The 72,089-nt window shown below is 41.6% G+C and overlaps 2 protein-coding genes across 2 annotated transcripts; one reads left to right on the top strand and one right to left on the bottom strand.

Moving 5' to 3' along the window:
• Nucleotides 1–27,423: 27,423 nt before the first annotated feature.
• KLF3 (KLF transcription factor 3) lies at nucleotides 27,424–57,151 on the top strand. Its single transcript, XM_050895894.1, has 7 exons — nucleotides 27,424–27,524; nucleotides 31,691–31,729; nucleotides 38,484–38,580; nucleotides 46,164–46,659; nucleotides 47,112–47,262; nucleotides 51,789–51,949; nucleotides 53,120–57,151. The coding sequence occupies exons 3-7, from the start codon at nucleotides 38,524–38,526 to the stop codon at nucleotides 53,299–53,301; spliced, it is 1,047 nt and encodes a 348-aa protein (XP_050751851.1). The 5' UTR covers nucleotides 27,424–27,524; nucleotides 31,691–31,729; nucleotides 38,484–38,523; the 3' UTR covers nucleotides 53,302–57,151.
• A 5,060-nt stretch (nucleotides 57,152–62,211) lies between these two features.
• LOC127015675 (toll-like receptor 1) lies at nucleotides 62,212–64,791 on the bottom strand. Its single transcript, XM_050895762.1, has one exon. The coding sequence runs from the start codon at nucleotides 64,677–64,679 to the stop codon at nucleotides 62,223–62,225; it is 2,457 nt and encodes an 818-aa protein (XP_050751719.1). The 5' UTR covers nucleotides 64,680–64,791; the 3' UTR covers nucleotides 62,212–62,222.
• Nucleotides 64,792–72,089: the final 7,298 nt, after the last annotated feature.

A 72,089-nucleotide genomic window follows, 5' to 3' on the forward strand; every position in this document is an offset into this window, starting at 1 on the left:
GCTGTGCTAACCCATTGGATATGCCACTTTCAAGCATTTATTCTGCCTGTAATTCCCATGCACAACACTCACAGGGGATCCTTTTCTAGTCTCTCTCTCTCCAGCTAGGCAACTATACTATATGAACTAGGCAATGGGTATGCACACAAATGCTTATTTGTTTTAGCTCTACGTTGTACTTGTTCAGCTGATGAGTAACTTGGGGAAGGACATTTAGAGAGGCTGTGTGTGCTTCAGAGGTCAATTAAACAGGAGGACCTCTCCAAAAAGTTGTGCTTACAGTACTAGGGGGCCAGGGCCAGCTTCGGTCTTAGAGCACCTAAGGCACTTGTAACAGAAAGCCCCACCTCTGTGAGAAGATCCTGCACAAGACACCTACATCAGGAAAAGATAAATAATTTCCATAGGAAAATTGTGAAATCCTTTTGTGATGAAATATGATCACATATTTTCTAAGTATATGGCACATGAAAATTATTACTTCATCATCTTTTCCTACGGCCTCTCTATGCTTTTAACTCCACTTTCACTCCTCTCCTAATTCTAACCCTCCCTAATCAGCACCTCTCCCAAAATCAATGATCTCTGCCAGCACCCGACCACCCAAAGTGCCCTGTGTACCATGCCTTAGCTGACTGCTTCACTGACGACTGTGCCAATTATTCCCAATGAGAGAGGGCTTGTGGGCAAAAAGAATGGAAAGTGATCCCTCGTTTGGCTAATCATAATTCCAATTATGCAAACGGGATCCACCATCATTTCTCTTACGCCTGTTTTCATGGTAGTAGCCATGAATTTTCATGTAGCCTTTGAGTAAGCTGTGCTGGCTGGCTAAGTTCTTTCATTATAAATACTATCTAGAGCTGTTGATACCTTGGCTTTCCCAACTCAATCAAGGGTGAAATCTAGCTCACTCAGTCACAGCTAAGGAGCAACCTGTTTCCCTAGTGCCCAAATGAAGTCAAGCCGGTCAGTTTTTACATCAGAAAATCCTCAAAAAATATGCCTCTAGTAATTCCAAGGAGTTGGTTGTTAAATTGAACTATGCCATGACAAATTGGCACTTTTAAACAAAATGCAGTATCATAATTCTCACATTTCCGTAGATAAATGTTAAATGAGAACAATGTGGCGAAATTTCAGGTAGCTTTCTGGAAAGCAGAAAGGTCAATTAATCCTCAGTGTAGTGTCAATCGTGAACAAATAAAAATGTTTAAAGAACTCCAGGGTTTAGGTTTCAACAGAGGCTGCTATGCATACAGCAAGGCTACAATGTTCTTCATCAGTGTCTGGCGCTCCCCAGAGATTTTTCTGTATAAGTCCCAAAATTTAGGATTTGAGTTTTATTCACATAATGGAGCTTAGGCTGAATGGCTCAGACAAGCTTACCAGGATGTTGGGGCATCCTTCTAGCTTCAGCTCCTCATTTCTCCCCTCTTTCCCATCTCTCCAGCATCTGATCTCTTTTCTTTTCTGTTCAGAGATCACTGCTGTCAGTCCCACACCAGAGATAGGTCATGACCCCTAACCTGGCATTTCTTCCCACTGCAGACCCAAGGGTGTGCTCCATGGTAGGAATCTGCCTGTTAAACATTGTGTCGAAAGAGATCTGTGACATGAAAAAGCCTTACTCACTCTTCTGTCATGGTTTCCCATTTTAGGCACCACACTTTCCCAAAAGTCTGACTTCTTCATTTACAGAAAAAATAATGAGGCATTTTGCTCCTTATTATAATTGGATAAAGATTTAGTGAGAGATCATCATTTTAAGGAGACCCTCGTATTGACAGTTCTGATCCCACATCAATCAGAGGAGCTTTTCCCCATGCCTTTGGTGGGAATCAAATCAGCCCAAAACCACTTGAAAGATGCATACAGGCAAGTCTGTATTTACTGCTGGCTGTTCAGGAGTCTGGCATATGAAAAATCAGACCTGCAGCTCTGGTACTGGGGAGCTCAACACCAAGTACGTGATTCAATGATTCGTGCAGCGAGCGTGACAAGCACAATGACTTACAGAACAAGGCGGCACACCCAGTATCAATGTTTAAAGAGCTGAAACCTGATCTGATACCTTTGCAGAAGGACAGAGAGGTAAAGGACTATTAATATGTATTAGGAGAGGGATGTAAATTCGAGCTGTGAAACATTCCTTATGGAAACAAACTGTGAGATACCCCACAGCCAAAACTATAGATCTGAGTTTTGTATTTCTCTGCTATGGGAAACTAGAACCTCAGATACAACTGCACCTAAATCCAGGGATTAGGACTTTGGACCTGGATCTAATCTTTCCATCTTTGTAGGTTTTTCAAAACGATGTTCAGATTTCATCTAACATAAATTCAGACCCAGACTCAAAATCTCAATTCAGACTCAACTCTACTGAAAATGAGTTATCCAATTTATGCCATTCAAATCCAAATTTGTCCAAATTCCTAGGAAGTTCAACCTCAGCTAAACTGATTCTGAAGTTCTATGGTGAAGTTCAGATTCAGATGCCTGAAACATCTGGAGAAATTAGGATACCTAGAGTAAGAGGAAAACACAAGGATGGAAATCAGAAGCAAAATAGTGAGAGGACCAGCTGACTGCCAAGAGAGGAAAGACACACTGAGAGGGGAAAGGAGAAGACACTGTTGTGTAGCTCTTTTCACACTTCTATCAGGTCGGACATAGAAAGCCAGTTCTAGTGTGGAAGCCATGGAGATAGGTCAGCATGCAATGGGTCTATTCCAATAAACCTTGCTTTTCAGCAATGGAAGCTGAATGGGAATGGGAGCACTCCCATCCTAACCAGCGATGCGGCTCTGGGACCGAGCTGACTTGCACTTCTCTTGGAAATGATGGCACCTGACTGCTTCCACCTTGTGAGCAGGTATCTGGTATTTTAGATAGCTGACACACTGACATGATGGTGTAGACATGACATGAGTCTGGGGTAACAGGCCCAAGCCCAAGTAACTTAAATCAGCACCAGTGACATCTCTTCAGCTGTTAAAGACCCTCATATTTGTTGTGGTTTAACCCCAGCCGGCAACTAAGCACCACGCAGCCACTCACTCACTGCCCCCACCCAGTGGGATGGGGGAGAGAATCAGAAAAAAAAAAAAACCTCGTGGGCTGAGATAAAGACAGTTTAATAGGACAGAAAGGAAGGAAAAAATAATTATAATGACAATAATAATAATAATAATAATAATAATAATAATATGACAATAATAATACTAAAAGAATTAGAATATACAAAACAAGTGATGCACAATGCAATTGCTCACCACTCGCCAATTGATGCCCAGTTAGTTCCCGAGCAGCGATCCACCCCTCCCAGCCAACTCTCCCCAGTTTATATACTGGGCATGACATCCTGTGGTATGGAATATTCCTTTGGCCAGTGTGGGTCAGCTGTCCTGGCTGTGTCCCCTCCCAACTTCTTGTGCCCCTCCAGCCTTCTTGCTGGCTGCCCATGAGAAGCTGAAAAATCCTTGACTTAGTATAAGCACTACTTAGCAACAACTAAAAACATCAGTGTGTTATCAACATTATTTCCCTACTAAATCCAAAACACTGCACTATACCAGCTACTAGGAAGAAAATTAACTCTATCCTAGCCAAAACCAGGACAATATCAAAACCAAAATCTTGGTTTAAATGTGGCACTTCTTCTAAACTGAAATGGTAAAATTCTTACTCCAGTCCTGAGAAGGTCATTTCCATAAATGGAGCCACATGTGGAATATTACTGTTTCAGCTTTGCTATTCTTGATAAAGAAGGAAAACACAAATCCTTGCTTGCTCTGTACTACAGAAGGACAGAAGGAAAAACAATTGGCAATGCTAAGTGACCACTTGCTGTGCAAGCACAGCCTGAGATGAATGTAAAAGGTAGTAAGAAATAAACCTGAAACAACCCTGTTTCATTCTTAGCGAGACCAACTGTATAAACCTCCTCACACACGGTGACTCCTTGATCAGCAAGATCCACAAGGGCTGTTGAATTCAACAGAAACTGCTCTGTGTTAGTGCTCTCTCTCTCGTCTCTCGTGTACTCACCATTGAAAGTAACTCCCCTAGGTGCTGCACAGAACCAGAAAGGTCATTATTCAAACAAGAGAGGTACACTCAAAGACATGTGCAAAAAGCACCTTGCCACTGCCTTTACAAGGGCAGTGACATTGCAGAAATTCTGCAGAATTATCGTGCCAAACTCAACATGATTTTGTGGGTTTTGTCCTTTTCTATTAGCCACATTTTTGTTTACCTACTGACAATGTGCACGTGTGAAAACTGCACATACAGCCACAGGGGCAGTTGTTGCTGTACTGTTTTGCACACAGCTCCGTGCAAAGCTTTGACACACATAAGCCAAGGACAGATTCCAGTGAGACCCACACAGAGCAGTGATGGTTGTGCTGCAGAAACACTCGGGGGTAAGAGCAGGGCCACGCAAGGAAAGGGAGCCCAGACTATGTGCCAGAGATGCCTGATAGGGTAAGGAGGTTGGAAATTGCAGGCTGGTTCTGAAATTCAGCAAAGACTTGCATGGGGCTGCAGTGAACAGAAAACTGGACTGAATGGGTCTCTCACAAAACAGAGAGGAAATCACAGCAGTGTTTAAAAACTTCATGAAAAGGAGAAAGCAGGAGCAGTAGCTACAGAAGCAATTGAGAGAGATCAAAGGTGGAGATTTTTTTAAGGTGGAAGAGACAAAAGCTTGCTTGTATTATGGGGCAAAAAATGGCAGAGCAAAAAGAAACGAAAGCGGAAAGCAGAAGAGAGTAGGGATAGGAGGGGTTCAGCTGGAGATCAGCCTCCGGCAGGGGTATATTCCCTACCTCTTGTCCCACACACCCCTATTACCAGCCGTAGGGTGCCTGTAGCTTGTACAGCATGACCGTATTCCCTAGACAGCAGCTTGACTGCTGCCTGATCATATTCCTCATTAACCATCCTGGGATGTGCTTTTAGGACCTTTTGGCTGGCCAGATCTACCTACATGACATTGTTGCAGTGGGCCAAGGAGCTATAATGACAAATCTGAGCTGGGCTCTTGCATCTATGAGCATGGGCACACACAGACTTAGGGCATGACAGCAGGCCCAGGCCTGTGCTCAAAATACACTAAATTTTTTGAAGCATTTTTTCCCAAAATTGATGGCATAGCCCAGGAAATGAAAGCTGGTCTCCAGGGCATCATGCTGGGACCTACAGTGCATTTTTTCTTCCATGCCCCAGACATGGTGATTTGTGGATCTATGCATGACTGCTCACATAGTGAACTGCACAGCGACTTGACATTACCCACATAGCAAATGCTGGGAAGTATCTTCTGAGTTAAAACATTAACCAAATTCTTTGACAGGCCTGGAAGAAGTTAAGTTAAGGTGAAGCTTTCTTTGTTTCTTTTTCTTTTTGTGAGACATTCAGCACTTGGCTTAGACCCAACATTATGTTAAATGTACTCGGTGCTCACTTGGGTATACAAGAGTCTGAGGATGTTGAGCATCCCGGAGGACTGGAGACACAAGTCCAAGGATAGACTTTTCTTAGGGAATCATTTCAGGTTACCTTTAAAATTATAGGGCAAATGGCAACAATAAAACAGGTAATAAATTACCACCACAACCAGAGCCCCATATCTCCTTGTAAGCAAACATCTGAACGAGACCAAACTACCGGCAGTGCAATAAAACACAAAGGGTGTGGAGTTTGTGTAACATGAAGACATAATTTCTGCTTCATGAATCTACTTATAGAAAGAGGAATGAATTTCTGGGAAGTAAGCAAGTTCGTTTAAACAGAAAAACTTCAAAGAAAATCATAAAAAGGGGAGGGTAAATGCAGAGATGACTTTATTTTGAACTCTGTACACTTGCTCAATAAAAACGTCTGCTATTCGAATTTCATTTTTAGTTTAAACATTATAGTTTCTTTTGCCACTCTTGGCAAAATGCTGTCCTTATCCTGGAGGCACTTCCGTCGTTACTCTTTTCCTTAGGCTCTGACCTTGAGGCTCCACAGGGACACCAGAGTTCATCCCCACAGATTAGCTTCCAGGATTGGGGGTTGCTTATAGCTTATCGGAGGGTGTGGAGTGATGTTTTTCAGATATGGACACCAAGGTTTTCCTGCAAAAAAAGTACAGGTTAGTTCAAAGTTGAAGAAACTGGACGTGTCACTACTGTAGGAAAAAAATAAAATCCCATTCTTCATTATTTCTTTTTAAACTACAGTATAAATTTCAACTATAAGGAATCTACTTCTGATTTTTTACTTAAAATTGCACATTTTTAGAGCAGTGGGGGGTTAGCTGGCAAGTCAGCCCATGCTTTTTCTCTGCCTCTGATCCCAATTCCTCTTTTAAAAGACTCTTTGTGACCCTCCTCAGCAAGGCATATCAGACATTTACCAACCAAAGAAAGAGACTTAGAGGCGAAAGATGCAGTTTCTATTTACTTACATGCTGTCTTTGAGGAGAAGGTGAGATTCTCTGGAAGGAGATATGCTTCAGCAATACATACTCATAAGCCCTTCTTTTTAAACAGATATGATTTCAATTTTTATCAAATGCTGTAGCCATATTTTACCCACAATTTCCTTATTCTCCTGAGAGCTGAACCAGCTGACATTTATGGCTTTAACTGTTAGCATGCTATATGTGATATATCTTAATTCACATATGCACTCTGCACAAAGCCGCAAGGATTGCCAGAAGAAAAAGCGATTTTTAACAGTTAAATTTCCTATGGCTTTTAGTGGACCTAGCTCCCTTTGGGGACCTATGTCCTTTCCCTGCCTTTGAAAATCCAAACCAATATTAATATTTAACAGTTTTTATAGCAACGCTTATACCAAGCTTTTAATGTTCCTTAAACAGATTAATGAATCAAACCTTCTAATACCCAAGAGACAAGTGGTATTTGCATACAACAGATACCAAAGACCTCAGGAAGATAAAAACAAAACCCATAGCCCACTGGAGCCAGAGGAAAGACTTGGGCTGACACCAGGGACGTCAGGATCATGGTTTCGGCCAGCCGCTGAGCTGAAAGCTGGAAAAAAAAGAAAGTTCCCTATTTACCCACAGGCCTGTCCTTCCCTTGTCGACATCAAACTCACTGGGAGCATGAAATGTTTCTGGAGACTATGGTATTGTTTTGGTCTGGTTAATATTTCTTTTTATAAAGCTTTTTATCATGCTTTTCAAACAGTGTTAGCACCAAAATGACCTGCCACCTTTTATTTTTAAAGAAGTATGACTGGTCAGATTCCTAGGAATAACTATTAAAGCCAGAGGGCATGTGGTAGCCAAAGATCCTCTACACTTATAACCAAGTACTTCTATAAAACATTGCTTCAAGCAGAGAAAATGTGGCAGATAAGGCACTGCTGGATGACAGTTACATTTTCCTCAAAGCAGGAAAAACAATGTCATAGTTCCCAAAGGCCCCATCTCTGTCAGCTTGAAATAGAGCAAAAAAAAGAAAGAAAAAAAAATGTAAGCACTGTTTTCCATTTCTCAAGAACTGCCAGTAATAAAAAGACAATGGATAAGCCTTTCTTGCACTGCATATATTATTGCATCTTCATGAATGTTATGTATACAAAGTACACATGCACACAAATACACAGAGATGTCAAGAAAAAGAATGCCATTAATGCAACCACAGAGTTGAGAAATCAAGCAGTTCAAAGGCAGGAAAACGCAGTCTTAAAATAAAATGCTCTCCCTGAACTGTACCCTCCTGTATTTATTCTAAGATATGGGATTTGTTATAGAAATGAACAGGAGAAATATTGGTGATTCCAACAGCACAAACAACATAAAACCAGATTTTGTACAACTCAGCATAATATCCTCTACCAAAAGGAATGTTTGGCCCTTCCAGATCTATAGGCTGGAGAACTTCAGCTCAGCTAGTTTTCTGCAACCTTGTCATACTTGAATTGCAAAGGTCTATTAATTAAACTAACTCTGGTTAAACTGTCTTATTGCTCAGCTATCCTTGCACAAAAAATGTGTGGTTTTATCTGCGGAAAAGTTATTTAATGCATTTGGAATGAAAAATGCAGTAAATGCATTCTCCTTGCTGCAATGAGACAAACTATGAAATCCAATTAAGTTTGGTAAAATTGTGCAGTTGGGACAAGGATTTAGAAATCCAAACTAAAAATCTCCCTTTAGTATTCAAGATTATTACTAATATCTTTTTTAACGCACCCAAACACTAATGCTCTCATAAATTAGGCAACACACACTCTGAGTACATCCAATTTTTCTTTGTTTTATGTGAAATAAAAATAATAATAATGAATTAATTAAATCTCTGCATTGATATCGAACATTGACATTTCATGAAATGCTTTACAAATTCACCATTGAACAAAGTGTTACTGTAGGTTAAAATTAAATGAAATGTAATATTAATTCCTGCATCAAGGGATTAGAAACAAGAATTTCTGCAGCATGGTGGAGGTTATCAACTGGAAACACAGAAGAGAAGACTGAGGATACCAGGATCACAGGATGCCCATTAGACCCAAATGTAATTATGAATTAAGCAATGTGGTCCTGGGATATTTCAGACAAAATGTTTCCATTAGAAATGGAATATATTCATGGCAATGTGCAAAGCGCTGCTGCACCTTCATCTGAAATATTTTGTGTACAGTTCTGATCACCCGTTGTTCAGGAAGGATGAATTCAGGATGCAAAGACAGTGCAGATGACTGGCATGAGCCAAAGAATGGATAGGCTACCATACATAAGAATACAATAGCCTCATTTGTTTAACCTAGTGAAATGAAGGTCAAATAGGGATACAGCATAAACACCAGAAAGCTAAAATAACTTTTTCAGCTACTGGATAATGCTGACACTTGATGGAAATTGGAATTATTAAATTTTCACCATAATTTAGGTTTTTAACCAGCAAAGAAATAGGGTTCTGAAACAGACAATAGGAAAAGTAGAATTAGAAACCTAACTGGTTTTACAGAGAAACTCAATTAACTTGTGAAAGGGATTGCATGATACAATTGTCTGCAACAGGAGAGACACAGACTTGATGATCCAAAAAGTCCTTTTGAGTTGTATCATCCCACCTGATAGGTATTAATCCTATAGGAATGGTATACCCCACAGGTTTTCTGGGGTTCAGCCACCCACAGAAGACCAGGCATCACTACTGTTTCAAGGATTGCAACAGATGACAGGAACTACCACCTCAAAATCACTTTTTAATTTAAATCGAGGGCTCTCAGGCAATGCCTACTCATGTTTACTTTTTTCCTGAAAACACTCTGGGTTGCTACAGCTACAGATGCACAGCCAGTGGTAGTCACTGCCGAAAGCACCTTCATGTTCATAGGTTATCCAAGCCCGTGCTGTCTGGGGTCTTGCCCTCACCCTGACCAGGCTCCTCTGCCGAGCGCTGCCCGGTGACACATCCCTGCTGCAAACTGCCACGCATTGAGCACAAGCACTCAGAGAGCTAGAAACCTGCATGAAATGTGCAGTAAACTCAGAGGACTGCATGAGGGACTAGCAGCCAAGATCTGGAAATTTTAGGTCTCAGCAAGAGGATGGTTTGTTAACATGAGCTGTGGATCCTGCAGCATTCCAAGCCCGGCTCTTTGACTTCAGCCTGTTTTCATCAAAGACGATCTTTTCGGATGAATGGGGTGGTCCCACCCAGGGGTTGCTCTCTGGTCCATCTGCAACCTTGTGACCGTACATGATCTGGAAAACTGCAGTTATTGTGTACTGAAAAGGAGCCTTGCGCACCTACAGCCGTCGCCTGCCATTCCTCCTGCAATCTCATTAACTCGTGTTTTGCTTTGCTGACACCAATGCTGCCAAAGAGATCAGCTGGCGAAGGAGGCTGTCTCAGTAATGTGGCTGGCGTTTTGCCTCGTGCAGTTGAGATCACTTCTGAGCACTGAATCCCTACTGGTCCACTCAGACCGATGGCCTAAAACTCTCTCCCTCTGTTCAGCTTCCCAATGATGTAGTGTGCTTGCAATTGGGCTATTGCACTGGCCTTGCTCCATAGCAATGATAATATCTATAATTACTATTTTTCTTGCCTTGTATCTTCTCTTCCCTAGCCAGCCGCCTGAGTTGTTGAAATACTTGGTGAGCCTGTGTCCCCGTTCCGTTCCTAAAGCTCCAAGCAGCCCTGTAGCCCATTCATCTTAACTCATGGCAACGACTCCACTTTGCTGGAAGATTTTACTTAAATTGTTTCTAATTTGGGTTAGAATCTTTCTTTTCCAGGCGTTCCCTTGTGAAACACTCATCCCTCTCGTTCCCGCAGATCTTTTCATTTCAGAGATCAGAGGAGTGAAGTGCAAACTGTCTTCTTTGCACAGTGTATAAACAACCCTAAATGTAGCATCCAGACTGGGGTTCATTTCACTTCACCTTAGCCATCTAAAAGTCAGCCTCACTGAATCATCTAGATCCCCTCTATAATGACTGGAAAGGGGAAATTTCTTTCAGAAGGAAAACTTCTCTCATGCTGACACATGGAGGGGTCTCACCCTCTGGTCCACCGAATGCAGAGCATCTAATACTCAGAAAACTAAAGGCAGATGAGACTGATGATTGATGTTTTATGTCTTGACAGTATTTTGTAACCAGAAATTAATTATTTCTGGCTCTTAAAAGCTAAGTAAAACTTTCTAGCCCATTTCAGAGAAGGTAAATAGAAGCACATAGAGAATATATGACCTGTGAAAAGACAGAGTGGCGATCACTGTCGAAGTCACAGGAAGAACACAGGAGATCCTCAATCACAGTCCTGTGCTAAGACCATTAAACCATGCCTCCTTCAACAAACATCTTTCTACTTGTTGCCAGCGAACATCTCAACAGCAGTTTTACACAGGTTATTAATTGCTTGTAGTGCCTTGCCTTTGAATAGCAATAAAAAGTGGTCACACACAAAGGATTCTCTGGAACTGGGTGGCTGGTTGATGTCCCCAAGCCCCTTTGAGCCAGCCTGAAGAAAGGAGCCAGGTGTGGCATCTAGAGTGGTTCCAAGTGATCCTTCGCTGCTCTGGATTCAGTAAAATTCCAGTGGAGACACAGTTGTACCAGAAAAGGGTTTTTTTCCCAGGAAAGAAGGGATATAAGCAAAAGCAATCTTTCCTCCGATCATAACTGTGGAAGGCTTGCCAGCTCCAAACATATTTTCTAGTGTAGAGCAGACCTCCAGCCTTCACAGGTACTATATCATCTCCCACCCATAAAAGACAGGCCAATGAACCTTCAAGTTCATAGGTTATCCAAGCCACTATAAATATGTATCTATGTGTGTATCTGTATTAACATATGTACATATGCATATTTGGGTGTACCCAGGAGTGTTTGCATGTGCACACACACGATTTTACAATTTTTAGGAACTAATTCTTGATATTTAAATATTTGGTCTTACTAATTATGTATGCAGGTCACCAGAAATTTGTATGCACCTACAGGGGAACGCTAGAGGGATTTTTTTCACTTTATCAAGCCAGACCCAGCCTTCAGAGCACTGAAGAGACCCACAAGACCAGGACGGGAGAGGTATGGCTATAGAGGCAGGGTGAATAATTAGTGGTGCAATGTAGTTGTAAAATCACTGGGCAAATACCCGCTGTGTCTCTAGTCCATGAAGCTGCTGAACTCCCCACTGGCTGGAGAGGGCATGCCGTGGAGCAGCTCAGCTGTGTCGTACAAGAGGCTGCACAGGAGTCCTGAATTCTTACTGCCAGCTTATCAGAAACAGTCGTAAGACAAAGAGAAGGATTTGCTCTTTTTGAAACAGTTCAGTAACTGAGAGCAGAAAATAGTGGGTTTGTTTGTGGTAAAGGTAGCAGTATATCCTGCACTCACTTTGCTACTGTGCAGAAAGAGAAAATGTAAGAATGCAAAGCAATAGCATTTTAATTTCAGGTTGTAAATGCTATACTCTGCTCTTCACGCCCCATGCTTCATGCTGAGGAAAAGCTGCAGCATGCCAGAAAGGAGCTGTTTTCAATGAGCAGAAACAAAACTGAGGAAACTGGAAATCTACATTATTTACTGCATCTAAACCTCTTTCTTATGGTAAGCAACAGCCCCGGCCAGCAAGCCACAAACCAAAAGACACCTTAGTGGTCCAGGAAGTTCAGAGATCTTTGAGTTAAATATTGAGCAATGCAGGTGCAGGCTGCAGATGGGAGGTTTGGGTGTGAAAGCATGCCAAGTGCATAACAAAACTCGATTGAAGGAAGCCAATTTTAAGATCTCAGTCTGAATTCGTTGCACATAGATGGCAGGAATTCCACAGATACCCTGTCTGAGAAACAAGAGTTTTCAAGGTTCCTCAGTGTGCGAGCCACTGGCATAAAAGGGGACCTGCTTTGCTTTGCTTTGCTTTCTCGCAACTACAGTTATCACTAGGCATGCCCAAGTATATCTTCTGTTAAATATGTGGGGGCAAATAACTTCTTGCTACAACTCAGCTGAAATGAGCACGGAATTTAGACTGTATTCACGGAATCAACATTTTTTTCAAGATTTGTGTCTAAATATTTTAGAATTAAGAACTGAAGATGTTGCTGAAAGCAAGGAGGCAGACCGTCCGTATTCGCATCATTTCCACCTCACTTCTTCTACTCATCTTTTGTGCACATTGTGTTCCCCTATCCACTGGGATATGCAAACCATTTTTAAGATTGAAAGAAATCCTGTTTTGGTGTGTTCTTCTTATCTATCTATACAGAAACAGGAGCTCTAGTCTGTAAAATTGACAGAAGTTCAGGCAATAAATGAAATTATAACGAAAAAAAACAACAAAGAAATGTTGGGAGGGGGGCATTTGGAAAGAAGTCAGCTTAGCCTGAAAAGACTGGGTGCTGATGGGCAGACAGACTTTACCACGCTTTCAAACCTTGAATTCTCCCCATTTCTACAAAACAGCCCAATTCATAGTCCACCATTTGAGGTGAAGAAGATGTCACAAAGAAAATACAAAGCTGATGTAGCATCTTCTTAAAGCAAATGATCCTTGCTTGGCTACACAGCAACGTTCAAGCAATGCCTACCATAAGTGACAACCACCCAAGAGAAATCCACCTTGCATAATGCTTTCCACTGAAGGCCCAATAGCCTTTTGGTGAATCTACTGGCTTAGAGTTTCCTTGAACAGGATCTTTAAAGAAAAAAATAAAATCTGGACGTTTTCTTCTTCATTAGGCTCCCCAACTGCATGATGTATCTCTATTTAACATGAATTTTAAAATGAGAAAGCTATAACACCAGCTTGCCTTACTAATGCCTGGCTACATAGCTACATAATAATGACTTGTTTGATGCCTTAAGGTATTTTCTCTTAGCTTTGTTGAGATGTTCACTAATATAAAAAAGAAGCAAATATCCAGTTCTTACCCCATCATGCTATTTCATCTGTAAACTACAGGTGATGATAACATAGGTGACTCTGCTGCATGTAAACCTTAGTGAACAGCAACCCTACCAAAGTAGCCCCTTGCATGTCCTTGGAACCATTGACATGTGTCGTGGTTTAATCCCAGTTGGCAACTAAGCACCACGCAGCCACTCACTCACTCCCCCCACCCAGTGGGATGGGGGAGAGAATTGGAAAAAAAACCCAAAACTCATGGGTTGAGATAAAGACAGTTTAATAGGACAGAAAATAATAATAGGAAAATAGGAAGAAAATAATAATAATTATAATAATAATTTTTAAATGACAATGATAATAATAAAACGATTAGAATATACAAAACAAGTGATGCACAGTGCAATTGCTCACTACTCACCAACCGATGCCCAGTTAGTTCCCGAGCAGCGATCCACCCCTCCTGGCCAACTCCCCCTAGTTTATATACTGGGCATGACGTCATATGGTATGGAATATTCCTTTGGCCAGTGTGGGTCAGCTGTCCTGGCTGTGTCCCCTCCCAGCTTCTTGTGCCCCTCCAGCCTTCTTGCTGGCTGCCCATGAGAAGCTGAAAAATCCTTGACTTAGTATAAACACTACTTAGCAACAACTAAAAACATCAGTGTGTTATCAACGTTATTTCCCTACTAAATCCAAAGCACTGCACTATACCAGCTACTAGGAAGAAAATTAACTCTATCCCAGCTGAAACCAGGACAACATGAATACTGGCATTTTGGATCTGGACCATTGTTCATACAGTGCTTCTGATATATAAAGAGCTATGCATATGCTAACTACTCTGTTACTGTTGACACATACTTAAAAGATAGATCTTAAGATTTATTCTTCATGTCTTCTTACATTTCTTTGCTTAGGTCCCAATTCTACCTAACCTTTACAGACAGCTTTTTAAGTTTACACATTATTAGTTATTATACCAGAAATATTTGCAGTATATTAGGTTAGGCACATATGTAAGTCTTTGCAGAATCCAGGATACTTATTAATTCACAAAGACTGAAATTCTCTCTTCTCAAGTATGCCTTTGAAATTACTCCTAAACATTTACTCCAACTTAAGGATGTAAATGGGATTTATGCAGGAAACGGGCTGTTGCTGGCTGTTCACACAGGGGTGAATTTTGTCCAGTGGGTGTGTATGTTGATTTTCCACTCTAGCATTTCTGATCCTCCCAATTCTTCATTACTACCTGCCAAAATCACTGTTGTTAATTTTTTTGTACACCTGAAGTCAGATTTATGACCTTTGTGGTCAAAATATTCCACATCTGATCCTCTTTTCATTCACCTTTAACTCTCTTCCCCAGTCCTGATCATAATTGCTTAAAAAAGCTTAAATGGATTGGTGACATTTTTATTAATTACTCGTGTAACTAAAAGCTAGTTTGTTAACAGAGCAAGTCTTGGTTTCTGGAGTACTGTGGAAAAATTGTGTCACTGAGGACTTCTCTAAGTTGATGGTGCCTGTATAAGAACTCTAACTTTCTCAAGTGCTTATTTCTGAGAACTTCCAGCCCCAAAGGACTGATGTTTATCTTTGCAACAATTTTCTTTGGGAAGATTTGAGAGTTTAAAGACTTCAGACTTAGTGGCAAATTTTGCAGGAAGTACATAGCCCTTTTTGAGAGAAACATTCATTTGCATTTTTAATTCTATAATTCTTTTCTCCAAAGCAATAAAATTCAACTGCTTTTGAATACGGATGCTATTTTACCTGTCACAATTTTTAAAATAATATTTCCTTAAAGCTTGACCCTCAAGTTTAAGCATCTTTTCTATTTCCACTTTACATCTTAAATAACTGACTCATTTTATTATCATCTCTAAAACCCAATAGGTAAAAAATCTGATTTGAGAATTCTGTAATCTGAATTTATACTTCTTACCTGCCATAAGCACACTACAAAAAGAGATGTAATTTTGTGCCAGAATATAAGCCTTCAATTATATCACGTTTCCTTTTCAAAAGTCAAGCATTCAAACATGGTAGAACAAAAAAAAAAGTTGTAAATTGCATTAGAAGTGAGAGCCATTAGGGTTATCCAAGAAAAATACATCTTTTCTGCACAAAACTGGAGGCTCCACAAGCCCCAAACTCTAAATTTCCAACTATTCATGGAATACATGGCTGACCAGTAGCAGTTTGTCCAGGCCTTTTATTAGAAGTATGCGCAATATATTGTCCTCTCCTGATGCTCTCTGCAAAGACTTCATAAAGAGGAGAGATGGCAACAGGCACAATGGGAACAGGCCAAAGGAAGATTTTGGATATTGTATGCCCCAAAGAGACGACAGAGCAAACTGGATGCCTGCAGAAATAAATACAGCAGAAGTGCTCCTCGAAAGTATGTTCACAGAATAAGCATGAAGAAATGTGAATGGACATCTTTTTGTGCTCAAGAACGAATGCTGAGCATTTACAAGTACTTTAAATCAAGCTTCAGAATTGCTACAGCAGATTTTTATGATGGTATCTCTAAATAACGGTTCACCAAAGGTGGAATTTCTCCACTGATGTGAACCTGCTTTGGCCATGCCTCACCAGAAGGTTTTGCTGAGGGAGTTCTTTTGAAAGGTGATCACCATAGGAGTAGCTTTGCTGCTCATAAGGGATCCAAAGAAGCCTGAAGAGAGCATGCCTTCAGTGTAGACAGAGGAGAGTAAACTTGACTGAAAAGCCATCTTCATGTTCTCCTAATCTTGATCTTCTCAGTCCCATGTAATTCAGACATCCCAGACAGACTCTTCAGCTGGCACGTGAGCAGCAGCGCTCTCCCAGCACCAATACACTTGAAAGTGCAGCCATTAACGTCCCCATGGCTCTTCCCACACCCATCCCCAGTAAAACCCTCTTACCAAGTTTCTGAAAGCATCTTTGGAAAGTGGCCACACGGCCGTCCTCCCCCGTTCCCATTCCAGATCAATTGCCTCCTCTCTGAAGACCTCTTCCTCTTTTCCACCTCTCTTGCATACCGTGAAAGGAGACAGTAGGGATAAGCATCTCATCTGCGGTTTATATAGATCCAGCAACCCACATTTTGCTGCCTGTGTGACCCAGGAGAGGTAAGATCTCATTTCTGGATAGTTTTCAGTAACTTCTTCCTGTTTTGGGAACTGTTTTATTTCTGTTTAAATGTTACTATAGATACTGGAATTCAGCCTCGCAAAGTTACATAACCAGCCTCTGCAGAGGCGAGGGCAAGGGTGTCAGGAGGGATATAACATCCTCCTGTGCAAACACTACGCAGAGGAGAGTGTTCAGTGCGAGAGCGCTGCAAGGGAAAGGTACCCTTCACACCTCTCTCCACGTCTGGGAAGCTGTGTGCCTGCCTTCAGACCCGTAAGGGACTGAACGTGGCTGAAGCATCTGGGAATGATTGGGTGAAACTAGTCATAGGACAGTCATTAAAAATATTGAAAGGGTAACAGCAGATTTTGTTCAGACGTTGAGAGACAGCGACACATACAAGCAGACATTCCACAGCTTGGAAACAGGAATGAAGGTACGTTCCATTTCTCTGGACTATTCAGGACAGGGATGTGCACAGAAACCAACCCACCTTGGAAGAAGCTAACTCCAGGCCCAGAGTGCCAGTGCGGCCATGCACCGCGGCTAACCAACCCAAAAAGCAGAGCTAGTCAGTTGCCATGTCAGTGCTGTCTCCATGCCCGAGACCTGCGGTGGTGGCTGGCTAAGCACAGTTCAAAAGTCACCAGCTTGCTCAGAGCAAACTCTGAGCAAAGTTACCTAACCACGGTGGTATGCTCGTGGCCTCAGGCATTTTTCTATTACTCATGAATATTTCTTTATCACATGGTAGGGAAAAAGAAGTTTCTAAACCAACTTGTAAATGCTTAAAGGCATTCAGCTTTTTCACCATCATGTTCATAATTTTGGAAATTACTTAGAAAAAGTCCACTGTATCCTCAAAGTCTATCATTTCTCTGTTGCTCCACCAAATACAGCTGAATTCCAAGTGGACACCTGCATGTAAGAAGGGGAAGGATGGTTCACTGATTTCCCAATGTTTCCAAGAAAGCCAGGTTCAGCTCTAGACCCCTTGAAACATCAAAGTCTAAGTCCATATCTCCAAACCGAGACAGGCATTTGAATGTTTAACAGAGAATCTACTGATTCAGATACTGTCATTTTCACCCTTCCCTGCTAATACTACCTCTGTTTTCCATGAGTGCAATGGTGATCACGCTTCCCTATTTCACAGAAGTGTAGCAAAGAGAAATTCCCTAAGCAAGTATGTGATGCTTATCATCAAAGTTTGAAGAAAAAGACAGCTGAAATGGAGATTCCAAGCATCGCAGGCATAGAAAATGCCCAACTGTTTTTTATTTAAACTAGTGTCAGTTGTAATCTCACCTTTCTTGAAAACTACTACAAATGCTCCTTTTACAGCCAGTACAGATGCTGCTGCTGCTTCTTCAGTGAAACAAGGAGAGAGCTCAACAAGGCAGAGACATCAGCCACAGTCATTTAGGACCAGAAGTGAGTAAGAATTAATCAACATCACACAGCAATATAGGTAGGCTGATTTTGTGAACAGAAGCCCTGTTTCACCTTCCCTGGTTTTTTGCACATACCTGCCACCCCAGGTTTATATCTCAGAGCTCCTCAAATGCTAATTATACTGATACTGGAGCTTTTAACCCATGTGCAGTTTTTAATTAAACAAAGGCCATTTATATACTCGTCAATGATCCAAATATTCACAAGCTATGTGTGCAGTATGGTACTTGAAACAGTCTGACACCATTCTAAGTAAGTGTACAGTTAGTCCACTTAAGTTAGTAAAGTTTTCCCAAATCATGTAAAACAGGCCAGACACAGGCCCACTGCATTTGCACATTTAAAAGACAGGGTTTATGTAAATATAAAGAGGGATATTAAATGATCCAGCACTGAGAAGGTAAGTAGGTGGTCACCACTCCAGTGCTTGTAGTGTACAGATACATATACAGACACTTCAATTCTATTTCCTCCTTCAGTCACCAGCAACAAAATCCAAACCAACCAAACAAACAAACAAAAAGCCCAGTTTGCCTTGAGAAATGCCAACAGAGAACAATTTCTAGGATGTACTGACTCCTCCACATTTTGACAATCTGATTCTTTCAGAAGTGTCTCAAGATGCACATTGAAAAGCTGAGGACTTAAAAAGGTCCTGGTCATTTTTGAAAATGTAATACTAACATGAAGTGTTGTAGATTAAGGAACAGAAATGGTGAGTCTTCCCTTAAAGCTTAGACTGGAAAATGTTTTTCTGGTGCTAGTTTTATCTGATTCATGAAAAATTACGAAGGTGTTTGGCGAAACACACTGTACAAATGCTTTTCCTATTGTATTGAAAAAACTATGAGCACAACTGGAAGACTTGCACATATTGTGAAATAGTTTCTTTGCTTTCACGTCATTTTAATGTCACTCAGTATTTCTTAATGAAATCCTGAACAATAAACTGAGCTGTAGGCAGGATACCTATGTAGTACCCCCCCCCATGCCTTTGGATGTTCTGAATGCCACATCCCCTTCTATCCCAGTACCTTTTCTTTTACAATCCCATAGACTCTGCTTGAATTCTAACTACTATTGGAGTATTTCAAAGAAATTCAGGCCACTTAAACCGATCAGTTCAGTGTGGTTCTTTGCTCAGAAATGCCAGTGTGACCTTACCATTTGCTGAATCTGTAAATAAGTAATTATTTGGCTTACTTATTAAGGTAACACACCCTAGCTAGGATGAAAAACCAGACCTACAAGATAATCCTCATCTCAAGTTTCTGCTGGCTGTACTGTCTCAAAGTATTTGCCCATATTGTATTAGTGAAATTTCATCTACGTTTCATACTGTACTTGGAAGTGCGAGGCAAGGGTGGTCAAAGCAATAGTCATCTAACAGGTGTTTTCTCTCATTAATTTATGAGCTTAGAATCTTGTTCTGCAGATAGAAAGATATCTTTTCCTTACTACAGAAACTGTATTGCTAAGTATGTAATTAAAATTTTCTGTCAAATCACTTTTCATTAAAATAGGTGGATCAATAATGGTATTACTAGGTATCTGTGTAGAAGGCAAAGAATTACATTTCTTATAAGGGGACTATATTTCACACTATAGCTGATATCACCCAGAACATTAACCTTTTTGTTTATACATTGAAATTCTGAATAACATCACTTTACAAAAGTAATTTGGAAGTATCATGAAAATAGCAGTTATGTTAAAAAAATTAGACATGTTGATATAAGAAAAAAATATATTTTTGAAAGGATGGATTTTCCCAAATGCTTGTTTGCTTTTAATACTTAGAATATGCAGTGAAGGTAAAAATAATAAAAAATTATGGTATTGCTGGTAAAAATAGAGAACAGCACTTGTTCTCTGTTTTTAACCAACAGATACCATTCTTGCTGGAGTATATAGTACTACATACAGGTATGGAAGATGGTAGCCACTGGCCATTCTTTTACTTTGTTGTTAATGTCTGCATTATGGTAATGTTAACTTGCAATTTGTTTTCCTTCAGGTTTTCTATTTAACAAGTACAACATTTTATAGGTAGTGGCTGCCATGAACAGCCTGATTTTAAAGCACATAATGATCCTTATCTTCCCCTAAAAGTGGTACTTAATGCAGAATCACAGAATCACAGCGTTGGTCAGGTTGGAAGGGACCTCAGGAGGTCATGTAGTCCAATCTCCTGTTCAGAGTAGGTTCAGCTCTGAATTCAGAACAGATTTGTCTAGGCTTTGTCCAGTCAGATCCGGAGAAACTTCTGAAAAGATTTAAAAGCCTCTCTGAGCAACCTGTTCCAAAACTTAATGGCAAAAGGCTGTTTTTTCTTGTTTTGGCTGGAACATGCCTCCCACTCCCCATTCCTTCGTTTTTATGACCACTGTCTCCCATTCTCACACTGTGCTCCTCGGCTTCAGCTTCACCTTCTCAGTAACCTCCCCATAGGTGCTGGGGGGGTGCTGTTAGGTTCCCCTGAAGCCATTTCTTCTCCAGGCTGTCACAGCCGTTACTGAAATACTTTTTTTATATAGTGATATTTTTAAATATATTGATACATATTTTTAATATACAAAAAATTAGCTAAAGATGGCAGCTAGTCCAAAGTGGTCAGATTCTGCAAAGTTTTTTCAAACAGCAAGGGAAGGAACCAGTATCATACCAACTTCAGTACATCTCTTCAGACAAAGGAATTAAATTCTACGCTTTGTCTGATAAGTCATTTCAGGACCTCACAAAGCAAAGAAATGTGCTAACTTTTCAGTAAGTATTGAATGACATTAGAGTAAGAGAGATATAACATTTTTCAGTCCTACATTAACTTTTCAAACTCTGCTAGTATACATTTTTCATGCAATACCAGCTTTGCAAGGAAAAAAAAAAAAAATTGTTTCCCAAAATTGCATGCTTTTGGAGGCTGTTTTTGAATATTGAGTATTATGAGTCATTTGTGACTGTGGAAATTCCCGTAAGTCAATGGAGTTATGTCAGACCTGAATTGGACTCTTTGATTTCTGACAGTGCATCCTAAACTACACAAGCAAACAAACTCCCCAAACATGAAAGGAGGAAAAAAAATGCAAAAATGGGTGTTAGCATCTTCCATATTTTAACACACCTCTCAATCACCCAAATTAGACCCAAAGTTCTTCCTCCATTCTAGCAGGACACCTAAAAACCTGTGATCTCTGGATATATGAGACCTCCAAAGGTCAATCTGTGTCCTACTCAAGTTACATAAAGCTGAAGCCATACATAATAAAACATGACAAAATGGGGAAAGAAATGCTTTAATTAAACAAACAAAAAAAATTAACAGAATATCTTAAAATTTATCTATTTTCCCATCAGTCAAGCAAATAAATAATAACTGGTTGTACAGCAGCCTTAACTATAGGCTACTATAGTTAGATAGCCTCAACTATCTCCTCAAAGATCCAAGATCTATTTTTCTCCTAGGAGTAATCTGGCATTGCATCCATTGAGTTGCCTGACTGAGCAAAGTCAAAGCGACTTTTACATGATATGGACCCTCAACAGACATAAATAGATACATCTAAATTACTTTTCACACAGCAAAGTCAACTTTCATCTGTTAACGATTCAACTTTCTGTCTAACTGGCACATAACAAGATTTTTTGAGAATAGCAAAGAGCAGAATTGCTTCTCTGGACTTCCCAACGATTCAAGACTTTCAGAGCATATTTTGGAACATGGAGCAAATCTTTATACAGTGAAAGTCAACAGCTACATAAGCAGACTAGTTTACATTTTATATCCAGTGAACTCAGCTGAACAGAGTAACTCACTTCTTATCCACATGCTTCCCATTGCTTTCTGTTGGGAAGGAACAGTGGACAGAGACTAAAAGCAACAGAACTTTTATAACCAAACCACTGACTGCATATATTTTTTGTATGAGCAAATCACATCATCTTTCTGTTTTCTGTTCTACACTCTGAGGAGAAATTCCAGCCCCAGTACTGAGGAAAATGTCATTATAGTAATAAAGCTCAAGAACAGTAGTAAGAGACAGAGCATCTACACAGATGGCAAGACTGTGTTCTCATTACAACAATATCCACACCTCCTCTTGAGTTCATGTCAGCATAAATTTGATGAGAATTTGGTCTCCAGACCCTACAAACTTTACACATACATATCTGCTATTACTTCCAAAATTACAGCTATTCTTTCTGCTATGGAAACCTCAAGTGTCCCTCAACTATTCTCTTGGACATCAATACTTAATACAACAATCTTTCTACACTTCAAATAATGAAACTGAAGCCCAGCAGCCTTCAGTAACAGTTACATCTGCAACAAAAACATACTTGTTCTCAAAAGTATCAACATGTAACAAGAAATTCAACACACACACACACCCTCCCAGTCCCCAAATGTTGTCTATGTAATTTTGATTGCTGCAGTGGACTTAAGGGCTGACCCTCAGAGGGCTGGTTTTTTATTAAAAGCAGTCATGTGCACCTCGGTGGTTTTAACTAGAAAGAGCAGCTATCCATCCTTTCCTTGTGTGAGGTGGTGAACACAAAAGAGCCTGGTGTTGCGGTGTTTGAAATTTGTTTCTGCACGAAATGAGAATTCATTTCAGGGGTGAGGAACTACAGCAATTGTCTTGGTCCTCGGGCCATGGGAAGGGGCAGGCAGGGAAGAGGAACCTGGGCCAGGTCAGGCAGGAGGACTTGTCATCCAGCGTGTTCATCCAGCGTGTGGGCAGGAGGAGGGAAGCAGGGAGGGGTTCACGTGTTTGCCTCTGCCCTAGGCCCCATGCACCTCAACACCAGCTCTGCCCAAGCTCCTCCGCTGGTTTCCTCTTGCCTGCGACAGAGCCGGGGAGCCTGGCTGCTCGCCGCCGCCTTGCCCTTCCTCCAAGCAAACAATAAGGTCCCAATTATGCAAACACGTGGGTTGACTCACGGGTTGCTCACGTGCCCCAGTGACTACAAGATGAGAGCCCACCAATTCAATATGAAAAGTTTCAATGCAATAAAAGCGCATCTTATGTTGTACTGTGAGGTTTTTAATACCTGCAAAAGCCTTTCCCAGGGACCAGTGAGTTGACACTACCCACACAGCTCCCAGAATGGCACGGGAATCGTCTGCCAAAAGACAGGGCTGAGTCACAGAATGCACAGGAGGGTATGTCTATACTATAGTCACAACTGATGTGACTGCAATACAGTGTAAGCATAGCCAGGCAAGCTTTAAATTAGCTAGCTTGGGCACCGGTAGTAGTCTAGCCATTGAGTTCAGGCCAGCCTAACCACTCAAGTATTTACCCAGCTTTTTGGGCATGTTTTCCAGCCGGCTCCAAGTTCCAGGCTGCCACAGCTGGATTGCTACCAGCTCCCCAGTTGACTAGTTTAAAACCAGCTCAGGTATGTCTGTGACTGCAGCATAGACATACCTAAGCTTCTAAACCATTTAAACTCCTACTGTCTGAACTTCCACATTTCTAAAAACTTGGAATTACAACACTGGCCTGTATCATCACTGTACTGCTGAGATTAAACATTTGGGGTGCAATAAATAAATACCATTTTAAGTGTGAAATTTATGGTTCTTCCAAGATGTGAACTGTGTTTAACAAAAATAATGAATATCGCTGGCTGTGTGACGACCTCTTTTTCATTCATTCCACAAGCAGTTCAGTGAGCACCAGATGTACGAGGTGACTATCTGACCTGAAACTCTGCAGAACACAGTAAGTTTATACACAGATATCCAAATACCTCAAACACGTCTAGGCCTTACCCTGTATCTGTGGACTAAGGGAGAAGTCCACTGATTCCCGTGGACCTTTTCCCTGCATAAGTACCACTCACTGACTATATAGTACATTTTGTAACACAGAGCAACTTGGAAGAAATGCCAGCTTAACACTTGCATTGCTTGGGACCACCAAACCGCTCCAACTTCACCCCATAACCTGAAGTTGAATTAAGGACTGAAAAAGTACACAAAATTCTTAACTACTTCTTTTAACTGATTTTTGGGAAGCAGAATATGGCTTTTACCTTTCAAAGCCCTAAATTTGTGTACAACTTAAGTCACATTCATCACAGTGGTAATTTAGCTGATTGTAGCAAGGGTTCATTTCACCATAGCTGGACTTGGTCCTTTAACACACATCTGAATATATTCTACCTTTTCATTTAACATTTTAATACCGATTTGTTCACGCCAAAGATCCATACGTTCCCCTCCACCCACTCTATGTACCACCTCCTCTCTGCTTATACCAGAAATTTGTACGTGCCAACACTCTCTCTAATGCTTGGGAGTATGGATCCTCAAGGCCCCATCATGCCAAATGCTCCATCTCATGGCAAGGGCTCATGCCATGTGCTACAAACCAAAGGACACTCAAGCAATATTCTTTATTCTTTCAATACCAAGGACTTGCATACCACTTCTCTTCCTTCTGTTTTGAGAGAGAAGTCATTCAGCACGTCAACATTTGAAATGCTGCGGGAATGATGGCAGAGCAGGGATGGAGGAGGTGTTGCGCTGGAAGATGTTAAGGGCTGCCATCAGCCAGTCCTTTGATCTAGAAACACTTCCAGACCTGGTTAAAACTGCTGGGTCTGCTAACCAGATGGCAAGGACTCTCTGTGTTCCTAGCTTCTCCCTCCTGGTTTTTCAATTCCCATTAAAATCAATGAGATTCTGCTCCCTTCAGAATTTGAACATCCCTTCGAATTTTTGAGTTGTTAAAGTATGAAAACCAAACGCAGGAAGGCAATGAAATGCTGACAGGTGTACAATCTTGCTTGGCACCGCAAAAGCATCATTCACAATCCTCCCCCTCCTCTCGTTTGCCAATATAAATCCAAAGTCACTTCACAAGAAGACAGTAAAATTACACCGGATTGAAACAGGTTCATTTGAGGCCAGAACTAGATAATAGTTAGCAGGAAAACCCGGTGACTTTACCAGAAGCAGCATGCTAGCTACTACTAAATATTTTGGCATTTCTCATGATTTGACATCAAAACAAGTCTGCCTCTGACCTAAGGGTTCTAGTTAGCTGTGTAACCTCTGCTAGTTCCCAGAATAAAAGAATGCAAAACTGGGACATAACTACTTTATCTTGAGCATGTTCATGCAAGAAAACTACAGCAGCTCCTTTTCACAGCCCTAATGAAATGTTTTGTGTCCGTGTGTATGTTCTAACACAGCAACTCTGTTTATTTTATAGGCTTATAATAAAAAAAAGACACTTTATGAGCTACATGATAGTATTTCAACAATACCTTGTTGTGACATGATACGGTGTAATTACTTAGCAGGAGATACTAAAATTTATTGTTATGTCATTGAGTCATACCCTTCAGGGCTTCAGATTGGTGTCTTAGTTTGCTTTTTAAAGCCATGCAGACTAGCAAGCTAAGTCAAGGGATGCATTAAAACACCCTAGAAATAAAGACATAGACCGAACATGTGCTTGCACACAGCAGCGTGTTTGAAAACACTTCCCCGATCCTTTCCCCTTCCCTCTTTGTTTTGCTTTTACAGCATTATTGACGGCATTAATAATAATCAAAGAGAACAGAAATTTCAACCCAAACATGCAAAAAACATGTATGTTACATTAGGGTCCTATTCAGGCAGTTAAATACACAGACTGATCCTGCGGAGCTGGAGATGCTCAGCACCTACCACTGACTTTACCCATGAGACGAAGCACGTAATTGGAGTCCCACAGGGTGACCTCTCCATCCACAAGAAGCATCGCTGGCTTTTCATCTGTCCATGCAGTTTGCACTGCAGGACAATGCCTTGCCAAGCACAGTATTTGCCTCTTCCTTGGCATCATTTTTAGGTACCGTATATCAATAAGGAGAGGACATGATTTTATATGGCACACCATAACGACTGTAAGCACAACAGCGTGAATTAGTGGCAGCACCTTTCCCTAACCAATGCAGTTGAGACAGTAGGCCAGGATATGTCTTTTTTAAAAAGCATTGCTCTGCGTGACGTCCCTCGGTCTATCCGTGGGTATGGAGATAAGCGGCTGCCGTTTCACAAGCGGTACGTGCAGCGCACCCCGCTGAAAACTCTGTCTCAAGCAGCAAGCGCAGTCTTGGGACAAATTCAGCCTCCCCGCCGTCACGGCGTGTCCCGGTGCCCCTGCGCCTGGGCAGCGCGGGGAGCCGCACGCCGCCGCGGGGCCGGGCCGGGCCGGGCCTCCTCAGCCCAGCCACCCCCCGGGCAGGGCGGCAGCCGCCGCCGCTCCCTCGCTCCTGCCCCTCCAGCTGCGAGAGGAGCCCGGAGAGGGGGAGGACGGGGGGACACACACCTGCCCCGGGCCGCCGCCTCCGCCTCGGGGAGGCCGAGCCGAGGGGAGCTGGGAGCGCCTCTCCCCGCCTGCCCCTTTCCCTCCGGCGCGGAGCCTCTCCCCGGCGGGAAGCGGGAGCGCACCCGGGCACGACGGGCTGATCGCAGCCATAAAACAAACACCCCGGCAGGGGCCTCAGGCAGCCGGCAGTCCCGGCGGCCGGGGCGGGCGAGCCGCCAAGCCGGGGCGGAGGCGGGCCGACACCTCTGCCCCACGCCCGCCGCGCTCCGGCCGCCCGGCCTCGCCTTGGCCCGCCTCGCCTCGCCCGGCCGCGGCCCGGCCCCGCCACCTCCCCGGCGCGACGGGGCGCGGCGCGGGCAGCCCCGCGGCGGCAGGGCCGGGGGAACCGCCGCCCGGCTCCGCGCCGGCCCGCTCCCTTCCCCAGCCCCCGCCGACGAAGCCAGCTCGGCGGCAGCGCCCCAGAGCGAGCACCTCCCTTCCTTCCCCCCGGGCGCTGGGTGTTGCTGTTGTTTTGCTGCCGCCGCCGCAGGTCGGCCGGGGTGGGCGCGGAGGGAGGGAGAGGAGGGAGGGGAAGCGGTGCGCGGCGCTGCGGGGCCGGGTGCCAGGCGCACGCCTCTGCCTGACACACGGGCGGGGAGGAGGAGCTGGACGGGCAGGTTTGTCAGCGGGGCGGCGGCGGCCCCGCTCCCCTCCCTTCCCCGGGCTGCTGGGGATAATTAGTGTCTGTGCGAGTCTGTCTGCCCCCGGGAGGCAGGGCGGGCGCGCGGAGTCAGTGCGTGCCCGGCTGTTTGTGCGCGGTGACTCGCCCCGGCCCCTCGGCGGAGCCTCCACCCCGCGGGCGGGGAACCGCCCGGCCCGCCCGGCCGCGCTCCCCGCCGTGACCCTCCCACCGCCACTCACCCCGCCGGCCCGGGGAGCCTGGCAGGGCGAGCGGCGCCGGCGTCATGTGACAGCGCGGCCCGGTGCCAGGAGCCCGGGGGGGAAGGCGAGCGGGCGGGCGCAGGGCGGGAGGCAGGGCGGCGGGCGGGCGGGCAGCTCCGCCTCGCACACAGACCCGGAGCCACCGCGGAGGCGCCTCAGCTGCGGGGACGCGGGACACGCCGGCCTCGCGCCTCGGTGCCGCCGGAGCGCCCCCAGCCCCCGCCACCTAGCGCGACCCCCGGCACTGCGGGAGCCGACGGAGGCCCGGCGCCCTCCGCACCGCCCGCCGAGCGTAAGTGTGAAGGCGGGGGGGGGGCGCCGGGCCGGGCTGTGCCGGCTGCGGGATGGAGGTGCCGGAGGAGGAAAGTTTCCAGGCGCTGCGAGCGGCGCGGAGCCCGAGGCGGCAGGGGGTGGGACGCCGCCGGCAAGCGGGGGAGCGGGCGCCGCAGCCGGGCCGGGAGGCAGCGGGGACAGGGTCTCCGTCGGGCCGCAGCCGCGGGGAGGGGGGAGCAGGACTCGTCTCGGTGGGCGCGGGGGCTCACGGCAGGGCTCCCTCCGCGGCGCCTGTGAAACTTCCTGCGTGGCCGCCGGCGCGGTGGGGCTGCGGGAGGGAGGGGGGGCTGCCGCTGCCCGTCGCGCCCGCCGTGGCCGGCAGCGCACCTGTGTGGCTGGCGGCGCCGCTCGGGCCGGGGCCGCCTCCCCCGCGGCGCCCTCCCGCGCCAGCCGCGCTCCCTGGCGGGGGGGCCTGGGGCCTCCCGCCCGCCTGCCCCTGGCGGGAGGGCCTCCGGGCCGCCCGCCCTTCAGGGCCGCCCTCCCGCCGAGCGGGGCCGCAGCCCCCGGCCTCCTGCCGGGGTGTGACAGGCTCGTCTTCGGTTAGAGACTGAAGTGTCACCGGATCCCGCACGGGATATCGCGCCGGACGAAACTGAGGTGAAAAGTATAGCGGGTTCCCTCGGTTCTGAGGGCGGTGGGGGAAATGCTGGGGCAGGAGCTCGCCTCTTGGCGGTGTCCCACCAGTGGCGCGAAGCTGATCGGCGGCGCCGTGTCCCCAGTTTAACTCCCGGCGAAGTCAAGGATGAGACCGGCTCTCAAAAATTTATCCCTCGTATTGTCACTCTAACCTTAGCACCACTTAGCCGTGATGTAGGCGAAGTTAAAACACGTAGCGCCTAGGACAGCGCGGCAGTTAAGTGTGGAGTTAGAAATAACGACCGTAATTAGCTTCCTTTCTCTGGATACCGTTTGGTTTTCTTGTTTTTTAAAGCCGAAATGGGAATAGGAGTTATTTGCTTTGGACCTTTGTCAGGTGAGTGCCTGGTGCAGCTAGAGGAGCCCTGGAAAAGGAACGTTCAGTGACAGGAGCCCGTGCTGGGAGATCTCAGCACCTAACCGGAGGTTGGGAGAAAGACCTGTTTCAGAATAGCTCAAGTGGTCATTCAAGAGTTATATGAAAAAAATATATTAAAACTGCTTTGTGTACTCCCCTGGTGATTCGTGTACTGTACCTGCACTGTCTGCTGTGTTTTATTTGTTTCCTCGCCTTTGAAAATTCAGGAAGTGTCAGTATTTGTGGAGCTGAACTCTGAAGGTTTTATTGTTGGGAAAAGCTGAATTTGGGTAGCTGATAGGAGAGCTCTGAAGACTTGACTTTATTTAAACTAACATCCATAAATGTTCATTACCTGTATTGAAAACAAAGGCTTACAGGGCTGCTCACTAGTGACTTTTCAATAGAATAATTTTAAGATACACTGTCTTGATAATCACATGCGGAACTGCTTCTTGTGTAAGAGGAATTACATCTGGATTTGATAATCCTGCCTGATCTAGAAGAGATTTATTTCAAACTAACTTTCCTCTTGTATTTTTAAGAATATTTCGTCTAGTATCAAAATACAAAAAACCTGAAGCTGACTCGAGTAGGCTTTTTTATTTTTTCCCAAGCAGGCAAATACTTTATTTCCCCCTCCCCTGCACACCCTGTTATAGCTATGTTATAGACCACAAGGGAGACTGGGGGTAAGGGGGGGGGGGAGATATACTAAATGGTCTCTCCTCTCTCTGAGAAACCGAGCAAAACTTCCTCTAAGTAGCAGAGCTGTGAGGGAGCCCTTAGGTACTGTGAGGATTTGACCTAGGCAACACCTGTTTAGCCAAAAGCAAGAGTCTTCAGATAAATAATGTGTAAATGTGAGTGAGATTAGTCGAAGGCTCAGAGATAAGAGAGAGGGAGTTATACAACCACCAAATTACTTATATTTCCAGATATTCAGTATGAAGAAAGGAAGGAACTGATACTATCGGCATAAAATCTACACCCACATGTTGCTGTGTAGATGCTGTACTAGCCAGTTGTCACCTCATGGGCATTGTTAAACTCCAGCCATGAAACCCCACAGCAATTATTAGTGTTACAGTGGTACTCATCCGCATAATTTGCTGTAACACATTCTCACATTGGATAGTATTAGATGTCCCACCCATGGTATATAAATAACCGATGCAAAGTATGTAAGAGAGCGTATTTGAAACCACAGCTTTGAAGGAAAACAAATGTTGAAGTTGTTCTATTGCATGACATCTAGACAAGATGTGCCTTTCCTCTGCCTCATGTTGTCAGCTTATTTCATTTATGCAGCTGTATATTTGCTTCAAAAATAAAAGTATCATATCCGTGGAAAATGAGGTCCTGAGATGAAGTCTGAGTGCGTATGAAACAGGGATGTAGAAGGCTAAGTGTGTGACGGCTTAGAAAAATATTCTTGGGTGCACTGAGTGATGTTGGTCCTCAGCTATTGACCAGTACTGAACAAAAGTGAGGCACTGTCCGGGAGCAACCCCTAGCTTTACAAATCACTCCTGCAATGGTGTGATCCCCCTAGCTCTGTCTATGAAGAAGGTGCTTACTATCAGGCTGGGCACTGCCTGTTTGATGTCATGAAGCTGTAGCTCTGTTTAGCTACTGGCATTGTGTAAATACAGTAATAAACCAGCTGGTCCTAGGGAAGGTTTCAGCTAATCGTCATGACCTGTGGTGTCTAAAAATCTCCTGCTCCAGTATGTTAAGGGAGCCTGTTTGTAAATAGGGCAGGTCCCCTGCATAAGGACAGTGTTTTTATTCACACCCAATGAACAAACACCTCCACCCACTGTTGTTGTTTTAAAAGACTCCAGCTGCTCATGAATATAGGGTCAGGGAGGGCCGCCTAAATGTTTCTCTGTGCTTTCTCCCCAGTGCAGCCAGCAGAGCTGTTTCCTGTTCTTTGTTTCAAGGCTGGGGTTTGCGTCACACATTCCAAGTGGCATATGTGGTGCTCTTTCCTGTTTCAGGCTGTTTTCTGGCAGATCGGTAGCCTCGTCCAGGCCCCTTGTCACTGCCCCTCAACTCCCAATCCCCACCCAATGAGTTATCATGTCTCTACACACTCACGATTGCTTAAGATGCCTGTGTTAATGTCATAATGAGGTTTCCAAGTTAACCTTTAACGCACGCCCTCGACTCCAGTATAGTTATGGGGGTAAACTGGAGAGCTTTGCTCTCTTCACTGAAAACTTGTACTTGAGTCTCCAGAAACTTGTGAGCCAGTTTTCTGCTCTCCCTTGCTCATCAGCCGGTCTGGAATAGCTCCATTAAAGTCACGGAGTTACACTGGTGTAAAAAGAGCGTAAGTGAGAAGAGAATCCACATCTGTAGGCTCATACTTGTAAGAGGGTTTTGGCTTCTGCCCTTACCCAACCTGAATGGCTCCTTGTAAGCACTTTGTGTTTCCAGATCTCAAAAGGAATAGGTATTTTCTCCTTATACAAGCTAGAAGATTCACTGTCTTCCAGATGTAATACAGAAAATGAGGCACTGCTGGCTAACTTTTCTTTGGAATAAATAGGTATGGCTGTCCCACATTTTGCATTTTTGAAGGCATAAAAATAAATTTTTTACTCCCATTTTTGTATTTGTCTTGTGCCCCCACCGTGTTGCAGGCAGACATAGAGAAACATTGAGAGAAAATTCAGAAAACATAAATCTTTCTGTTGCTTTGGATCTGACAGAAGAAGAGCTAAAGGACCCAAGCCAAAGCTCATTGAAATCAAGAGAAAGACTTGCATTAACTTCAATGGGCTTTGAATCAGGCCCTGGATGAAAATGCAAGATGGAGTGTTTATTCTTCTCTGTCACTTATGGGCCAGAATATACATGGTTTCTGTACATACAGAAATACTTCCACCCTTTCATTTTACCCCTTTTTTTATTTCGCTCATTTTTTAAGTAATCTTTTAGTTCCTGCTGTTGTTCTTTTGGATGCTAAAAGTTAGCTGTTTGTGATCATTGCAGGTGTCTTTTAAGAAGTATCCAAAATACATGCTTTAAACTTTGTCTGTCAGGGCTTAATTGTATGTGAAAAATAATTTTTACTGAATTATGTGCACATCCTTACATCAACTTTTTTTTTGTCTGTTCAGAAATCCAGATAACAAGAAGTGTTTGGCCACACAGTTTTGGTAAGTTGTTTACTGATTATTTTAATTTGTTACTCTCAGTTGTGTTTACTTAGTTGTTTTTCTGTTAATTTTAGAATACCATGGATGAGTTTATCCATTAGAACCCAATTAACTGTCTTAATTCTGGTACTGTTAATTTGCACAGGATTTCAAACATACTTAATCTTTTTTCCCATGACAGAGGAAAAGTGTTGCGTTTAACTGCATTTAATATTGGAAACTGGTGTATAATAAATGCAGTAAATTTTGTGGTTCACACCTTTTTGTAGCCAGAAGTTCTACAAAATCAGGGACTGAGATTAAAATTATAATAGTTTTGTAAACCAACTTTTTAATATTAATTAACATGGCTTACAGGAGGTCTTTTAGAGTTCTTTTATGCTGTCAGCATTGAAGCTTTGTGTTTTCATTCTGAGCCTAGTTGCTTCCAATCCAGAATATGAAGTTTGGCAGAGCTGGTTCTAGGAGAGATTTAACCCTTCCCTGTTAAGCATTCACTTGATGCCGAGGCTTCCTTTGAGGGTTTTGTAGCCGTAGTTGATATCTCCCAGGGGAAGGAAGTGTAAGTGTTAGATCAGCCAAATGGAAAGATAAAGCTCTAACAGGTTTTTAATAGTAAACTAAGTCAGAATGGAAAAAAACCCAAACGCGTGGTATGCCTATCATGCAGTCAGTGTGTGTTACCAACAAACTAACTTGATCCATGAAGGCATGACACTTCCCACTTTCAAAGTCTAAGCTGCTTTGATCACTGTCTGATTTGTACCCACTACACTATCCAGCTCTTCTCCCTGTTTTTTTTTTTCCACTTCCGTAGGTACATAGAAGTTCATCGACATTTGCCCTGTATTCAAATCCTCGTTCAAATTAATCATTTAGGCTATAATTCATAAATTTTCACTTCCTTTAGGATTAGATTTTTTCTTCTTCCCCATACTATCAAAAATGTTGAATCTCTGTTTCATATGTTTCATCAACTAGCAGAACCCTTTATGTAAGAGAACAGTATTTTCTGTCATTCTTCCCTTGTAATAAAAAGATAGGATTTATATTTCTCCTTTTAAATTATCTTCAAAATTAACCTCTTAAGAAAAACGCAACAGAAAAACAAAGTTCAGTTTGGAAGGGAAAGATTATCATACCATTCCACATACTTCACTTGTTTTCAAAAGTCTGATCTTTTATCCTTACTAGACTGTTTCTCCTTCTAAGAAGTAGCTTGAGACAGGAAACCAGACAGCAGTCTGCCCTGATAAGGGAGAATATTGTCTAATGGAGGTCCCTCAAGAGCTTTTCTCTCTTCCTTAGGTTCAGTAAATGTAGAACTGAAGGTTGAACACGGTTTACATGGGCTCCATTTTTCCTTGCTAGAGAAGACATTTTCTTAATGAGCACTGCAAGAACTTTTTTGCCCAAAATTTTTACATACAAGAAAGCCATTTCCAGGCATGTGGCTTCAAAGAGCCTGCAACAGTATTATCGTAAATTTAATGGAAATACTGATTAGTCTGCTACACAGCTGATAAATGATTATATCAAAGCAGTTCTAGGTCAAACAAAGTGACATCAGCAAAGTTAGGATGCGTAAGTTGTGCAAAAAACCAGATTTTTCAGCCTGCTTGCAGTTCTGAAAGGAGGAAGGTAAAAGATTTTCACGTCAATAAAAAGCAAAAATAGTCTGAAATACTAAATAACAGAATCCTCTAGAAATACTCTTTTTCTTCGTGCCTATCAGGTAAAACTTTAAGCAGAAAATTTTTGCCCAGGTACCAGTTCCTTTTTACACAATATCCTAACTTTTCAATAGTTATTACTGTTTCCCAGTGGAAATCCAGTGAATAAACAAACACAGAAGGCTGCTGATCAGTGAAATGTTTTCTTGGTGTGCTAGTTCTTCATGATTCTCCCCCTGCTCTGTTCTTCATGGGCTGGCTGCTCCGGTCCCTTCCCCCAACACGATGTCTGGGCCTTTGCTCCTTCCCCTGCTCTTGCTTGCTTTGACTGAGTCTGACTGCTGTGCTGAGCTGGAGAGTTTCTTTGCCTGCTGCTATTTTGGGGCCCAGTGCAGTTAAGCGCTTGCTTACTTCCCATTAAAGTTAATGGAACTTTAGAAACACTTTTTTGCTGACTCAGGTCTTGATGAGCAACTGGTACAGTAAGTGCAAACGCATCTTGTTACTAGCCCTGGAAAACACTTTTTGTACCTTTTCCAGGGAATCCTGCTCTGAGAAACTCGTTTTTCCCTGTCAAACTCTCTTTCAAGGTTCCACTGAAGAAGACTTCTCACCCAGGTTCAGAAAACCTCCCCACCCTTTGGATTTCATCAGTGGAGTGTCTTCTGGTGTTATCACTTCTCCTTAGTATCAGGGGAAGTTTGACTTGAGGCTCACAGAAGAAGTAATAGTTTCAGAGCAACAGCCTAAGTCCCAAAGGGCTTGGACTGAAGAGCTTTGGCCACATGGCTTACATTGGCTGCTAGATACCAACAGTGCTGCAAGAGCTGCAGTGTCTTTGCAGAGGGCACTCATGCAGTGCTAATTTAGCAGATATCATTACGTTATTCTGTAATTATACCAACAATAACAATCATACCTTGAAGCTTCTAGACAAAGCCTCACTGTACCACGGGGCAGCATTCCTTGCTTCCCTCAAGCACAAAGATTGAGAAAGCAAACCCCGTGCATGCTTTCATGCAGGGTGAAGAGAGGCAGAATTTATGGTCACCACCCCCCTGTCTGCAACAAGAATCAGGTCACTGACTGCTCTTCCAGGTATTTAATGAGAGCAAAGGCTCTATGTTAGAGGGAGGCTTTGTAGTTGTTGGATGTGCACAGTCAAAACTGGCCCTCCACCCCACCCTTTCCTTTCATAACAGGTCTGCAGAGTTGGTGGACCTTGAAGGTAGATGTACAGAGCTGCTGGGAGTAGCTGCAATGCGGTTGCTCTTCTCCAGCTGCTCTGCAGTGCAGATGTGTAGTCTGGGTGCATTCTTTAACCACTTTGCTCGTTTCATCCAGGATAAATAATCTGTACAAGTCCTTATTGTCAGAATACACATTAAGCTTTCATTTACTCTTAATTATGTCTCTGAAACAGTAAACCATACCTGTCAGGAAGTTAATAGCAAGAAGCCTTCAATCCTGACAAGGCGGTGAGCTCTACCAGTGATGAACTTCCCTTCTGGAAGGGATACTTTGCTGCATATTGAATCATAAGGGTAGAATTTGTGTTTTTGCTAGCTTGATGTCTTCACTGGACTTCAGATAGGAAAATACTGAGGGACTTTGCCTGGACTTTACCTTGCACCTGTCCTTATTTGCATACAAAAACCAATTGCTTCATTTGTCTTTCTGAAGTACAGGGTGTGAGCAAAATGTTATCAAAAGCCGTGTCCTGTTTGGACAAGTTGGACTGACTTGGCAGAGATCCACAGGGTGGAGTGAATGGGAGGAGGCAAGAAAGTAAAACTGGGTGGCTTGTTAGCAGAAAAAGAGAGGGAGAGCAAAAAAAAGAGGGTGGAATGTTTGCCTACCGGATTGTAGTTAATTATTTAGTTTCAGATTACATGCATTTTAAATTCTTTTAACCCACATGAAAAAAACCCTTTAATGCAAAATAGTTTCTCTAATAACGTGAAAGACAAAGGCCCTTATTTTTTAATACACTTAATATGAATATATTGTTGTCTCCTCACTGTTTTTTCCAGGGTACCTCAGGAATGAGAGACGGTATTTTGATTTTCCAGAAATTAGTTGTATTTACTAAACAATTTGTGGGCTTTCAAACAAGTACATTATGAAATCAGTGTGTAAAGTAGAACCCAACTGTTTTTTCATTCCTCTGTAATAGAAACAGATAAGACTGTTTACCTTCCCTATTGCCCCCTTCTCAAATGTTGAGGAGAGAGAGATCGGGAGTTTTTGAGTCAGTAGGCATGATTTTACAAATAGACTAGGACAACTACTGACTTCTTAGTAGAAGTAGCATGCTTTATTTGTGTGTGAGTGCATGCACGTATTTGCTTGTGAACGTGGTCCAAGCAATCAATTTGGAGCATTACTTTTAAATACAAAGAGAATTGTTTGCAGCCTTAGGAGAGTGTCCTTCTGAGCTAGATTTTAAATGCCAGACCCAAAGCTGGTTTATATTGACTCTGTAGCAGCTCTATCAGTTTCCACCAAATAAGAATTTGACCCTGTGATCTGGACCGACAGGACCAAGCGTTATATAGTGATTAATTTTCCTTTCTTGAAAGCTGATTGCCAATCACTATCAAAGGGGGAGAAGAAACCTACCGCTTAAGAGTAACATGTGAGAAAGAAGTGCTCAATTTCTGTACTATGATGCAGTAATAAAAGTAACGTTTTCCTCTGCTGTTCTTAGATGACTGCACCTGAGAAAGATTGAGAAATCCTTTTCACTTTTATTCAGTGCAGTACACTTTCTGTTGTCTATGTCAGTCTAATTCCTACACAGTAATTTAGAGCCCTCTCTGGAAACACTCAAATGTGTAGCATGACATGTGAAATGTGTATCGAGTGTTTCTCATGCACTTTCTTGGAGTAAACGGTGAAAAGGAGTAACTCTTAAAGTGAAGAAAATCCAGTTTTAAAACAACGAAAATGACAAAAAGAATAGCCTGGGAGCGTGACGCTTACTTAGAACAAACTATTTCTTTCCTTCTCTCTCTTTTCTTTTCCATTTCGTCTGTCTCCCCTCTCCCTTCTCTCCTCTCTCCTTTCTTTTCTCCTCTTTTCTTCCTTTCCTTCGCTAAAGTACAAATTGGTGTGTCACTTTATCTATGCACATATAAACTAAAAATTGAAAGTTTCTGGAAACCTGAAAGCAAGTAGTTCCAAATTCTTATCTATGAGGTCTGAGAGGCTACATTTTACTGTAAACATTTTTTGTGTCTAAAAGTATAGCTGCTTTTCTGTTTTCACAATGCATGTATGTGTGTGGGAACGTGAGTGATGCATAGATACACATATATATATTTAATGCGTGGATGTATTTCTGGGAAGACAGTCTTCTGAAACGTTAGTTCTAGCTATGTGAAATGTTAAAAACCTGAAAAAGATAACCATTCAAAGAAAAATAGTGTAATTAATAACCTGCTCACAAACAAAGTATTTACAAAATTATCACAACTTTTAGCAAATAGTGCCATCTTACACAGCTGCTTCTAAAATAAAACTACATGTTAAGTTTCAACTGGAAATTACATTGAGCTGCTCTATTTGTTTCACTTTTTTTTTGCGGTTTGGTTTTGTCAGGCCTTTGACTTTAGTAAGAAGAATTCTGAAGATACTTTAATTTACTTTTGATACTTGTTTGTTTCCAGTATTCAAAATGTACACTATTGCAATATATTTCCATAAGTCTTTAAACTTTATTCATATACCTGAATAATTAATGATAGACTTCTAACAACTCATGCCATCTTTCTCTGGAAGCTCTTAAATTTTTATCTGTAAACACATGTGATAGTTAATTGCAAGATTGTTCATTAGTGTAGGCTTATTAGAATTGTTTTAATTTGAGCAGGTGCATCTTAAAATTTTCATTTAAATTTCTGTGAGAGAATTTTCCAGCCACAACTACAAATCTGTTGTTGAGCCTTTAGCCCACTTCCGCAGGGTGAAATTGTCTGGATGATGTAGTCTGGCTGTATTCGTTTCTTTCCAGTGCCATCTACTGGTCAAAATTGAATTGGTGTAAATTTTTTTTGTCCTCACATCTTAATAGAGGTCATACTGCTTCCAGGCAGGGCTGTGAACTGTACAGTGTATGGTCAGAACTTGCTCCTTTAACATCAGTCATATAATGTATAACCTCAAGTGATTTATAAAAAGCTTGCCAACATCTAAATGTCATTGAGAAAACTTCCCTTTGCTTCTCTTGGTTTTCACTCTGTACCCTTATGGCTTTGCCCAGAAGAGGTACCTCCTCCTTTCTTTCACAGCGTATTTCCAAGTTGACCATGGCAAATGTGTAGTATGATAGTTAAGTTATGACACGCTTTATGCTAAATGCTGTTATTTCAGGCAGGTTGAGATAAGCTAGAATTGGACAAGTGAGGTTGAACACTCTGTAGAAAAAACAACTGAAGCTGCATGGAATACCACCAGATTTTTTGAAGTGCTTTTCTTTTGCACAGTTAGCACAAATTGTTGTTGAATGGTCAGTAAATCTATTATCTCAGGGAAATAGCTGGTGTGTTTTTTCATGTTAAGTCATTACAGCATGTTGAATGCACCTCTCCAAATTAGTCCTGGATTTTAATCTTTCTTTTGCATTGATTTCAGTGTCACTGTACATGAAAGTTTCAACTTTTCTATCAGGACTCTTAGAAAAGAGATATCCTCTCCAGAATCAGATCACTTGTATGAACAAGATTATTGTGAAGTTGTAATGCTGATGAGAAATGCCTAGTCTAAATGTGATGTGTTTAAACACTGACAGCTAATGAAAGTGACAATTCTGTGATCTTGGTATGCTGACATGCCCAATAAAAATTCAAATTAACTTTCATTAAAGTGAGCAGATGTCCCTTTGTTTCAATAGCAATTGGGAAAGGATAAACTTACATTAACTGAAATATTTAAATGAAGCCCAGTCAAATATTTAAGAAGGTATGTCAGAGATGGATAAATATTCACATTAATCTGACGAAATAGTAGGTTTTCTACAATTCAGAAAGTTCATGAGGGGATTTCCTGCGGCTTTCTAACAGCTTGTCTTTCCCCCGCAGGCCAGGACATCACAGGCATCAGAACAGGTGAATAAAAAAGATGCTAATGTTTGACCCAGTCCCTATCAAGCAAGAAGCCATGGAGCCTGTTTCAGTGGTAAGACTTTTAAAATATATTAGCCTTTGTGATGACTCTCTAGTTTTTCCACCTTTGACTTCATACCAAGGTTTCTCTGAGCTTTGGACTAGCTTAGGAAAGGCTGTGAAGCTATATTTTGCTCTTAGGGCAATCAAATTCACATTCTAGGAAAACTTTTTCTGTAGTTTATGAATTTACTGCCCTTAAATGACCTGCCCCATTACCTCTGCTGGTGCCCCCATCCCCAGAGCAGAGAACATCCAAGTACTCCTCAGCCACTGCAGTGCAAATATGATCTCTGTAGCTCATGCTGCTGATGGAGATGGGTTGAAATTAAGTTGCCAGACTTCACAGTGAAGTGGCAAGAGCCTGTGGTTTCAATGTTACGCCTTTGAAGCAAATGAACAGCTTCTCACTGTCCCCTTTTCTGTTTCTCTCTTGGTCTTGACAACATGTGCCTCGGGCTAACCGCTGTAAACAGCAGAAAATTAATCCTGACAAAAAAAGCAATGGCTTTTTGCTGGGTAAGCCGGATGCATTACCTTACCATGTGAACAGATGAGAACCAGGGCAGTGGAGGAGAAATGGGGAAAAAAGGAGAAGGGGAGACTTTTGTTTTCAATTGGGTTAATTTTCCGTCAACTTGGTGTATAGGGTCATCTCAGAGAAGAGTCTGATAAGCAAGAGCAGCAGGAACATGTAGCTGGGATGGGGACACAGGGAATTGTGATGATTTAAGCTGCCAGGGAAATACAGCCTTAGGAAGCAGTTTCATGTATACTTCACCTATTCAACTGCAGGCTGCTGCTGAAAGGGAAGGTTCAGGTTTTTCTCCCTCCTTTCCAGCTTTGTGTCTCCTTTGTATGACATGAAGCAATTGTATGGCCACAGAATGATTTGGATCCTTTGGATCAGCTCATCAAATGGTCAGAATTGCTAACCCACCAAAAATACCCTTATTTTTTTGTCAGATCAGGAAGCTGATCTGACTCATTCTGTGCAGCTGCTCAATGCTAGAGCAAGGGGAGGGGGGAGGACAGGGGAATGGGACCTCCCCTTTCAGCAGTAGCCTGCAATGAGATCAGATTAAGTGTAACATGAAACCACACCCCTAGAAAGGCTGATCAATTAAAAGGGTGAAGTCAGTGTGCATAAATTAGAGTGCATTAAACTCATGCTCTGACTGGCATCTTTCAGTGAAAAGTTTGCTTCCTGTCTTATTTAAAATGTAGAATGATTGTCATCAATTTAAATGCATCTGTAAGCAGTCTGATTTCTTCAGTGCTGTTAATAACACTTCTTGAGAGTTAAGTTTATATGCATTTTAAAATTACAGTTTGACTTTCACGGGGTTTATTTACTGGAAAGCAATGATAGAAAAATAACTGATCTATCTGTGAGACTGTAAGTATGACAAATTCCAGTATTTGGGTCAAGAAAGAACCTTAGTATTGGCTAGTCTGTCGGTCACTTCAATCACAATTACTCCATAACCTTATTAAGATTAGTGGTCATTATCTACAATTATCTAAGGATATCTAATAGTGTCCCTCAAAGGCAGAAAATGGGCCACTTTTACAATAAAAGTGTCATTACACGAATAACAGAAAATCACTATGGAGACACTGTGGGCTGTCTTTTGTATACATCTGCCTTCATCTCTCAAAGAAGGTTCTGCAGTGATTTGGGAAGATGCACGAGATCCTGCCCTAGACAGCTGTGTGCTTGTGCAAGACGGACAGGGTCAGTCCTGCAACAGGCTGACCAGGAAAGGAGTGAGCAGTCTTCCCCAGACCGGCAGATGAAGGAAAAAATGCAATGGGAAGAACAAGGGAGCATTTCTGAGCCAAGTGCATTTCAAGACTGTAGTTCCAAATGTTGCTTATTCTGTACCACATGCTCCTTGCAGAGGTGTGGTACCTTCCGTGCGTTGGACCTCTGGAGTCATCTTGGGTGTTCTTACAACTCGGTGTCATCACTCTGACCAGCCATTAGAGACTACTCAGAGCATTTTACCAAATCTGTATGCTTTTCTTTTTGTTATTGAGTGATGCAAAAAAAAAAAAAAAAAAAAAAAAAAAAAAAAAAGCAGGAAAGGAAAAGCAGAAAGTCCAGAGGAAAGGACATTTTTTGAGTGAGGATCCTCTCATGGAGATTACTCTGGTTTCCCTCAGGCTAAGGAGTGTGTGTTGTTTCGGCTTCTGTACACACACAGGCTGTTTAGCCCCAGGCCCTCAAGGTCCTGGCTTCCCCAGCACTTCTTGGTCTTGTGGCTTCCTTGGAGCCCTGCTGCCACGACTCCCCAGCAGAAACTGCTCTGGGGACACGTCTAAAGGGAGGAATCGTGGTATGGAGAGAACATAGGAAAGGATAGCAGTGACTGAGTGTGTTAGTTTTCTTGATCTTCTTTTGAGGAGGTGGAAGGAAAGAGAAACTGTTAGTGTGATGCTTTGGAGGTGCTAAGCATAACATTCAGTTCACTGCAGGCTTACATAACTCAGAAATCTAAAAACAGGATTTGTTTGTATTGTGTCTTTCATTCTGGTAGTATCATTAGAAGCCAAACTAAATGAAACCCCTTAGGAATTATTTGTTATTTTACCTGAACATACGCTGTCCGTAGGTATAAAGTCTGTCTTTAAAAAATCCCATTAGTTGGGGTGAGAGAAGGAAACAAATTATGATTTTGACACCACTGTATTTCAGGGTTTGTGGCTGAAAGGATTAACTATACTTCTCAGGTGACTGAAGCTCGCACCCACAGTATTTCATCACTCTGCCAACAGCTCATGCTCTTTACTGAATTGAATTATTGAACACACTTTATGATAATTCTTAATGAACTAGTGACAAAGTCATCTGAGTCCTACCTAAATATATGCTGCGAGGACTTCTTAAACATTTGGACAAATACCAATTACTGTTTAGTGAAAGAAGTTGCTTTTTTATGTGTTACCATCTTTCTTTGAATTCAAATAAACAGTTTTTCTCTGCCCTTCCGTCAGTCCCAAAACTACTTGTTTCACCTGTTTTTAAAGATAGCTGTGTGCTACATGAGGGGTTGAGGTCTTAAGTAGTGTACTGGAATACAAATCTCATGTGGTGAGAATGCTTTTTCATGTATTAGGATTTAGTCCAAACAGTACCTATTCATCCTCTTACATGATGATTTGACAAATAGCGTAAGTAAGTAAGTAGGTTCTTCACTTGTTTCTGTTTTTCCAAGAGGCTGGCTAAATTCTAAAGTTAGTTTCATAGGGTTATGTAGTTTATAAAAGACTTGGTGAATTGCTTCAAAATCTGTTTGCCTGTACAACAAAGAAGACATTTCACTGTGGCAGTGTAACAGAATTTAGCAAATTATATTACATCAGTGCTTGATAATGTCCCCTTGTGGAAGCAGCAGTCTTCTGGGTGGTAATAGGTGTGCTTGTGACATATTTGGCCAGTCTTTATTCTTGGTAGATTGTCAAGAGGAAAAGCATGGTGATTCTCCTTTTGGATTTATTGATTTAATTGTATGAGCCACATGAATATGACTTAAAAATATTAGAAGTTCCTTTGATTAATTTTCCAGTTCTTTGTAGCTTCAGTGCTCTGGGTTTTATTACGGACAAAGAGCAAGGAAAGGTAAATGAATTGCTTTGTAAGGCCCAAAGAGGGAAGGTGATGATACCAAACATAAAAAAGAGCTAGAAGGAGACTGCAAAGGAATATATGTTGAAATACAATCCTGCGTCTTTATAGTGATCTGCTGTAGTGACATACCATTCTGCACAGGGATGTTTAGGAAAGCAGAATTTACAGGAAAGTGGGAATTTGTTGGGTTTTTTTCAATCCACGACAGACCAAACTTCTGCATACACTGTTAATTCCCACCGTAGAAATCCTAGGAAAATGTATCAGCTTAAATATTTTAGGCAAACAGAACAATGATATCTAATTTTCCATTGTTTCATCAGAATACTTCGTGTAAGTTCTAGGACAGGTGAGAAAAGACTGCTCTTGCAGGCTATGAAGTACACTCCTGCTTCCTGCAGTTGGTGGCATTTAGAAAACCAAACAGAGGTAGTTGGGCTTTTTTTTGTTTGCTATTGTTAACGCTCCCTATTTAGAGAGAGAGAGAGAGACTGTGAAGTCTTCCTTACTGTCCCATCCCATATTCCCCAAGGGGTACTGTCCACTTCCCTGGCAAAGAAAAGAAAGTGACTTACAAATTTGAAAGCAGTGGTTTGTATCAACCTAATGGCGATTGCTGTGTCCCAGGGAGCTGAAAACTGAAACTTTGCTATGCTAAAAGATACGGGAAGCTTAACTTCAGAACCAGGAGACAGATCTGAGTGCGACTTACTCCAAACGAACAGGGTTTCAACAGGGTTTGTTAGTGAAGCAAAACTGTTTTCCACCAAACAGAGTGTCTGATCAACAGCAGATATTCTGCTTTTCATTGTTCTAGCATCCTTCTCAACTTTTTAACCCTTTTTCTTCCCAACACAGATAATTTGTTGCACCGCATTTTTCTATCACAACTTTATCTGCATTTCAGATAGAAACATAGCAATTAAAATCACAGAAGGAAGAAAATTTTAGAAAAATGATTCAGCTTCCCCAACCTGCCAGAAAAAATAGCTGATGTTAAATCTGTGCCAGCTTAACTACAACAATGAAAACTTTCTATGCAAAATAATGCAAGGCATATATGGGGTAAAATACCAAGTCCCTAAAATAATCACTTCTTAAAAACATCATTATTTTCTTCCTAATTCTTGGAAAGTGTTTCTTGCTTGTCTAAATATATTTTACTTAACTTTTCTAGTTCACAGTTCTCTGCACAACATTTTAATAGTTTGGTATTTTTTCAACACACAGACCTGGTGTTACTTAAAGAGTTGAAAGAGGATGACTGTTTATATAGAAAGGTTACAGCTTGGAGATGCTTCGTGCTTTAATAGACTCGTTGACCGAAAACATGCCCTAAGATTTAAATTGCATAGTCTTTTTCCTTTCTAGTATTCTTGCAATGGAAGAAATGTTCATGGGTAGTGACCTTGTGATCATCCCTGACAAACGTGCAGCACTGTAAATGCACTGATGCTTAGTGGTGGAACATACACAGTTTGTTGAAGCTGCGTAGACTTTGTAGTGTAAACCAATAACAGCAGTTTTAACAGAAGTACTTAATATCTCTTACGTGTTTAAATTTTGAATATTTGCCTATGCCCGTAACTTGATCAGATTTAGTAGATACTAAATGCTGTTAAATATTAAATTCTATCAATATTCAGTGGCCTTCACTTAGAATGCTAGTAATTTCATTGCTTGGCTCAGCAGTGGTGGCAAATCTATAGAGCTTGTTTTAGCCAGCACTGCTTGCAATACTGGCATTTTAATAGAATTCTGAGGAACCAATTACCATCAAAGATGAATGTTTTTATAGATTGAATTTCTAAGAATAGTCATAAAGAGAATAAATAAAGTTTCAGAGGTTTTAATGTAATATTTACTGTTTGAAGATTAATCACCATTGTGTATGCTGCTTTATTCGAGTATTTTATGGAATAAGTCACTCAGCTTTGTTGTTTTATCACAGTGCTATGAATGCAGCAGGTAAATTTAATATTTTCTAAACTCACTGTTTCAAACAGTAACTGAAAAGAAGAAAAATACATTGGTGTCATTGTCGTGGTTTAACCCCAGCCGGCAACTAAGCACCACACAGCTGCTCGCTCACTCCCCCCTGCGTTGGGATGGGGGAGAGAATCGGAAGGGTAAAAGTGAGAAAACTTGTGGGTTGAGATAAAGACAGTTTAATAGGCAAAGCAAAAGCCGCGCACGCAAGCAAAGCAAAACAAGGAATTCATTCACCACTTCCCATCGGCAGGCAGGTGTTCAGCCATCTCCAGGATAGCAGGGCTCCATCATGTGTAACGGTTACTTGGGAAGACAAACACCATCACTCCGAACATCCACCCTTCCTTCTTCTTCCCCCAGCTTTATATGCTGAGCATGACGTCCTATGGTATGGAATATCCCTTTGGTCAGTTGGGGTCAGCTGTCCGGCTGTGTCCCCTCCCAACTTCTTGTGCACCCCCAGCCTCCTCGCTGGTGGGGTGGGGTGAGAAGCAGAAAAGGCCTTGACTCTGTGTAAGCACTGCTCAGCAATAAGGAAAGCATCCCTGTATTATCAACACTGTTTCCAGCACAAATCCAAAACATAGCCCCATACTAGCTACTGTGAAGAAAATTAACTCTATCCCAGCTGAAACCAGCACAGTCATTTTGCAAAAATACTTTTAGTTAACGTTGACATTTAAAATCAACTAACTGTCCCTCACAGTGAAGACAGAGGTAAGAAACCAGGAAGATATATTGCTAGAAGTTTTCACTCCAGGAAAAAAATAATTGAAATGTCATGGAAATGATTGTATAAAAATACAATAGTTTTATACTTCTAATCTGTTTCACTTTCTACCATTTCGAACATTTTTTTTAATCCCACTCATCAAAGTCTTTTTGGTGCCAAAGAATTCAGCAGTTTTTTAATATTAGTGTGAAACTGCTTAGCCTTAATGTGAAGCTTTACTTACCTAGAATCCAAAGATAACATTTTATTTCAAGAAATTTGCAACATCTAAGGGCTAAAAAACTGTGTGGATTGCGTTTTCTATGTTTATCTGCTATGTTAGAACATCACATCAGTTTCCATTATAAGTTATCTGTTAGTAAACAACCTCAGTTTTCAACACATTGTAAATGCAAAATTGATCTGGATAGTTGTTTAATAATACTATACTCTGCAATGAATGTTAATACTTCTTGGTTTACAAAAATTATTTCCACTAAAATGTGGAGATAGTCACGTAGGTCAAGATTAGCTTTGGGGTTTATATGATCTTGTAACAAGAACTGCTAGCTACCACTAACAGGAATATTCTTCCAATATGCCAAATGTTTATCCTTGTACTAGTTTTCCAAAATCAGACTGGCTAGTTAGCCGCTTTATTTCTCAAAAAAAAAAAAAGGTTAGAATTTACCTTTTGCATTCTTGAGTTTCTCACCCATTGCTTATATATTTCAGCTGTGTATTTTTTATTGCTTATAGGGTTCAGATACATAATTTCTTGCTTTAGTGATGATTGTTTTCCAATTGCTTAAGCAGTTGATTGGGACCCATTACTTGCAATTCTAAGTCCAATTAATTTAACTCCCCTCCTGCTTGACTTTATGATCCTCAGTATATAGTTTTATGCTGGGCATTGCACCACGTATCTCCCAGGTCAGTAAAGTAATGTGCAGCTTGGCATACAAAAAGCAGATTTTAAGTGAGAAAAAGAGTTGAATAAGCCTTGAGGATTTGTTTTCATCATCTGTTTTACATTGCTTCTGAAACAGTTAGTGAATCAGTACGTGAATAACTTTCTTTGTGTGAAATCTTAGGCTTTATTTAATCCACTTTTATTTAGAAAGTACATTAAAGTGCTTTCGTGAAACGTTTTCATCTTGCCTCAGTTTTATTAGCCGCCTTTCTTTTTCAGCAGTAATTGTGTGTGTGTTGATTTAATATTTGATTTTCTTTATTTCTTTTCCACTCCTTCTGACAGTCATACCCGTCCAATTACATGGACCAAATGAAGCCAAACAAATACAGCGTCATTTATTCTACACCAAGTATGTTGCACAACAAATTCTACTCAAACCCCGAAGGACTATCAAATGGAATCCAGATGGAGCCAGTAGACCTTACGGTGAACAAACGGAGCTCACCACCTTCAACTGGAAGTTCTCCTTCCCCCCTAAAATTTCAGACTGTGCATAGAAGAACTTCACCTGGATTGACTCTGTCCTCACCCAGCTCACCTCTCAGTAAATTCACACCGTCACCCCCAGGAGTACAGCCTATTTCCATGCCAATAACAATCCCACCTGTAATGGCTGCTGCTCTTTCACGCCATGGACTGAGAAGCCCTGGAATACTCCCAGTTATACAGCCTGTTGTGGTCCAGCCAGTTCCTTTTATGTATGCTCCCCATCTTCAGCAGCCCATCATGGTGTCCACAGTTCTTGCAGATGAGATGGAAACTCCAAGTAGCATGCAAGGTTGGTGTTGTCAGACTTTTTTATGCTGTCTCATCCTGGGAAAATTATTGTCTGTCCAAGCACTTTTTTTCTGTGTTTTTCACATTTTAGGAAATAGAACATAATTCCTGTTCTTCTAAAATACGCAGGCATAGAATTTACTGTGTAAAAATTTTACCAAATTTACCAAGGTCGTATTCTGTTCTGATTTATACATGCATAAAGCTGTTTATCTACTGAGATTTGGACTAATAAAAATGTTGGACTGATGAAAATGAATAGAATTGTTTTAAATCATAGTTCATCAGGAGATAGACTAAAACTGGAAGATCTGGTATTTTAGCATAAATTGTTGCACTAAATATAGAACTGGGGGATTTATTTTAACTATAGATTTTTATGTATATTTTTTATTTCCATAACTCTCCATATTTTTGTTGTGTTGCCTTCCCTCTCCTACCCTCCCCATACAGTGCCTGTCATTGAGTCTTATGAGAAGCCTACACTGAAGAAAACAATCAAAGTAGAGCCAGGAAGTGAACCATCGAAGACTGACTTCTATCCTGAACAAATGTCACCTCCAATGATGACGTCATTGTCTCCCCAGCAAGTAATGTTGCAAGAGTAAGTATCTAACAGTAGTCCCAAGATCAGCAGAAGAATGAAAAGCAGTTCGTTGCAGCAGTTACCAATTTTGAGGAGTGGGAGGGAGTGTTGCTGTGCTTTAGAACATGTGATAAAATACAGAAAAAACATCCTTCCCCCCAACTGCCACTGTGAAATGTGATTTCAACTTTTTTTTCCTTCTTTAGCAATACAGGAGTTGATATGTATTTATACATCACAACCACATAGATCTGCCATTTATATAATGCATTTCTGAAGCAGTGCTAGTCCCAATCCTACAATTTACTGAAAGCAGAACTCGCAATAAGCCAGTGATACCTGTTTATGTAAAACCAACAGCAAACTGGAAAGATACTGTAAAGACATTTCATACTGATCTCTGTATTTATGTTACCTAAAATACCTTTCTTTAGAAAGATTCTTGTGACTTTCTTTTCTTGGAGGACCTCTTTGTCTTTTAAAAAATTCTGACTACTTGGTGGAAAGAACCCCCTCAGGCGTACAAGTTCTGCATATATCCAGTGAAATTCCGTGTTTACCTGAGGCCATTGTTCCGTGGGTGGTTTTTTTGGCAGCTCAAGTAGTTCCTGAAGCTCGCTCTCCTCCCAGCCACTTGTTTCCACCCCAGTACCAACTCATTGTGCTGGTACAACTGTTACTGGGGCCACTGCATGAACTGGATCACAGATCTATTGGGGTTTAAAACAGTCCTGTTTGCAGAAGGCAGAGCAAGGGCTAGAAAGAAGTGAGGTCTGGGGCAGAAACTTTTTGATTGGAAATATTAAAAATTTCTCAGGAAGTACCTGAGGAGCCATGGGCACCCTTCCATTTCCTGTTTTCCTAGGGAAAATTCTGTCAACTTCCCAAAATCGTGGAATGGCCTGGAGGCTGCCTGGCTCATCCTTCAGCAGGCAGTGCTCTGGGCAGGCATGGAGGCTGCCGGCATGGCTCTGGCAGGAGCTGAAGTTGGGAACTGAGCTGGGCTCACGATACATGACCTTAGAATCCATTTCTGTCCTTTCTTCCCGCTCACCGTCGCCCTCAGAGCGGTTGTACGAGACCTCACCTCCTAGAGGGGGGAAAAAGGGCTCCAAGCCAGACTCCCAAAACCAGTGTGTGAGTACAGGGTGATTCAGAAAGAGAGAAGAAAAACCATGAGACAGGCAGTCTTCTGCATTTCCTTCAGAAGGCAGCCTCTTCCTCCTGCTCATGACTGTTCTCAGGTTAGAAGGCACACCACGGCTCCAGGGCTAACTACATTCTGCACAGCCGCCTTCTTGTGGGCACCCCTCCTCGTTTTCAAGTCTCTAATCAGCTTAGATGCAGCTTCTAGACTGCAGGCTCTTTGCAATTAACTAGTTGCCAGCTAGCTTTTATAAACTATATGCTGTTTATTTAAAAATAACCTTATATGTTTTATTATAATAAACTTATAATAAAATAGTAAACATCTGTGTTTACTAGGTGGTTACTTATCTTCCATAATGGACCTGCCACACAAGGGAGTCTGGTCTGCATGTACTTGGAACTAACTTCTGCTAGGTCAGGACTATCAAATGGTTCAGTTTACTTTGTTCTTTGTTAGGCCTCTTCAACAAGAGCAAACCAGTAAGTGCTGTTCCTGGCTGATACCACACCCTTCCTCCAGGGCTGAAACTTATGTAGACTTGTCACCTGCATTAGTGATTTGCATTAATTATTTCCCAATGAGTCCAGTTGCCACAGGAAACCCATCCGCTGAGCAAAGAATATAAAATTTGGTATAACATGTAGGTAGCGTTGTTACAAAAAACATTTGAATAGTCCGTGTTTCCAAAGCATCTCCGCTGCTTGCCCATGCAGAGCATTATGTTTATGGAGACCCTGTCCTCACATTGTAATGGCTAAAATTGCTTCCTGGCTGTCCTGTAGAGCTGCGGTTCTTGCTCATTCCTAAAGCCAGCCCTTTCAAGTTCACATTCTGCTTTATCCGCAACAAGAAGTTTATAAATGGTAGTTTATATCTTTTTATCATTTCAAAAGATACATAGACAAATCACACAAGTTACAAGATGAGAGACCTAGACCTTTATAAAATTTCCTGTTGTCTCACAGCTTCATCAGCCTCTCTCTCCATTATGAGCTATAGTTAGGCAATGATTTTTTTATCATTTTTCATAGGTTTCAACTGCCCAAAGTGCACTATTCAGACACATAAGCTACATTAAAGGGGCATAGGAAACCTTCAGTCTCACTTTTAAGTGACTGATTTTGCTTTAGTGTTAGTTTTTGGCCTGCATGTTATATATATAATGTTGGTGGTATTTCTGTAGGGATTGCTGGACTTTCTAGTATGTCTGATAATTGACCTAACTATGAAGTTATTTCTAAAATCAAACCTGAGTTAATAATCTCTGACCAAACATAAGAAGCCTCATTAATGTTGTATTTTCTTGCAAGTGCAAGCGTCAAAGTCTAACTCATGCTGTCAACATAGTGTGATCTGTTGGTAAAGAAGAAGCAGCTGTTGAAATTGTAACATGATTTTTGGACGATACTCTTATTTATTAAAGAATGACGCTTAAATGGTTAGACGTAACATGAATTTGTATCTGGTTGTGTAAGAGGGAATGAAAGAATAGGGCTGTGCTTTTATTATTGGCACTTACTTAATATTTACCTCTGATTTTTGACACCGCCTTAACCATTTTTTAAAACTGCCACACCCTCTCTGATTATTGATAACATTCTGTAGCCTTGCCAGCCTCCTTTCCTCTAAAGGGACAATGAGACAGAGACAAATTCTCAGCGCTTTTTTTACACGCTGTTAGATTGAAAACCATCACAAACAGTGTATAGCCAATATCCTTTTTCTCCCTTTTTCCAGATGTTGCCATGTCCAGGACTAGCCTCCACACAGGGATTTAAACCAAGTTTGCTTGTTGTCCTAAGCCAGAGCTTCTCCAAAAAGACTAATATGCAACAGCATTAAAACTGAGCGTTGCTTTAGAGAAGCATTTCTTTGGAACCTAAAAGCCTGCTTTTCTTATTTAAGAGTATGTACATCTGTGTCTAACATCACCATCTGGGGTTTCCCACCATTACAATATTTTTAGCTAGATTTAATGTGTACTTGAAGACTACATCACTCAACAGTTATAGAAACACCCAAGAAAGAGAATTTGGCTCCCAATTTCCAGCTTGTAACTCTAATAAAAGAATTAATAACAGAATTAAACTTTTCCCACATCGGTAATTCCCATCCTGCTGCTGTGGAGAGTAATAGAAAATTTTTTTCTTGTTAAACCATGCACAAGATTTTGTGTCTTTAGCACATGCTCTTTATTTTGCTGAGAGAAGTAGGTAATTCAGTGTTTCTGAAAACTGGGCCCTAAAGGAACTTGGTTTAAGTAACTAATATAAGCTAGTGTTACAAAACATAATTCAATCAGAAAAGAAATGTGAAATACAGTAACTGAGAAAAGACAGGAGTTCTAGAAAGCTTATTTCTGTCACATGGAGGAGCTGGTTTTGCAAAAAGGAATGCTAATATCTGCACATTATATACTAAGTTTCAGTTAAAAGCTAAAAAATATATTAAAAGCACTAATAGAGATCTGCTACCAGGTTGAAAAATGCAACTTTGTGAGGTTGCAAGATTTGTAATGCCACTTACCTTTTTGACAAACATACTTATTTCCTTTTCTAATATTGACATGGAAGAGAGAATCAAGGTTGTCGCCTATTCTACAGTAGGGCTGTTGTTCAAACCTAAATACCCACAGTCAATGACACCTTTTAAGAAGCTCGATGTGTTTTCACATGCGTGAATGTTTATGTTTTTGTTTGTTACAGAAGTCCATATGTAGTTAGTACATGTCTTACCTGCACTGTACCTGTGGGCTTCAAAAGCAAAAACTGATGTTTATGAAGGTGGAGGGACAACTTCAGACATCCTGTGGGTGTGCCACACAGGCTAAACTCTACTTTTAGGAATTGACGTCAGTGGTATAGGGAGGCCGCACCCTTCTGCCAGCACCAAACAGGAAATTCTTAATTACTCTCTAAAGGAGTGGCTGGAACAAAAAAGATTGAGTTCTGCTTTGAAACCCTAAAGATACAATTTCTTTAATAATATGGAATAGCTGTTTCCAATTACAAGTGTATTAGTTACATTTGAAGGAAGAAGAAAAATTGTGAACAAACACAAGAAAAGTTCACTATGAACTCAGAGTTCGAGACATCTGGGTTTGACTGAAAAACAGGAATTTGAAGGGGGGTTTTCCTTTGTAAGTTTAAAAAAAGCTAGGAAGTAGTAAAAATGGCTAGATCATGCCACAAAGTGAGTAAACATTTAAAAATATTACTGCTAGAGTACACAAAATTCGCTAAACCCTCTTGGAATTTTTTGACATGTATGTAATGTTGTTCTTTCAGCCAAGAGACAGAGTGGTAGTGAATAAAGGGCTCTGTCATGAATCATATTAGCTGAGGTTTGCTGTGCTAAATGTTTTTCATTTTTAACATTCAATTTGGCTTTGCAGGAATCACCCTTCAGTTATAGTTCAGCCAGGAAAGAGACCTTTACCTGTGGAATCTCCGGACACACAAAGAAAACGCAGAATACATCGATGTGATTATGAAGGCTGCAACAAAGTCTACACTAAAAGCTCCCATCTGAAAGCTCACAGAAGAACCCATACAGGTTTGAGCATTGCTATGCTTTTCTTCCATCAAGTCTATGGTGAAGTAGTAGACTAAGCGTTTAGTTTGTGCTGATGGCCAGGTGACCGCAGGTGTAAATAACAAAATAACAGAAGTTAGATCTGGCATTGTTCTGAATATAATTATAGGCTGAACAAAAGACAGAGGGTGTAGCAGGAAAAACCCACAGCAAGAGACTGTAAGCCAAAGCAGGATCACAGTGTATGCTGATATGCTTTACATTCACTGGCTCTTTGCTCACTTTCTGTCCAGTTGCTTGCAGATTACTCATTCTGCACACCCTGTAAACACCAAATCAGTTCAAATTGCACTACCTCACCTCTTGCATCACTGTTAAATTTGACTGAGACTTCCATGGGAGTAGCCCGTTTGCAAAAGTCTGGACTGTGTGCCAAATACAAACACATCTGCTTCACGTGGACATGCTAACCACTGGTCCGAGAGTGCTCTTTTCTGAGTGAGTGTTCCAATAAACATATCCCCATCTCTGTTCTCCGCAGAAATGTTCATCTTGGCATGCTGAATGAATATATGTACATCCAAGGTTTTTACAAAGATATGGGACACTTTTAGGTAAAATGGAGCCCAGTTCACGTCTGTCTTATATCAAGCCAGCCCTTTACCTGTTGGGCAGCAGAATGGTGTTAAGGAGAAGGAGGATCACATGTTAGCAAGTAACGATTGAGAGAGATTTTAAGTTGAGCTACTTGTGACAGTGGTGCCAGTTATTTATACTACAGTAACTTTAAGAGGTCACAACAAGATTTCTGCCTGCTGTGCTGAATGGTAGCATCAGTCCTTTCCCCCAACTAATCTAGAATATGAGGTCCTGGTTTTGAAAATATTTGAACAGATGCTTAAACCTTCACACTTCTGGGCTTGATGAGACAAAACAAGTGCTAATATGGCAGAGGGAGGAACAGAGAGACAATAAAAAAATAAGTTGTGGCAGGAAACAATTTTTTGATCTGTTAACTTCGACTACACAGTTTCTAGCACAGAGTACTCTGCAGCCCAGTGCTGTTTGGAAGCTTTTTGAGTAAGCATTAAAGTACTTGCTGAAATTTGACAAGGCAAGAGGATAAATCTGTCAAATATTTAACTGATTTGTTTGTGTCTTAAATCCCCACTTCTGTGTTTCTTTTTCCAGGTGAAAAACCGTACAAATGCACTTGGGAGGGATGCACGTGGAAGTTTGCCCGTTCTGATGAACTAACGCGGCATTTCCGCAAGCATACAGGAATCAAACCTTTTCAGTGCCCAGACTGTGACCGTAGCTTTTCACGTTCGGACCATCTTGCTCTTCACAGAAAACGCCACATGCTAGTCTGAATGTCTTCTGTCCCTGACTCCTGTCACACTTTTTTTTTTTTTTTTTACACATGCATTTTAATTTGGATTCAGCTGGTCTGAATCTCTGAGTTTATACCATTAAAAGCTTACATATGGTCAGTAACAGATGTTATCTAACCCTTCTATGTCCTTGCCACGGGTCAGACCTAAAGAATGTGAACACTTTTTTTTTTTTTCTCCTGGGGATGCTAAGCAAACCCTTTCTGCAGACAGTATGTTTAATGTATTCCATTGTCAATAAGGGAATTTGTAAACTAACAGCTTTTGTTGGTTTCTTCATATAATCAACCCAGCATATACTGATAAAGTAGTAAATGTTATTGAATATCCAAAATGCTAGTCCTTGCCAGAGACTTATTTATGTGCCCTGTAAGGGATACACTCTCATTTTATGCTCAACAATGCAATGAATGGACTCTCCCAACCATGTTGATTTCTGCAATATGGTTAATACAACAGTTTTAGAAAGACACCTGATTTAGAAATCCCCTCTGCCCAAACAGTGAATAACACTGTAGAAATAAATCTAAGCAATATAATTACTTTACAGAAAGATTGAGTCACAGTATCATTTACCCCAGTCAAGAAGAAAAATTGTCAGGAATTGGTCCATACATAATATTGTGCATCTACACCAATGTCATCTGTCCTCTGTATTATAGTGTAGTATATATCCTTGTTTTTATTGCATAATGCCCTGGTGGATTTGTTAAATGAAGACCTTGTGTGACACTGTATGTCTGGTTTCTGTGCAAGTGTATGGATGGAACACACATGGTACTCTCCTATGACATGGCATTAAATGATATTCATAGAAACCTACCACACCTCATTTCAGGGATATAGACTGTCCCTCTACAATCACTCCCCTGCATTTCCTCTAAATAATTTTTTCTCTTTGCTGGACCTCAGAAAATAGCAATTGTTACATCAGAAATGCTCCGAACTGTATTGTTGTGAGTGCATGCCACTTTACTACGCTACAGTATTTAAAATTATTAATCCACAATATTTTTATGAGAAGATGACATCAGCTATGAAGCACTTCTGATGATAAATTGAGTCATGTATCTGTTTTGGATAAAAACGTATACCAAATCATCCATTTGATAACTCTGATTTGTGACTCTGGTAGTCTGGGTAGACAAAGCTTTCCTGTGGATGTGTCTGTTGCATTAAAACATCACATCAGCAAGTCTTAACTCCCATGTCAGCTAGCAAACACAACTCGATAGACAAACTGAATTCAAGCAACCTGCAGGTGACCCTAGAAATGTTCCTGCCTCTGGAAGCCTGCTGAAAGGAAGGTTTCTGTCTTTATTAGCTGGCGGACTTTGTGGCACTGCAAGGAAGCAGGATGTATTTCTCGAGGCTCTTGCGCACCAGTGCGTTGTAAGGTAAACACCATTCCCTGCAAATTAAACATACTGAAGTCAGATTTCCGTTTCTCTTGGAAAAGCCCACTGGAGAATGGAGGGGTGAGGGGAGGAGGAGTTTCATGAAACTCTCCAGGAGGAGGCAGGTGGAGCGTCCATCTGCAGGTGGGTATATTTGAGCTTATGGCGCAGGTAGGCTGTACTGCTATATCCTGTGGAGTCCAACAGCAAACTGAAATAGTCTTGCAGATGCAGGACTTTGAGTACAAAGAGCCTTCCCTTGGTGATAGGAGTTTACCAGCTGTTCTGCTGATATCCATGTACCCACAGAATTAGAGAAGCAGAGGATCTGTACGTCCTGGAGAAGAACGCTCCTACAGCGATTGCTGTGAAATAGAAAGTATTGTTCCAGTTGTGTAACGAATTTTACATGTGGGACTGTGGAACCGGCAATTTTATTTAAGGAATGGAGCCCTGAACATGTGCTCTACAAAGAGGAGAACAGGGATTTGCAAAGCAGGGCTGGGAACATTGCTGCAAAGCTTTTGTGAGGAAGATCCATATGCTCTGTTACAGCACCATACATCCTCACCACTTTGCTAGGACTGAGGGAAGTTAACGCCAGATCTGTCTTGTAACTGGCCCTCGTCTGCTTACCTATGGAGCTGAAAAACCTGGGAGATTAATCGGTCTTTTTTTGGTAGGCCAGGTTGTTACTAACATTGAGGAATTTGCAGGGAAGAGAATGGTATTAATGAGCAGCTGTTCTAGAATGGGGTTTTTTGTTGGGTATTTTTATTGTCAGTGGTAGCAGAATTGGCCGCCTTCATTAGGCTCTCGGTTTTAATGGCAGTTCCATGAAAGCAGACGCATCACTGACATGAGAGGCTGTGTGGAGCCCGTGTAGCATCAGTCACAAGTCTACAGACATTTAGTATCCTGGGATGAAAACAATTCTCTACTATATTCCAGGGAAAAAAGCAGATGAGATCCTGGAAAAATAAGCAGTTAATGGCAACTGGTCCCATTTTTAGCTTAACAAATGCAAATGCATAAAATCTGGGATGTTTAAGGAACATTTCTTTCCAATGCTCTGTTTCTCTTTTAATGCTTTCACAAAATGTTTTCTTTAATATTTTATTTTTTTAAATACGTCTAAAATCAAGTACCCTACAAGCAGAACTTCTTTGCAACTAAGAGTTACTTTGGAGAATTTAATCTAGGTTATTTACCATGTTCTATGTACCTTTTTCCTGAAAATATTTATGGTAATGGTGGGGACAAATACAGTGGAGATTCAATAGAACTTTAAAATATCTTTATCCATGTGCCTTGTGATTCAGGACAACAGAAATTTAAATATAAATATTTGAGATTATGTCATATAAATGCCTTGCTTATAGTATTTTTCACTTCTGTCTGTGGTGTCTTCGTGGGATGTCAAAGTCACAAATACGCTTTCATCTTTCAGCTGAAAATGTGAATTTACATCTTAACTGGCTCATTGATTCATTTTAGCAAACTTTGATTTGAGGGGTATCTTGTAATTTTTCAATCTACACAACTAAATACTTTTTAAAGCCAGTCCTTCCATCTTTGCCCTAAAAGGAAGCCAGTTTAGATATGAAGATAGAAAACCCTAATCCTGCAGAATGTGTATATTTAAAAACCCCACCTTTTTCCCCAGAAGGATTGCACTGTGCAGTGTATAACAGGTAATACTGTTCTACTAAAATGTGCCTGTTTAAGCCATTTGATTATATAAATTACTAGTTTCTAAGACAATCGCAAAAAGCTAAGCAGGCATTAATGTGTGGGGGTTTATTTAAATACACACCGCCATTCTGCAGTGGTATCTCTAATGCCACATCTTGTCCAAATATGTTGTCGTCTCTGTCAAGGTTAGCAACATGTAGATGAATACAAATCCTGTCTATAAAAAATTAATTAAATAAAAAAATAAAAAAATTAAAGCGTTTTACATATCTTAAGAGGGCTACACCAGTTTTCATTATATTTTACAGATATTAGCACTGGTTTTTAATGTACTTTAAATATTAGAGGGTCAAAATAATCTTTCTGCTTAGCATCTCTCACCTGCAAATATAGCAGGGAAGTTATATTTACTTTAATACTTGTATAAACTATGCAGAAAATTTTTAATAAAATGTAATATATTTTATAAGCTAATAAGACTGAATGGGTAATTAAAGGTTTCTAGCGTGCGTTACTATAACTTGCAAATATGGAGACATTTTGGTAATCTTTTCTTACTAAAGATGTGAATGTTTAATGTACTTTCACTGTTTCTACTTTGGTAGTCCAATGGGAATTCAGTAATGACGTTTTGTCATGTCAAACTGTGAACATAAATTTGTACTGTACAGTCCTCATACTATATTTAGTATACAATGCATATGTATTATACTTGTTAATAAAACCTTCAGAATATTGTTTGTGGTCATGTTGTCATATGCTGTATGACAAAGAGCAATGACACGGGTGCAAGGGTCAGAGGTATGCCCAGGGATCCCTGCTGGCTCCAGGCAGCACGCGGGAGCCCCTGGGTTTTCGGACGGCCCTTCTGCAGCGCCCGTGCACGCCTCCGGTGTGTACCTGCCCTGCACACGACTGAGGGCAGGAGCAGGCAGGGCAGGAGCGTGAGGCATTGTAGGTGCTGCCTGTAAGCACCTGCACTTCTAGCTCCTGCGCTGTGGAGGAGCTGTGCCCAGCAGTGCACTTAGTGGCAAACTCAGAAAAATAGTTTACTCGCTTCTAATTAGGGCATTCTAATTAGTCCATTGGCGCATCTGGAGCATCAAACATGTGAGTTTGCATTTTTTATCACTCGCAAAATGGCTGGCTGGGCCTACTCCTTTAGCCATGCTCTTCCCCACAGCCCTTTCCCAGGCTGTGCTGCCAGAGCAGACAGTGCAGACACAGACTGCCAACACATCGATGTGCATGAGTCCTGCTCGCCTCCGGGCACACCCGCAGGCTTTGCTGAGAGATGATGATGTGTAGAGCTGACAAAGGATGGGTTTTATTTCTTTACACCTTTTCAGATGCCTAAAAAGAGTGAGCCCAGTTGAATTCACTATGCATCTCTTAACACCTTCCATTCCTGCTGAGGTAATTGTGTCGGGATGTTGGTTTATTGCTGCTTGGGACCCAGCAGACAAGCCTGGTGAGCACCTACGCTGTGCCATCGTGACGTACAGAAGGGAAAGCAGGTACAGCAGAAATGAGGCATAAAAATAAAACCCTGCAAACAGAAAATGACCGGCTTGTATTTCTTGGCGTCCTGCTTGAAAATAAGGATTGCTCATTGTAAAGCAAGAGTCAGTGCTCACATCATGCTGTTGATTCATAAGGTTCATTTGTTAGCGAACCAGTCAGTATCTGCGCTCCACAGCCTCCTCGGCGGCAGGGACCGATGGCGTGGGGGACTGAGTCACAGCCACTGGCCCCGCGCGGGAGCTGCCACGAGGAAGGGCTTCGCCTGACCTGACTTCTCTAGCCCGCACACACCTGCAAGAGGCTTCTGCATTGGCTGGGCTGATATGATTATCTATTTCAGTTTTCCTAAGAGGCAAAATGCGTTGTATGTATTCTAGCATGAGCTACCGTTTTCAGGAAATAGTGGTAATTCCATCAGCCACTGGGTGTCACCCTTGGTCTGAGAAGAAGGCAAAATTTAAGCTGACGAGATGGTAATTAAAGAAAATATTTCTTTTCTCGTAGTTAAGAAAGGAAGCTATTCCCTCTGTCTTACTTTCTACCACTGAGTCAGATCCTGTCATGCACAGAAATCTGCTCAAGGATTCAAAACTGATCTTTGTGTCTTTACTGCAATTTTTAGCCATGAAAACACTTTTAACATATCCTCTACAATTAAAACCCTGGCCTGGCTGAACACTAACAAAGTTGATATACACAATGTTGCTTTCATGTGTGCTTCCAGGCCTGTGAGCTCAGTGAGAGCAGCACCTGACATCATTTTTATAAATAAGGACGTTAGTATGACACTATTTCAAGAGTTCAACCAGATACTCATGTCCTGTAAGTCTTGCAAACTTCTTCCCAAGAGGCAGGTCTAGGAACATATTTTTTTTTTTTAAATCTTCAACAGCATATTGCCTCATAAAAAACAGTGAAGAAAAGCATTTGCTACATTTGGCAAAACCAAAAAATAATCAACACTTTATGTACCCTCTGAACAGAAACAGAGTTTCAGGGAAGAAGAAAATGGAAGTTCCAACAGAGAAGTGATGAGAAACACTGTCAAATGCTAACTTAAGAAAAAGAAAAAAAAATGAATCTCCTCTGTCAAAGGAACTCAGAAGTGTATTTTAAGCAGCTGTAGTGTACGGTACAATATGTAAATAACTGAAATACTTGGCATGTGCATGAAAGGTTTGTGAGGTAGGAAGGACAGAGTATAAGGGGGTGTTACAGGGTTAATGTCCTAAAACAATACACATGGCAGACTTGAGAAACTATTCCTTTCACATCTACCTACAACTTTTAGGTTTCAGAACGGTCTTAAAGGTGAGGGACTCTTCCACAGCCCAGACCCTGTACATTATTTAGGACATAAAACGCAGTTTGCTGATGCATTACATTTACAGAGACCGGAAAGCCTGATTTGAGACATTTTACTTCCTCTTTTCTCGTCTAGTAAACGGGACAGAATATGTGCCCATTAAAACGTTACGACTAAGTGTGAATGCTAATCATGTCCTTAGACTGGAACGCTTGGAGGGGGAGAAGTCTTTCAGGAAGGAGGGACACAGGTTTTCTGGTAGCATTCTCCACTGTAAAGCACAGAGGAGCCCTGCAGAGGTAAAGGCTACAAAACTCCTAACCAGCTTAATGTGCACTGGCCTCTGTGACTAAACAGTTCCTTCAGTACCTGAGAGCTGTATAGCACAGCTATAAATTATAGACAGATGTAACTCTGGCTGTAGCTGAAATAAAGAAGCCACTAAAGCTTAGCCAGGCAACTGCCTAAGAGCAGACAGCAATGTTACGGAAGAAGTAAAACACCTGCACCCAGAGGGATGCTGTACGGTTGGGAAAAACCTGTTAAGAAGGAAACGTTGCAGCTCCAGTGACACATTCAGGCTGCAGCCCTAGGTTTAACATCACTACATCTGTGGAAAGCGCCTCGCAGCCTCCTATAATTGGCTGGCTGGCTGGCCCACGAGGTTTGCGATGCACTTGAAGCAGCACCCCATGGTGCCCAATGCCCCTGGCCGCTGTGTTGGGTTGCCATGAAGCACAAGTGACTCTCAGAGTAGGGTAAAGCCTTCCTGACTCGAACTCCTGCAGAGCACTAAGCTCCTCTGTGTCTTTGAACATCTCCCCTCATCATAAATAACCTGCTTTTCAAGCATACCACATCCCCCAGCTCGCACTGAAGTACTGAGGGTTTAGCAGCCCTTTTTAAGGTACACAAAGCTTGGTCCCAGCTTTGGGAAGGGAGGGATCTCAGTTATGTGTTATCACAGAAGTCAGTAGCCAACTTCCCTTCACGCGAAATTAAGACTTAACAGAGATTTTTAGCCCTTCTTTCCAAAGCTCTACATTGAGAGCCAGGCACCTAGCATCCTACTGCAATACCCAGTTAACCTGAGCTGGTAGGTGGGTGCACAGTGGCGTCTCAGCATGTCGTGGTTTAACCCGAGCCGGCAGCTAAGCACCACGCAGCCGCTCGCTCACTGCCCCCCCCACCCCTGGGATGGGGGAGAGAATCAGGAAAAAAAAAAACTCGTGAGTTGAGATAAAGACAGTTTAATAGGACAGAAAGGAATGAAAAACAATGATAATGATAATAATAATAATATGACAATAGCAATACTAAAAGAATTAAACTATACAAAGCAAGTGGTGCACAATGCAATTGCTCACCACTCGTTGACCGATGCCCAGTTAGTTCCCGAGCCGCGATCCCCCCTCCCAGTTAACTCCCCCCAGTTTATATACTGGGCATGATGTCATATGGTATGGAATAGCTCTTTGGCCAGTTTGGGTCAGCTGTCCTGGCTGTGTCCCCTCCCAGCTTCTTGTGCCCCTCCAGCCTTCTTGCTGGCTGGGCACAAGAAGCTGAAAAATCCTTGACTTAGTATAAACACTACTTAGCAACAACTAAAAACATCAGTGTGTTATCAACATTCTTTTCCTACTAAATCCAAAACACAGCACTATACCAGCTACTAGGAAGAAAATTAACTCTGTCCTAGCCGAAACCAGAACGCAGCACCTCTGGACACCGGGAAGCTCTCCCATAGCTTCCCGTCCACTGCTTCGTCTAGCTACCACCGCACATGCCTGGCAGGTGCTCGGTCAGCCGCCTTGGCAAGTGTTAAGGATCACATCCTCTTACTGGCTTGCTCACCTCACGTGCCGCTCGTGGTTGTGATCAGAGGGCTTTGCATTTCCATTAAGCCATAAGTATAATTACACAACTCCTCACCAGTGAAATGACACCAGGAAATTTAATAACAGATAAAAAATGAGAGGTTTATTAGATTGTCAAATTAAATCCAAGCACAGCAAATGATTAGATGTCTCCTATCGACAAATATCATTAGTTTAATCAGTTTGATTTTAGCAGAGAAGTTATCTCCCGATGAAAATTACTCCTCTTTCACCTGCATGATGACCCTCAGCACCAGCTGATTAAAAGTGCAAGGTAACAGAGTTCAGTGAAAATCTGGAGATAAAAGGGGATTCACCTCCAAACATCAAGCTTCTATGTTTTAGAAAACAGGAAAAACAAGCAATCCAATATAGCTTGATATGATCATAGCAGAAAGCAGCAACATTATAATACTATAAAAATTTCATAAATTCAGATATTAAGTATCATTTTGAAGACAACAAATAGCAAGTTCTATGAAATCCTGACTTGGTAGGTAAATCTAGGCAAGCAGGAATGTTTAGTACAGCAAAGGAAGAAGAATATTAAACAGGGATTAATGGCTCCAACTTTCAGCTCTGATCCAGGAAAGTCTCTGTCTGTGATGAAGGGAAAGACTTTTAGGAAGGGAAAACAGGCTGAAGGTGTAGGGATACTTTACTCTTGACATCTACTATACCAATGTACAGGAAGGGATTTAAACAAGAGTTTTCTTCTTCTTTGTATTATTTAACTACAAGCAGATCCCTACCACCTTAATCCCACATCATCCATGTCAGAATAAAGATTAAATGCATACCTTGACAGTCCTGACGACATTGAACCAATCACTATTTTTGTTACTTTCAAATATGGCTTTCAATGAGAAAAGTCCAAAATAAATGCAATCCAAGTCTACAAAAATAAGTGCAATCACTATGAAAACTTCTCTCTTCTCTTTGTTGTCAATGGGTAACTACAGAAGACTTCCGACTACTTTCACAACTAGAATAAGCAGTAGCAATTTCTGTATGTATCACAATTACATTTTGCTACACACTAGGAATACTGTAAAAAACTATAAAAAATTGATTAATACAATGTAATGCAAGTCAATCAAGTCAATTATTCACATACTGACTTATACTACTAGTAGAAGTAACATCACTCTGCTCCTCATTTGCTTCAAAGGATACTGGCAGGTTAATGCTAATAGCTGCCCTCAGGTTAGCCCAGAAAAGGGCACGCTTGCTCCTCTCCTTCGGCCACTCCAGGTAGGTTCGCTTTGCCATGAGAGCCTTCAGCTTGTGATACCTGGCAGGGATAACATATGGAGGGATCGGCTCCAGTAAAATGAGGATTAAGCTGTTGGAATTCTCACTGAATAATTTGTGATGGGCAAAGTACAGCTCATAGTGACACCACTCGCTCTGCACAAAGTTGGGAGACAACACAAAGATCGACTTGTAGCTCTTCTCAATGCAGTTAATGATGTTCTCCACAATGCTCTTGCCGGGGATGAAGTTTCTCTCGTGCTGGCACAGTTGTACACAGCCCTCCCCCTTCTCCAGGTTCGGGATCAGCTCGTTCTTCACCCACAACGAATCGCGCTCGCTGTAGGAAATGAACGCGTGAAACTGCAGAATGGTCTCCTGCTCTTCGGGGTGGTTGTGCCAAGCTCTCCGCTTCGTCTGCGTCCACTGCCACGTCATCCGCACGTACCACGGCACATCCAGGTAGATGCACAGAAAGGCCACAACAGCCACCAGCACCAGCGTCAGCAGCAGAGCTGTCACAAGCAAGAGCATCGTGTTGCAAGCCAGCTCAGTCAGGTGGAAGTCCTTCAGCTGCGTTCCTCGCAAGTCTTCCGGGTACTCGCACACGTATGCCGCCGGCCAGCCGAACAGCTTCCCCCCAGACTGCGTCTCCAGACGGATGAAGTCTTGCAGTTCACAGGAACACTGGAATGGGTTCTGCCCGGCTTGTAGCTCCCTGACCCTTGGGCAGCTCCGGAAGAAGTCGGCAGATGGGGTGAGGATCAAATTCACCTCTACGTTCAGGAACTCCAGGGATGTAAAGCCACTGCACCCTGGCAGGTCAGCCAGCCTGTTCGATGCCAGGTTCAGCTCTTTCAAGCATTTCAGCTCAGCCATCCCCTTGGGGACACTGGTGATCTGATTGTTTTGTAGAGCGAGTTTTTTGATGTTGACTGGCAAGCACTCAAACACGGCATCCGTCAACTGATTTGAGGACAGGTCCAGCTCTGTCAGAGACTCAGCCCATTGGCATTGCCCATCAGCTCCATCGTGACTCAGCAAGTTGTTGCTCATGTCCAGATATTTCAGTGATGTCATAAGGCTGGTCATGAAGCTTACCTTAGGAAGGCTCTCAAATTTATTCCTCTGCAAAATAAGTAATTTCAGATCTGTCAGAGTTCCACAATTCTGGAACAATTCATCCGTCAGGGCATTGTGGGAAAAATTTAGATACTGAAATGAGCTTGTTCTATTGGGGCAAAGCATGTGTGGCATATATGCATCATATATTGTCAAACTGGCAATATTCATCTCTGAAAACTGTCTGTATAGAATCTCCTGGTTGAAATAATAAACCTTATTACGAACGTGCTCCAAAGTTAGCGCTTCCATGGAGCCACCCAAAGAGATTAATTGTTCCAGAGAGCTTAATAAGGGTAGGAATTCATATTCAGTCAGGTCCCCCAGTGGTCCCCGAAAAGTCAAATTTCTCACAGTCAAATGCTCCACAGGTGAATACCAAATAAGCAGGAAAATTTGCAAAATGATAGCCCATTGTAAGTCCACAGTTTCAAGCATCAGAGCTGTTGTCTTGATTTTCTTCAGAAGCGTTAAAGAAGGAGAGGGGAAATCTTTGTAGCTCAAGGTATATCTTAAGTTAACTATTTTTAAGTTTTCTGAAGTGCTCATTCCATCATACAAGAGGGAAAAACTGAAGTTTTGGTTTGCTGCAAAAACAATGTGGAGGTTCCTTGTATTCAAGGCTGTCAGACTCTGAGGCTCATACAGAGAAAAGTCTTCCAAGGTTAGGAAGACAGTGTGCAGCTGCAAATGTATGATATACCTGAAGTCTGACCTTCGTATCATCGTGGCACTTAATCCTAGGTACTCCAAATGAAACATGTTCCCGAATTCCTGACAGATGGGCAGGGCAGTAAACCTATTGAAAGAAAGATCTAAATGTCTAAGATATGCAAGAGTTTGACAGTAAACTTTCAAAATGTTATTATGAGATAAATCTAAGTATTCTAAATCTTCATTAAAAATGAAGACACTAAAGTCAAGCTCTGTAATTAGATTATGAGAAAGATTTAATACTTGAAGGTCAGAAAGAGAAATAAATTCTGAGATACTAAGTCCAGAGATCCTATTATGTGATAAATCTAATACATGAGTATGGACTGGAATGTTTTTTGGAACATTAGTTAGCAAACTACTTGAATAATTTGCAATAAATACATTTTCCACAGTTGGCTGGATATTATTCCATAGTGTGAATGTAAAGACACAAGCAAAGACACAGATATTTGTAAGGGGTCTCATTATGCTTTCCAGGTTTATCTTGGTTTTTTACAGAAACACAGACGCATATCTTTCTTTGTTTTCTGTTCAATATGTCTCAGTGATGAGTCCAACCCTATGAAAAGAAAGCACATGGAATTTGCTGAAATTGTTGAACTGCTGAATTTGGTTTTTATTGCTAAAATAAAATTCAATACAAAATTTATGTAATAAAAATTTTATTTTTACATACTCTTGTTCTAAGGTCTTATCAATCCTCCTCACCACCATTCTTTAATTCCAATTATTGATTTTCTCAGTTAAGTAGAAATTCATTCCTTTATAATGGGAGGAATACAATCAGTGGTATGTTAAAAAAACCACAGAGATGTTAAGAAATACAAATTTCTCAACAATCTTGAAAAATACAAAACTGGTACAGACAGACATCAATGCATTTAGGAGTAAAGGAGAACACAACAAGCCTCCCATCTGCTCTTTCTGTACACCCCATGTCCACACACATTTGCAGACAGAACTCCAAAAGCCCCATGGATTCTCACAGGAACCGGTGCAAAAGCAACCTCTTCACTCAGAAGAGCCAAAAGATATTCCTCTTCACACCCCAAAGACCCAGGACATGGCCATGCACCCACTCAGTGCCAGCCGATCAGAGAAGCTGATCAGCTTTGTCTTTGCTATAGCACAAAGACATAGGGGTCCATTTTTCCAGTAAGCCAAGAATCTTGAGGAGGAATTATACTGTCTCGTGAATATTGTAATGCCAGTCTGGCCAAAAGCATACTAACAGGAAAACCGCAGCATAACTGGACACTAGGTATGAAGCAGTGGTACCAAAAATCTGAAAGAAAACACTTGATGCTTCCAAAGACTCCAGAATTTCCTACGTGTCCTAGGAAATTTCCTACATTTTCCAAATTACCCCACAATTGCAACTTGACAAAGAACCTCTAGAAATGGTGAGGGACAATGAGTCTAGTTCTAAGGGTCAAAAAAAACAGGGAGGGAAAGATTTTGTGGATATGAAAAACGGTCCAACAGAATTGATATCTAGTCATGTCTATCAATAGCTTACATAGATTTGGCAAGGCATCAGTCCTATCATGAAAAACCATGACCTGGGCATTGCTTTCGTGTTGTCAAGCACTTAACACAGCACAGACAACCTGAAGTATGAGCAACTCATCAACTGTTTCAGGAGACAAACATACCCAACTTTTTTCCTGTGCTGATTTTGTCTGTAAAAAACCCAAAGTTTTAAAATTCTGCCCCTGTGTAATCTTTTGTTAAATAAAAACCAAAAGCATTTTTTCAGTTCTAGATTATAACGTTTGTTAGTCCCTAATAATTTGATTGACTGATATCAAAACTCATCCCTTCCCCTCCAAGTCTCCTACCAAGCTTAATCAAGTTTTCTCTTAATTAAGTACAGCAAAAATATGTGTAATTAACATCACCAAAAGCAATAAAAGAATAGATCAGTAAAGTATAAATTTTTACCTCAATAGAATCCAATTGAGAGGTCAAATTCTGTCTTCAGAAAGTTGTGCTAGGGTATCTGAGCACAGAATAGAAGTGAAGCTGGTATGGTTGGTCAAAGCACAGTATCACTCACAAGAAGAACCAAGAAAAGGAAATCCGACCCAGCTTCCTTCAAAGAGCAGCTGACCCTGTTCTTCAGAGTTCAGGCTGATGAAGAACCTCTTGAATCAAATAAACTTTGATCTGGAACTATCTGGAGGAACTTCCCCCTGGGCAAAAGGGACGTCAGGAACAAAGCAAGAAATGTTCTGAAGGGAGAAAAAACCAGAAAGATATTCTCTGTCCGTGCTCCATTGCCAGATGAGTTTTAATTTACTGTGCATGCTATGCTATACACTGTGACAAAGGACGATCCACACTGTATAGCACTGAAGAGTGCCACAGTCACAGAATAAAGCAGATATGTCTAGCAAAGCAGAATTAAGGATCAACGGTTACCCTTCCAACACTATTTTACGATGGTATTAAATTAGAGCTGGCTGAGAATGAAAATTGCCATACCAAACATTTTTTTCCCCTTTCTTCTTTGCTGAAATTCAACATACAGATGAGCATTTTCACTGAAATTTCAAAATGCAAGAGTATCTTTCAACAGTGAAGAAACACCAGCACCTGAGATTTGATAGAGTCCAAAATACCTGTAACAAAAAGAAAAAAATGTAAATAATGGAGCAAATATAACCCACCTTTTGTGCATGGAATTCATCTCCAAGCGAAGAACCAGCAAGAGTCCTCTGCATACTTGGTTAACATCCTCAAAACAGAATTTCAAACATGTAATCTTCAAGCAGGGGAATCTCACATGAGATGCTAATTCCTTAATAATTACTACCTCAGGAAGTAGAAAGAACAGGGTTTTCTTATATAGGCTATATAATTCTAAGAATTAATGAAATTTCCCTACAATGCAGGTATTAAGAGCACAATGAAAGGAAAGTTTTAACAGTCCAGGCTCGAAATACATTTACTTCTGTAATATTTACATAACTGTACAGTTTAGGAGGAAATAAACCTATCTGCGGTACAGAATATTCACTAAGGCAAGATTGTTTAAATAATTCTGCATTTCTAATTTCATGTCTGCTTCTGATGGTTACACAGATGCTCTAGAAATTTGTCAACTGCATCTCCTCTTTTGCACACACAGAAAAGAGGAAGCTGAACCGTCACTGCCAACTTCTTCTCATATCAAAATCTCTTGCAGAGCTCTACCCCGCTGAGTTACTTTCCTACACAAGCAGACTAATTAATGTAGCACATTGGCAGATGGCAAAAGCTTAGATCTCAAAAGCTAGCAACAGGGCCAAACTGGCACAGTGCAAAACCTTTACAGGTCAGTCATCTTTACACTAGAGATGCCTCGGATGGTTATCAGGGATACCCCACATAGTAGCTTCCTTCAAAAAATTATAAAAAATGAGCTATAGAGAATATTCTCTATGATATGAAAGCTGTAAAGAAGCCATGAAGAATACAGCAATATAGGGCAATCTGGGGATGGAGGAATCCAATAAAGCAGCTATTCAGTTGGTGTTTTGAACAGGGGCATGAGCCTAGGGAGCAAATCAACAGAGCAGAGAGTGAGTACATTGCAAAAGCAGATGTAAATAACCAAAACCAACACCTCACTCCCATAAGCCTCCAAACTAATACAACATGCTTCAGTAAGATTAATTAGCAAGGAAGAAGCAGAGACGAATAAATGAATGAAGATTTATTTAATCTTAATGAATTTTAAGATCAAATTCATGAAGTATGTAATGAATTCTTCAGGTATGAGCAAACTAGGGGGAGAGGGGGCACCTGGGCCCATTCTGGACTCAGTCTAGAGCTTACTCCACCCCACAAAAAAGCACCGTGGAGGAGAGTTGAAGGCAAGAAGGGATTCAGCTAAAGAAGCTGGGAAGTATTAAAATTTATTCTAGATAGCAGTGCCAGTTACATTTCAAGCTTGCATTAGATTCCTTTGAAACTTTTCTTTTGCAATTACCTTTTCAATTTTGTAAAGAAGAATCTAACCCTTTGCTTTGCTGAAGGAAAATTTCTGTTTTTCATTTTGAGATTGATGAGTAAGATAGTCTGAACTGAAACTGAACTGAAACCATTCTGCCTTCCTCAGTGCAGTGAATCTGAGTAACACATTACAGAAAACTCAGAGACATCTGTGACCTAAGACAAGACCAGGGATCATGAATGTTTCTCAATAAGCAGCAATACTCTGCTTGTCAGCTGATACTGTCTTGTCTTCAAGTTAAAGGAGAAGTTCCCATTGCTGGGTATTAATCCATGAAAATGAATAGAGACTAAGGCACTTGTTGACAGAACAATAATATCACAATTATGCAAACCAGTGGCAGTTTTACTTCCAATATAATTCATGAAAAAACTTTGCTGCATGGACAAAATCAAATACACCATCAGCTTTCATCAGAACTGACTTCAGTGCACACACAGCTGTAAAAAGCAAAAGTATCTACACCTTTAGTTGTAGTATGTTGTCCTGGTTTCGGCTGGGACAGAGTTAACTCTCTTCTTAGTAGCTGGTACAGTGCTGGGTTTTGGATTTAGTGTGAGAATAATGGTGATAACACACTGATGTTTTAGTTGTTGCTAAGTAGCGCTTATCTTAAGCCAAGGACTTTTCAGTCTCCCATGCTCTGCCAGCAAGCAGGTGTGCAAGAAGCTGGGAGGGAGCACAGCCGGGGCAGCTGACCCGAACTAGCCAAAGGGGTATTCCATACCAAGGAATGTCATGCCCAGTATATAAACTGGGGGGAGTTGGCCGGGAGGCATGGATCGCTGCTCGGGCATTGGTCAGCGGGTGGTGAGCAATTGCATTGTGCATCACTTGTCTTTTCTTGGGTGTTATTTTTTTGTTGTTGTTGTATTCTTTTTCATTACAATTATTATTATTCTCAGTTAGTAGTGTATTTTTATTTTTACTTTAGTTATTAAACTGTTCTTATCTCAACCCACGAGTTTTACTTTTTTTCCTTTCCTCCTCCCCACCCCACTGGGAGCGGGGAGGGGGAAGCAGCTGCATGGTGCTTAGTTGCTGGCTGGGGTTAAATCACGACATATGGTTAATTTCCTTACCACCCTTCTTTATGAGACTTTAAATTACATTCAAATAAACAGTTTGCCATAAAGAAAAATTTGCAATTAGTTAAAATAAAACTGATACTCCTGAATACCTCTGTTAAATCATTAGGAACATCGCATACTGTTATTTTTACTAACCAATTCAGCAAAGCTTTCTTTGGGGCTGGCTTCAGTTTACTGATCAAGTCATTCTGCATGATAGGCAAAAACTAAAAAGCGGTGTATTTCTGTTCATGCATCCTGAAATGTACCAGCTAAATACCATCCTTTCCATAGTCAGCATACGTACACTCGTGCAGATACCTTGTTCCATTTCTGAAGTTCATACTGCTGGGGTTTTTTGCAGCTGATTCTATCAATGAGCACCTGTCTTCACAAAGAGCCTTTCCTCAAGGTACATTTCACGCTTGTGCCTGTATGTTGTTATTACTTACCCAGAGAGGAACTGCAGCTACACTTGGCTGGGTATCAGAAGCTATTCAGGACCAGCACCATGCCCAAAGGTGTGAAGAATCTCTCCAACTGGAACTGCAGAAGGGAACTACATGTGCGAAACACTGAGTTAAAACATAGCCAGAGCAGACGGACTCATCCAAGCACTCATGAAAAGTTCATACAATTATGAAAGGTTGCAAAGCCAGTGTTTGGTCATATTGAGGACCTTATCTTCAACTGCAACTCTCATTGTCACAACTTAACCCTGTGTGTCAAGTAGGTGAAACAAGGGCTAAATGCCACCACAAGTCAAAGTCAGCAGAGATTGTATCGCATTTACGCCCAAGCCTATTTTGCTTGAGCATAAATAGACACAAGGATCAAAGCTGTGGAAATCAAACCGGTAACACAGAGCCACCCTGCAGAACACAGAACTTTCTCATTTATTGGTTTATCAATACTGCTTCCTCTTGACCAAACAGTGACTACGAATGACTATAGTCACTCTCGCTAAATGTTTCTGAAAGAAAAACCAGCCAAAATGAAGCCCTGAGTGAAAACACGGGTTTCACAGAGGTTTTGAACCTTCCCCTCAGCAGAATGCCTCACCTCCCACGGAGTCCCATTCTTTTCCCTCAAGCACCTTTCCCTGCTCTAACCCTCTGCAGTTGAACTTCAGTGATGATGCTTTGTAACGTTTCTAAAGCTAAAAAAGAGCCGAGCTCTCAGCAGGGCAACCCACATTGCATCAGCACTCCCAGTCTGTCACAGTTCAGTTTCCTTTATACTACACAGTACTTAATTATACATAAAAACATTTACACTTTCACTTCATTCTGCACATTTTCTAGATTTTGGAGGGTGTTTAACCCCCATGTTATCAGTTTTGTATGTTGATATTGTTATGATGTGTAAAAATAGCATTCCTGCTAGTCACCGAGATGACTAGTCAAATGCCAGGAATCTGCTCTGATACAGTATCTGACATCAGAATACGTTTACACACTCCCTTTTCCTGATAACCGGAGTGCATTAGCAGTTACAGATTTCAGTGCAGAACCAGTTGCAGACTCACATCACCAAGGTGCACAGAAAAGGGTAGCTACTTTCCAAAATGTGCAGATAAAGTGGCTGACATGGGCTGTGAGATTACACATGGCCTCATGTATGGGAAAAATGTCTTTGTGGACTAAAACAGGTTTTATAGAACATGTTCAGAGTATGGCAGAGGCTAAAATAATTGTTTGAAATATTCTGATATGTGTCACTTGAGAAACTCATTCTCTCCTGTGGAATCAGAGAAACTAGATGTAGTAATTCATTGTATGTGTAGCTGTTTTGTCAATTATCTGGCACATATCACAGACAAAAATCTAACAGTATGTAGGCTTCCGATTCCAAAGCACAAGTTTTAATTGCTCCCCATGCTCATTACAAGCATCCCTTTCCAACACTATTCACTCAAGGATTTTGGACATACAACAGAAACCTGTAATCATATATTTCTGCTTATGATCGCATCAGCTACATTGCCAGAGGTCACGTAGTTCCCAAGTTCTTTCCAAAGTGGCAAGCAAACCCCTGCTAAAACCTTCCACTCTGAAAGAAATAATTAATTTCTGGCAACAGCTATGTGCTCCCACCTAAGTAACAGGAAGGATTCCTGGTGCACTCTCTGACTTTCAGAGGGTTTCTCTGTCCTCTGGCCAACAGAAGCAGCCGTATGAGTTCTTAAAGCTTCACACACAACAGGGGATGTTAACCGTATTACAGAAGTTTCAAGGGCTACTAACCTAAAACTCTGAGGCTTTCGAAGAAAATTTTCAAGTGAGCCACCATGTAACAATCCAGCTCTATCCCTGGTTGTGTGAAAGGGATAGGCAAACCAAGCTAAGTCTGATCATCTTCAGTTTTCTAAGGCTTAAATGCGTCATACACTGAAGCATTAGTTGGAAGGGAAGGAAGAAGCACAGAAAACATTTGTTTCTGCAGTCTTGAACGAAATGCCTGCAATTTGGTAATAGGTGTGTTATATTCATTTTGAGGCTAAGTGGGATGAGAGCGCTAAAGGTGTTAAATTTGACCTTTTCCCTACAAATCATAAACAGTTGCTCACAGTTCAAGACTTCAAGTCAAGAGACCTCAGCCTGCTTAGACCTCAGGCAAAAAAAAATCAAAATTAAAATCTTTTGTTAATAATAATGGAAGACAAGAATGAGATAAAATGCAAACATTCTATACTAAATGAGGATTTCATCTTAACATCCCTTCTTCTCTCATCTTCATGTTGAAACACATTTTTGAAAGGGAAACTTCCTGCTTGCTGGTCATCTAAGTCTGGTATTCCAGATG

Source organism: Gymnogyps californianus, chromosome 4 (genome assembly GCF_018139145.2).
Source record: "Gymnogyps californianus isolate 813 chromosome 4, ASM1813914v2, whole genome shotgun sequence".
In the NCBI taxonomy this organism is placed as follows: Eukaryota; Metazoa; Chordata; class Aves; order Accipitriformes; family Cathartidae; genus Gymnogyps; species Gymnogyps californianus.

Excerpts from the sequence above, each read along its gene's own strand:
- KLF3 (XM_050895894.1), top strand. The coding sequence starts at position 38,524 with ATGCTAATGTTTGACCCAGTCCCTATCAAGCAAGAAGCCATGGAGCCT. Across the intron at positions 38,581-46,163 it reads CCATGGAGCCTGTTTCAGTG|TCATACCCGTCCAATTACAT; the intron begins GTAAGACTTTTA and ends TCCTTCTGACAG. Across the intron at positions 46,660-47,111 it reads AACTCCAAGTAGCATGCAAG|TGCCTGTCATTGAGTCTTAT; the intron begins GTTGGTGTTGTC and ends CTCCCCATACAG.
- LOC127015675 (XM_050895762.1), bottom strand. The coding sequence starts at position 64,679 with ATGAGACCCCTTACAAATATCTGTGTCTTTGCTTGTGTCTTTACATTC.